Genomic DNA, 72,089 nt, shown 5'->3' on the forward strand with positions numbered 1-72,089 from the left:
GTATCTGCTGCCACCATTAGACTCCACCTCAATGGGACCACAAACATCAGAGTGAACAAGCTCAAGCTTCGCTTGCCTCCTAGTAGACTTCCTTGAAAAAGAAGCTCTATGTTGATTGCCTGCCAAACAATGATCACAAGGGTCAAGTGCAATTGTAGTATCAACACGAATGAGAGTTTTACTGCTAGACACTTTAAACCCCTGTCACTCATGTGTCCCAATCTGCGATGCCACAAGTTAGGAGAATTCTTCTCTTCTACTGCATTGAGCTCACCAGAACATACACTCAAATATGTTTTGTACAAAGAGCAACACAACTCGCCTCGTGCAACTGTCATAGAACCCTTGGACAATTTCCATTTGCCATTACCAAAAGTGTGTCTGAATCCTTCTTGATCAAGAAAATTAGCAGACAACAAGTTAAGGCGTAGATCAGGAATATGGCGCACATTCTTCAATGTAAGCATGCACCCAACACTAGTCTTCACACGAATATCACCTAGCCCAACAATGCTAGCCGAGCTCTTGTTCCCCATCTTCACACTACCAAAATCACCAGATTGATAGTTTGTGAAATACTCCCTTTTGGAACACAATGGTATGAAGCACCTGAATCTACAAGCCACTCCGTATCTAAACTTTCTACATGATGACACTCACTACATGCACAAATCAAAGTGACCTCATCATCACTCTTAGAAGCGGTTGCTGCAATATTTCTATCATCTCCCTCCTTTTGTGAATCATGCTTCTTCCTTTGTTCTCTTTTCAAGCGGAAACAATATTTCTTGATATGTCCGGGCTTCTTGCAGTAATGACATGTAGCCACATTTCTGCCATCACTGGATTTGGACCTACTCCTTGAGTTACCACGACCTTTGGGACCCTGACTCTTGCTTCTTCCTCTGTTCTCCATAACAAGAGCATGTGAATTGTCAACTCTCATCTCCTTCTTCTGATCTCTTCATTAAACATGCTTTCTTTAATCACATCCAAAGATAAAACACCATCAGGAGCAGATTTACTAATAGTCACAACCAAGGTCTCCCAACTATCTGACAAAGAACTCAACAAGAACAAAGCCTGCAACTCATCATCAAGAACAATCTTCATAGTAGTCAGCTTGTTAATAATATCCTGGAAGTCACTAAGATGCTCGGAAAACAGACTTTCCACCTTTCAGTTTTAAATTAACAAGTCTTTTAATCAATGAAGCTTTGTTATGAGCAGTTTTCCTTTCATAAAGACCTTCCAACTTCTTCCACAAATCATAGGGGTTGGACTCTTGTGACACATGGTTGAATATGCTAATGTCAACCCATTGCCTAATAGTCCCCAAAGTCTTTCTTTTCAACTTTACCTAATCTTTTTCTTTCATTTTATCTGCTTTAGATGGTTTAGATACACTACCCTCAGAGTTTGTGACAGTTTCAATTGGGTCATTCAAGTCCTTGCAATATAACAAGTCCTCCATCATAGGTCTCCAGATGGAATAATTGGTTGAGGTCATTTTAACCATTGAATTACCTCCACTACCACTAGTAGACTCCATAACAATGGTCAAATTTAATATCCAGCTCTGATGCCAAGTTGTAGGTGTAACACCCCAAAACTTTGGTTCTAAAACTTATGAAACATTCACTTTTCATTAAGATATCTGACCAAACCTTTAGGGTGTTACCGCCGCATCTATTGTTAAAAATAAATGCAAGGCTAATTATTAAGAATAAGAAAATCTAACTCACAAACCAAAGTATCAAAATAACCAAACTAAGTTGTCTAATTTATACCAAATCGAAATTAAACAATCTCAAATGACAGTACTGTAGTGTTTATTAAACTAGGTGAACTTAAAAACTATAAATTCACTCATTCCTGCAACGTAGTCCCTTTCACCAACCTGCACAATATAAATAGGAAAAGAGCAAAGAAACACAAAAATACAAAAATTAGCGAAAGCTAAGTAATTACAACTCCATCCCGTAAAATAATAATAATAGTTATATTTTAAAAATAATGTTTTATAGCATACATACAAATATAATAAAATGTAGACAAGTATCACATAAAACAGACATGTATAACGTAATACAAACAAGTATATAACACACTTAATCAATTTAAATACTCCAAGTTTATATGATTCACACCATATCAAATTTAATTATTAGAGGGAATCGAACGTCAGTAGGCCGGACAATCCCAGTAACCACCTACATCAACATGGGTCGTCACCCAGATAATTAAGAGTAATGGCCAATATCGTTTTGCAGAACGTCCCTAGTGTGCACACCCCTCACTAATCTAATGGGTATTCGCAATGCGCACCAATAGTATTAGGAGGAAGACAATAAAGAGTTGTAACAAAATAAAAATCGAGTACTGTTCATCACCTATGGAGGATCCAAGTCCACAAGATTATTCCGTCAATAATATTTTCACTTTATGTGATTAATCAATTTTAAAAGTTATGACACATCACGCATCACGTTAACATTAACAGGAACATCTTCAGTTCAATAAATAATTTTCACAACTTGACCACTTCATAGAATAATAATAATCAACGTCCATAATTTATAGTAACCAATACGTCCATTATCAAAACCTCATAAAGTCACCATACCAACTTATAGAATCGTTCGAAACTCAATAACTCACTAGTTGTACCCATTAAGTTACATTACCAATGTTAATATAATTTCCTTGAATATGGTGATTGCATATGTACATTATATTCCAAAAGTAATAACAAAATACTTGTAGATACATATGTATTATACGTAGGAATAATAGATACTATAAATATAATAATAATAATTTTAGTCATAATAGATACTAATACTATTTATGCCACATATATATATATATCTAATATAAACATAGAATCACATAATCACATGTATTACACATAGCACATACAATTCCTAACGGAATTCTAGTTGTTGATGGACATTGTGAATTACCTCAAACGCGTCCCAAATATAGCAATATCAACTAAAAGTCACCTTCTACGAAGTTTCCGTCTACAACAAATAATATCACCTCAAGTTAGTCACTTAATATAATATCCCGAAAATAATTAACCAAAGTTTTACAAGATTAATAATAGCCAAAATCCGAAAACCAAAGAAAGAAGAAAATTTTTAAAAAGAATTTACTTGAAAAAAAAAGTGACCCTTGCTTTGGAAGGAAACCAAAAATTGTACAACTTTTTATAATGAGTGACAGCAAAGTCACACCCACGTGACTTGCTGCACCATTATAGCTTTTCCCCCCGTTTTTGTTTCTTTTCAAAAGCTGAACATTTTTTTTTTGGTGTTCGGGCACGCAAGAACCAAAAGAAAGAGGAAGGAAGAAAGAGAAGAAGAAGAAGAAAGAAGAAAAGAGAAGAAGAAGACAGGTGCCGTACTCCGGTCAAGTCGCCGGAGTTACGTCGGGTTTTAAATTTTTATATTATTTTTCTGTTTAAAACCTTCAAAAATAACAATGGTGGGTTTTAAATCTGAAATCTGGAACTTACCAAAGATATGAAGAAAGTGAATAACGTGAGAATCTTTGGGTGTTGGGGCATATATATATGTATGTAAATCTAGGGTTTTCATTAAAAAATAACTATGTAGAAAATATCTAATCCTTTCCCAAAACTAAGTCAAATTATAATTTCAGAATATTCTTTCCTCTCTATCTTTCTTTTGAATGAAAAAAATCTGATTTAAAAAAAAAATATTCTGATTTCAAAATTTTTTTTTTTTTAAAAGATAAAAATTTGATTTAATAAATAAAAAAACAGTTTCAAAAAAATCTGATTTATTATGATTTTTCTTTATTTTTCAGAATTTTATATTATATAAAATCTTATTATAACAAAATAAATTTTATAAAATAGTTACAAAAATTTGGGATATTACATCTACTCTCCCTTAAAAGAAAGTTCGTCCTCGAACTTTAACGCTATCGCTCGCTACTAATATGCAAACAAAAAGTTAGTATCACATTCTACTCCCCTTAAATAGTTTCGTCCCCGAAACTCAAGCGTACCTGCTGAAAAAGTTCGGGATATTGGTTTTTCATATCATCTTTGGCTTCCCAAGTAGCCTCTTCAGAAGTTTGACTTGACCATAACACCTTGACTATTTTACGCCTTGTTCCGGGTACTTCTCGTTTTGGTATCAAGGATCCTAACTGGGCGTTGCTCAAAGGATAAGGTCTCATCTAGTTCAATGGTTTCAGGTTGGATGATATGGGTAGGATCATGGACATATTTTCGATGTTGAGACATATGAAAGACGTTATGGACATTGGCTAACTCCATTGGTAAGGCTAATCTATAGGCTACTTCCCCAATTCGCTCCAAGATCTCATATGGTCCAATGTAACGTGGACTCAACTTTCCTTTCCTACCAAATCTCATGACCCCCTTTGTGGTGACACTTTTAGCAAAGCCTTTCCCCAACCTCAAATTCCATCTCCCTTCTATTCTGATCTGCTAAGCCTTTTGTCGATCTTGAGCTCCTCATGTGCTCCTGAATAAGCCTAACTTGTTTCGTTGTTTCTTCAATCATCTCAGGCCCTAAAGTCATCGTCTCACTTATGTCACTCCAACACAAAGGACTCCTACATTTTCGCCCATATAATGCTTCACACGGTGCCATCTTTATGCTTGAGTGATAACTGTTGTTATACGAAAACTCTATAGTTGGCAAATAATCATCCCAAGATCCTCCAAAGTCTATCACACATGCTCTCAACATATCCTCCAATGTTTGAATTGTTCTCTCTGTCTGTCCATCTGTTGCAGGGTGGAAAGCTGTACTAAATTTGACCATGTCCCAAAGGCTTGTTGTAACCTTCCCAAAACTTGGACAAAAATCTTAGTCTAACATATCCTTTGGTACTCCATGCATCTAACAACCTCTCGCACATATGCACTAGCCAATTGTTGCATACTCCAGTATCCTTCATTGCTATAAATCTGGCCGACTTTGTCAAACGATCCTACTATAACCCATATGGCATTCTTAGCTGACTTAGTAGTGGTAATCCCATCACAAAATCCATTGAAATAGACTCCCATTTCCAACTCGGCACTTCTAAAGGTTGCATCATTCCACCAGGTCTCATATGCTGAATCTTCACTTTCTGACACGTCAAACACTTTGCAACAAACTCTGCCACTTCACGTTTCATGTTTTTCCACCAAAAATGCTGCTTCAAATCCTTAAAAGTTATCTCCTCCAGGATGCACATATATGGCGTATTATGAGTTCTTCCAAAATCTTTCTTTTTAACTCCTCATCCTTAGGCACACACCATCTTCCCTTGTACTTCACAACACCATTTTCATCAATGTCAAACTCGATGACAACTCCATCTTCTTTCATTTTCTTTATCTTCACCATCCACTCACTACTTTGCTTCACTCGAATCTCATCGAATAAGGTGGGTTGCACGCATAGTGCATTCAATTGAGCTTCCACTTGCCCTTGCTCCATGATTCTAAACTCATTCTCCTGAAATCTTCACACAATCTCTCAGATAACACCATCATGTTCATCGAATGACTAGTCTTCCTACTCAATGCATCAGCAACTTTATTCGCTTTACCCTCATGATACAAAATCTAAATCATAATCCTTAATAGTTCAAGCCATCTCCTCTGTCTCATGTTCAACTCCTTCTGAGTAAATATATATTTCAGACTTTTATGATCAGTGAAAATCTTACATGACACACCATACAAATAATCCTCCAAATCTTCAATGCGAATACTACAGCAGCTAACTCTAAATCATGAGTAGGGTAATTCTGTTCATAAGGCTTAAGTTGTCTCGAAGCATATGCTACCACCTTACCATGTTGCATCAATACACATCCTAACCCATTCTTAGAAGCGTCACTATACACCTCAAAACCTTCTAATCCAGATGGTAACGTCAAAACTGGTGCTGAAGTAATCTTTGCTTCAATTCCTGAAAAGCTTTCTCACACTTCTCATCCCACTGAAATCGAGTGTTTTCTTCATCAAATTTGTCAAAGGTTGAGCTACTTTTGAGAAATCTCTTACAAACCTCCTATAGTAGCCAGCAAGTCCTAAGAAACTTCTAATCTCAGTCACATTACTAGGTCTCACCCATTCTGTTACTGCTTGTATCTTTGATGGATCTACAGCAACACCTTCCTTCGAAATCACATGACCTAAAAATGCAACTTTCTCAAGCCAAAACTCACATTTTGATAACTTAGCATACAACCTTTTCTCTCGAAGTATCTCCAAAACTTTCCTTAAATGACCTTCATGCTCTTCTTTGTCCTTCGAATACACCAATATATCATCTATGAACACCACCACAAATCTATCTAAATACGGCTAAAGTCCTATTCATAAGATCCATAATGTGCAGGTGCATTAGTAAGTCCAAATGGCATCACTGTGAACTCATAATGCCCATATCTGTACGAAACGCTTCTTTGGTATATCTTCCTCCGAAATTCTCAATTGGTGATACCAGACCTCAAATCAATCTTAGAGAAAATTCCAGCACCCTTAAGTTGATCAAATAAATCCTCAATCCTAGGCAATGGGTACTTATTCTTTATTGTGACATTATTCAACTCTCTGTAATCAATACACAACCTCAAGGTTCCATCCTTCTTTCGAACAAATAACACTGGTGCTCCCCAAGGTAAACACTTGGCCTAATGTACCCTTTCTCCAATAATTCCTCCAATTGCACTTTCAACTCTTGCATCTCGCAGGTGCCATCCTATATGGTGCCTTAGAAATAGCTCCAGTTCCAGGCACTAGGTCAATCTTAAAATCCATTTCTCTCACTGGCGGCATCCCTGGAATTTCTTCTGGAAAAACATCTTGGAACTCACTCACACAGGTATTTGAGATATCTCTCCATCCTCCACACTCACATCTTCACATGGCACAATATATGGGTAACCCTTCCTAATATAGGTTTTGAATGACATGGCTGACACAATACTAACTCCAAGTTTAAAAACAATTCCTTGATAGGATATTCTATTTCCCTTTGGCCCCCTGAGAGACACCTTTTGAGTATGACACTCTATCCTAGCTCTATACTTAGCAAGCCAATCCATTCCCAATATTACATCAAAGTCGGGTAAGTGAATGATAAGATCGCAGGCAAATCAGATCCTAATATGGTAATGGGTATGTCTTGGTATAAGGAACTACTTCTCCTGAAGGTATTGTAATGAAAGTTTGACACAAGATTGAGGGTTTTAGACCTAACTTTTCAACAAATGAACTAGCTATGAAAGAATGAGACGCCCCAGAATCAAAAAGCAAGTAAGCAGGGTTAGAGTTTACGAGGAAAGTACCCGTCACAACATTGGCGTTGGTGTCTGCTTCATTTCTGGTTCATAACATAGATTCTTCCATTTTGCCTCGAGCCATTTCCATTGCCGTGATTGTTTTTCCTCCATTTGCTCGATTGTTATTCTGACCATTATGCTGAGTATTGTTCCCCCCTTGAGCATTCGAAGTCTGACCCTGGGATTGTTGTTGTTTGTAGGGAGTTATTGTTTCTGGTTCTGATTAGGCCCATGACCATTCCTATTACCCCCATTTTTCCATTTTGTCCATTATTCTGACGCTTGGACACTGATTAGCCTTATGTCCTTTCTCTCCACAAGATAACAAGTTATTGGGTCTCCTTGACAGGTAAATCCTGGGTGGCTTTTGTTACACTTTCTACAAGTAGGGTTCTGGGTAATCGCCTTGCTGGTTTGATCTCCCTGACCTTGGTATTGCTACGATTCCCTTGATAATTACCACCACCATATTAGTGTGATTATTGCCCCCATTATTATTGTTACCCCATATCGAGGTTTCTTGCCATTTCCATGGTCATTTTGGTTGCTAGGTGGGTCTTTTCTCTTATTCCTCCCCATAACTTCCTCTTCACGCCTCAAAATCCTCTCAATATTAGAAGCCTTAGCATAAGCCTCCTGAAAAGTTGCAGAAGTTGCTCCCCCAAGTCTGGTCTGAATTCTAAATGCTAACCATCCTCAAACTTTTGAGCCTTGCTCTCTCATCTGGACAACATTAGGCAAAATCTGCTAACTCATTGAACTTTTGGGCATACTCTTGCACAGACATAGTACCTCCCTGGTTAAATCTAACTCATTGTATTTCTGCCTCCTAATATGTTCAGGGAAAAAACTATCCTTAATAGCAACCTTAAAAGCATTCCAATTAAAGTTTTCCTAAGCTCTAACAATAGGTCCTTGACTCCCCACCAAGTGTCTGCATCCTCCCTCAAATAAAAGGTAGCTTGGTCTACTTTTTAAGCTTCAGGTGTCCCAGTAGCAGTATTTTAGCTACTTCTCTAAGAGTAAGGGATCTTCCTTTCCTACAAAGATTGGAGGTTTAAGGGTTGCTAACTTCTTTGCCATAGCAGCTTGTGGGTCCTCTCCACCATTATTCCCTAATTGGTTTTGTAACACTAAACCCATACGTTGAGAAAGTTGTTCAAGAGATCTCAATTCCTCAAGCAGTTTCTTCAGGGGTTTCAGCCATTTGTTCAAAAGTCCTCCTACAAGATCTAGTGTATACTTGATAGGTTTGCATACAATTCCTGCACATTAGTATTGGTATTACTACATCTATTCACCCATACTGGTCTTGCACATCGTTTTATTTACTCAATACAAACTTTCATCATAAAAAATTACATGCCTCAACCAAATATATTTCATCATAACATTTCAAGACAACTTTGCATGCTTCCATCAATTTTGACAAGTAAACAACAATTATAACAAGAACTTAAACTCTATTCAACTCAAATAGTCAAGTAATAAGATTCCTAATAAAACACATATATAGGAACTTAGAGAATTCTCAATACTACTAAAGAACTTAGTATACAGACCTTATTATAAATATAAATTTCTAAATCCTATGGTTAAACGGACAACATTTTCTTGTAGTTACAACATCTAAACATACAAGAACGAAAAGAAACAATTAATAAGCACCTGAAATAAGTGCTTTCACATTAAGGCACATAAACCCATTTCGACCCCACTCTCACAATTTATTTTAACGTTTATTATTTAATTTATTAATACTTATATTATTTAACCTTAGCTCTAATTATTTACACATTTTATTACTCCTAATTTATATTAATTTATTATAACCTAACTCTGATACCAATTTGTAACACCCAAAACTTTGGTTCTAAAACTTTATAAAAATTCACTTTTCATTAAAATATCTGACCAAACCTTTAGGGTGTTACCGCCGCATCTATTGTTAAAATAAATGCAAGGCTAATTATTAAAATAAAAAATTTAACTCACAAACCAAAGTATCAAATAACCAAACTAAGTTGTCTAATTTATACCAAACAAAACTAAACAATCTCAAATGACAGTACTGTAGTGTTTATTAAACTAGGTGAACTTAAAAACTATAAATTCACTCATTCCTGCAACGTAGTCCCTTTCACCAACCTGCACAATATAAATAGGAAAAGAGCAAAGAAAACAAAAAACAAAAATTACTAGCGAAAGCTAAGTAATTACAACTCCATCCCGTAAAATAATAATAATAATATATATATTTTAAAAATAATTTTTATAGCATACATACAAATATAATAAAATGTGACAAGTATAACATAAAACAGACATGTATAACGTAATACAAACAAGTAATAACACACTAATCAATTTAATACTCCAAGTTTATATGATTCACACCACATCAAATTTAATTATTAGAGAGGAATCGAACGTCAGTAGGCCGGGACTAATCCCAGTAACCACCTACTTCAACATGGGTCGTCACCCAGATAATTAAGAGTAATGCCAATATCGTTTTGCAGAACGTCCCTAGTGTGCACACCTCTCACTAATCTAATGGGTATTCGCAAGCGCACCAATAGTATTAGGAGGAAGACAATAAAGAATTGTAACAAAATAAAAATCAAGTACTGTTCATCACCTATGGAGGATCCAAGTCCACAGGATGATTCCGTCAATAATATTTCCACTTTACGTGATTAATCAATTTTAAAAGTTATGACACATCAAGCATCACGTTAACATTAACAGGAATATCTTCAGTTCAATAAATAATTTTCACAACTTGACCACTTCATAAAATAATAATAATCAACGTCCATAATTTATAGTAACCAATACGTCCATTATCAAAACCTCATAAAGTCACCATACCAACTTATAGAATCGTTCGAAACATCAATAACTCACTAGTTGTACCCATTAAGTTACATTACCAACGTTAATATAATTTCCTTGAATATGGTGATTGCATATGTACATTATATTCTAAAAGTAATAACAAAATACTTGTAGATACATATGTATTATACGTAGGAATAATAGATACTATAAATATAATAATAATAATTTTAGTCATAATAGATACTAATACTATTTATGCCACATATATACATCTAATATAAACATAGAATCACATAATCACATGTATTACACACTAGTACAGAATAGACGATTTGCGTCCCCTGATTTGCGTCGCACAGACACGGAAACGACGCACAACTGGGATTTGCGTCGCATGTAGTAGGAGTGCGACGCACAACATGGCCCATTTGCGTCGCACCTGCTTTATATGCGTTGCAAAAGCCAAATGTGCGTCGTTTCCGTGTTTGTGCGACGCAAATCAGGTACCTAATTTGCATCGCACCTATTGAGTGTGCGACGCACATAGGCCATGAGGCCAGGCCCACTACCTACCCTTCTTATTTGATAAACCCTAACGCGCGCGGTACAACACACACTCTCTCTCAATTATTCTCAGCACCTCTCTCTCTCTCTCTCTCTCCTCAACGCTTCTCTCAAAACTCTCATAATTCTCAAACTCTCTCTACCCTTTTTCAGATCTGAAATTCTCAAATTCACATTCCTTCTCAAAAGGACGACTTCTATTTCCGGCGAACTAAAAAGGACGACTTCTATTTTCTATTTTCTATTTTCCGGCAAACGGTTTCAAGCGAACTAAACGGACGACTTCTATTTTCTATTTTCCGGCGACCTTCTATGCGAATCACACTAAACGACGATCTGATTTTCTAGTTTCCGGCGAATCACACTAAGTCTCTCGCTTTGACAGGTTCGAAGTTGTTTCAATGTTTAAATCTGATATGTTTTTTCATTTTTAGATCTGATTTTCTTTGTAGTTTTCAAATCTGAAAATTTGATTTCTACTCAGATCTGAAAAACTAAAAATTTAGTTCATGCAAATGAAAATTAAAAACTCGAATCCTTTCGTTTTTATTTTTATTTTTTATATTTTTTTTTTTGTTTACTTTTTGGCATTTTTAGGGTTTATTTTCTGATTTAGAATTTACTCTATAATTTTCAGATCTGGAATTGGTTCTTCTCGAAGTCGTCTCCCTGGAATACATCGACCGTTGCAATGTTTTTTTTATAATGTAATTTGTTTTGTATATATTGTAGATTTAGTTTTTTAATTTCGTATTTTGTTGTATATTAGATCTGTTTTATTAATTTTTGATATTGTTTATTTTTTCGTTTAGATTTTGTTGTATAATTTTCGTTTAGTTTTTGATTTTTTACAATGCAATGTTCACTTGTTTAATTATCATCGTTTGTTGTTTGTTAGATCTGGTTTTTTTTATATGAGATTTGTCAGGTTTAATTATCATCATTTTGTTGTATGTTAGATCTGGTTTTTTGATGAGATTTGGCTCGTTTCTTTTTCCTCCTACGCAGTACTAAAGCATTTCATGTTTTAGTACTGTTTTTTTATTGTTCACATAATGTCATTTGCGTCGCACGTATATACGGTGCGACGCAAATAGCTAATATATCTGCGTCGTATACTATACGACGCAGATCATGTGTGGGCTATTTGCGTCGAGGCCTTTGGCGTCGGACCCATGTCCGACGCAAATAGGCGCCTCACATCCGACGCAAATCGCCTTTTTTGTACTAGTGACACATAGCACATACAATTCCTAACGGAATTCTAGTTGTTGATGAACATTGTGAATTACCTCAAATGCGTCCCAAATATAGCAATATCAACTAAAAGTCACCTTCTACGAAGTTTCCGTCTACAACAAATAATATCACCTCAAGTTAGTCACATAATGTAATATCCCGAAAATAATTAACCAAAGTTTTACAAGATTAATAATAGCCAAAATCCGAAAACCAAAGAAAGAAGAAAATTTTTAAAAAGAATTTACTTGAAAAAAAACGTGACCCTTGCTTTGGAAGGAAACCAAAAATTGTACAACTTTTTATAATGAGTGGCAGCAAAGTCACACCCACATGACTTGCTGCACCATTATAGCTTTTCCCCCCGTTTTTGTTTCTTTTTAAAACCAAAAGCTGAACATTTTTTTTTTTTTGGTGTTTGGGCACGCAAGAACCAAAAGAAAGAGGAAGGAAGAAAGAGAAGAAGAAGACAGGTGCCGTACTCCGGTCAAGTCGCCGGAGTTACGTCGGGTTTTAAATTTTTATATTATTTTCTGTTTAAAATCTTCGGAAATAACAATGGTGGTTTTAAATCTGAAATTTGGAACTTACCAAAGAGATGAAGAAAGTGAATTACGTGAGAATCTTTGGGTTTGGGGCATATATATATGTATGTAAATCTAGGGTTTTCATCAAAAGATAAGTATGTAGAAAATATCTAATCCTTTCCCAAAACCAACTCAAATTATAATTTCAGAATATTCTTTTGTCTCTATCTTTCTTTTGAACGAAAAAATCTATTTAGAAAAAAACATTCTGATTTCGAATTTTTTTTTTTTTAAAAGATAAAAATTTGATTTAATAAATAAAAAAACAGTTTCATAAAAATCTGATTTATTATGATTTTTCTTTATTTTTCAGAATTTTATATTTGTAAAATCTTATTATAACAAAATAAATTTTATAAAATAGTTACAAAAATTTGGGATATTACAGTAGGGATTGGAAGGGGGGTCACAACGACACCCACAATGTTACACAGAAGACTAGGGGTGAAAGTTCGGTGTGCGGTTTGGATTAGAGCCTAATCAATCCGCATCCAAACCAATTACAGTTTGAATCCGATCCAATCCAATCCGAAATTTCATACTCTAAATTGGATCCGATCCGAAAATCCGATTTTTTTAAAATTCTAGTTTTTCGATAAAATAAATTAAGCACAACAGAAGCCTAGTAGATCTAGGAAATGAGGAATTAAGTGCCGTATGTGTTTTAGGGGAAGGATTGAAGTGCTATGTGTATTGGGTTATGAAGTAGTTTTTTTTTATAATAAAAAATCAGTTAAACACTTAAGCCAATCCAGATACATAATACAAGACATGTTACTATTTGGTTATATTGGATTTTTGGATCCAATTACCCTCAATCCAATCCGATCCGAAAATCCAAATTTTCAAAAAATCTCAATCCGAATCCAATCCGAACACAATTCGAATCCGATCCGAATTACTAATTCGGATTGGATTGGATTGGATTTTGGATTTTATCCGAATAACTTTCACCCCTACAGAAGACAATCAACCCAAAATTTGTTACGCAACCAACTCACCAAGATAACCAACAATATTGCAATATATAATCAGCAATAAAACACTAACGAAATGCAACGATAAAAGGAAGAAATAATAACAAACAACGCACACGAATTATACGTGAAAAACCCTTCGATGTGAAGGATAAAAACCACGGGACCATTTAAGGAGTCCACCCTATACTTCTCTTATTGATAAATTGAGGGAAAAAGAACCCAAATCAGTCTACAAAGGTTCATAGACCCACCAACAATCACCAAGAACAATAAGAGATCAAAGTATAACAATAAAGTGAAAGAATATCACCAAAACAGTAGTTTTGTCCAGAGGCAATTTCCGATGACCCGGAGCTTGAATTGACTATCCGAACGGTCAGAATGTAGCCCCGTGTGTTCCCAACAAGCTGACAAAATTTTAGCAAAATCCAACAGTGGGATCTCCACCGGCGACCAAAACACTGGGAGTGTGCTGAAGAAAAACGAGCAGAACAGCACCCTAGGAACTCTCTTTTGTGTGTGTCTGTAATCTGAAAAATTGCTACCCTCTTTTTACCCACTAAGTGTTTTCACCAAAAGCCTCTACAAGCTTCTCTTAGAAGCCACAAAAAAAAAACGTGTCAAAATGGATCCAAAAAATAAGACATAATATGTCCATCATAAAAGCCCATAATACATGTGACCAAAAAAGCAATAAAGATATTGCAAGATGGGCTGGACCGATAACAGAAAAGGGATATTGTTCTTACACTTACGGTTCGTTTGGTAGTCGTTAATAAATTGCGGTAATGGGAATGAATTTTAAGTGTAAATTTATTAGGGAAGCACCGTTAAAATCTCCATAGGGAGGCATTTTTTCTCCATGGACAAGCAATCTCACCCCTAAACTTGTGTTTTGTCTCCAAGGGAAAGCAATTTTCATTACCACTCATTACACCCTACAAGGTGGTATTGGATGGGAATGAAAATTCAAGAAGGAAAGTGGACACTTTAGGATGAATTAGCATTACCATGGTAATGGACAATGATATTTTTCACAAATTTACACACAAATTCATTCCCATTACCACCATTTATGACCAACTACCAAACGGGCCGTTAGTGTTTCAGTAAGCCACTCTCAACTTGATGTGTTGTCTTAACTCCTTCCTTGTTGGCTTGTATCCTAAGTTAAATAGACTACCCACCCATGAACACCCCTAACAAGTAGGATATGAGTCTACATCTAAAAATTATGGTATAGGTAAAGATTTAGCCTTACTCTATCCATTGTCATCCCTAATTTTCACATCCATAATAATCTTCGTATCTTACATCCAAAAGTTACACATCCATTATATTGTTGTTATACATCAAAAAGCATATGTTTGTATATCAAAGATGCCAAATAAATAATATTTTCTTTGCTGACTGGCGAATGTTCGCCATTAAGTTTTTCAGATCACCGACTTTGTAAATTTTAGTCATTACATGCTTTGAGGACATGAGGAGCGACCAATACCTCGTTCCATGGGATTTTCCTATGGCATATGTTTTTTATGAAGCTGGTGTACAAAAGTTATCGCGTATGTTCTTACCGGTCGCTTGTGCTGACACATAATTTCGGGGAGACCTGGGTTGCATAATTCCAGGGATAAAATCCTGTCCTACTCCCATGCAGTGTAAATTTAGGCATAATTGTTCTTTTACAACTCCAGATATGAGCATTTTGCCTTTTTTTTCTGCAGAAGGGATTTTGGATGTATAGGTTTAGGTCCTTGTTGGCAAACATCGGCTGAATCGCTTTCATGGATCATTTCTCCAACAGATATTCATATGTAACAGAAAGCTTTACACTTTCTTGACTTTTAGATCAAGGATTACATGCACACTGAGTTATGACTTGATAGTAGGAAAGAATATTACATACGATGTTAGATAAATTGGAGAATGATAACATCTACAAATGGTAGAAACAAAAAGAAGGTTTCCTAACAATCACATCTTCATATGAACACAATAAACAATGAGCTAGACTTTTAAAGCTCTGAGAGAATAGCAGGAATATAGTGAGATAACTCTGCTGTAAGTGATTGAAACCCATTTACAAGCTGTGTGTGAAACTCCTGATCTTCTTCTCCAATCAGCCTAAAATGTACTCTAATTGCCCTCTTACATACAGCCATGAATTCAAGGAGTGCGGCAATGAGTTGCTGTAGTTCCTGTGAACGAAGCCTAGTTGCAGGCTCACCTGAGAGAAATGCAGTACACACGCTCAACACTCCACTATTCACCTGCAAGGATATGATTTCCAAGGATCCATCAGAGTTCCACCAGTTGGTGAAAAATGCAATTAGGTTTCTGCATTCTTCCCATTTCCTTTTTGCTCTTCTTTATTTTTTTCTTCGGGGAGGGGGTGAGGAGAAGGGTGGGAGAGAATTTGCACTGACTATCAGCTGAAGTCACCAAGAATTGGTTTGATGAATTTTGTACAAGTAAGGTTTACATTACATGCCAGAAGCCCAGAACCCTAGCCTTCGCATACTTTCATTGAGGGGTGTCTACATTATATGATATTTCATTTGTTCAAGGCATTAAATCAATTATTAAACAAAATTCCAAGATCAGTGAACAACTGGAGTCATATTTATCGCATAGAAACAGAAGTTATCATATAAATGTCAGAAAATGGTGAAGAGTTCATGATACTTACTTGAACTGCAACACTGCCTTGCAGTATTCTCTGCAGGCTCTGTAGGCGTGGCAACTGGTCCCCTTCAGAGCTTCGAGGTTCTTCAAGCTCATTTCGAAGTGCAGCTGTCCGAGTTTCAATCATTCCAATCGCATTTTCCACAGGTGAGAACTCCATAGATTCAGATTTTATCACCAAAAGCCTGTTAACAAGAGCAGGAAATGAGCCTTCTGTTTGAAGAACTGTTCGTCGTTTCCACTGGTCCTCTAGTCCACCTTGAGTCTTCCCATTTTTAGTAAAGGGGGTATCAAACAGAAATCGGTCGAAAACACGAGCACGGACACTTCCAGTGGAAAGGGAAAAGATCCTCTCCCTCCTACTTCCCAGGTCTTCATCTTCCATCACCGGATCAACAGCAGTAATCTGTAAGTAACACACGCCGGGCTGCAACTCATCAGCCTTTACTTGTCTAGAATCTTGTATAATATGAAGCCTGTGATTACCATCCATCCTGGATTCATATATATGACTAAGCTTTTCCATGATATCACCAAGCCGTACATCACGAGGCTCTCTGTAAACATATTCTTTTTTATCCAGCTTTCCGAATTTCTCACCATAAAAGCCTACCCTGTAATATGTAGCATCAGCAAAAGGAATTGGGCTTGCTTCTTGTTCAAGGATTGATTCATATATACTAGTCAGCATTGTGTGGCATTTGGCTAGCTGTCCATATGCCCTTCTGCTTTTGTACACAGGAATCACCAATTCTAGAATACTAGCACAGAAGTGATAGAGCTCAGCTTGAGAAAAAAGCTTGTTGGCAAGCTGAAGGTATTTCACAGCAGAATCAACAGTTAGCTTCGAAGCACCATATCCCTCCACCTCAGCAGCAGAGGCCTCAGAATTGATCTCACTGTTGACCATAGGACATATTTTGCGCAGAGCAGCAACATGTTCTTTGCTCCATACACCATCATTTCTACTAACCAGAGCCTGCGAAAGAACCGACATTAACACTAATAAATAACAATTAGGATGATCATCAGTAAGTGTATATTACTATTTTCATAAAACATTATAATAGTCCACCAAATTGTTCTGCCATCACAAAGGCCACAAACTTGATTAATCTATGACCTTTACATTTGGCAAAAAGTGCACATGTACCATGTGCCTGTGTCCAGTGAGGACCATAATAAGAAATGCTTAATTGGATCATCAATGACTTGGTACGCAAAGAGTACAAATGTAATGCTATTGTACATTATCATCATACATTGCATATACAAGATATTAAAATACACATACCTTCATCTAGAAGTAGAAATAGAAAGAATATGCATACAACAATTCTGAAAATGCCAGATTACTAATAGAAAGAACTGGAAGCCCCCGAGACTTGGGTCTTTCTATTGGTTAGGTCGGGTTTAGGTTGGATTACTTTGGGTCAAGAGTTATCTTGGGAGCATTCATATATTTTTTTTTTCTTTGCTTTAAATTGTAAAAGATTGAAGTTATCGAGTTATTTTTTCGTTCTCTCTTTCAAGTTTTAATGATAAAAAGCTACCAATATTTATTCGATCATTAAAAGTGATGACACAAAGTAATTGCACACCATATGGGTAAAAAAGCAATTGGGCTGCTAGGCCCATGCAAATAAGAACTTGCATTAGGACAACTATAGTTAATCTCAAGCTTAGTAAATCAAACAAAAAAGGTTTGAAAACACGTAGTTGTCCAAGGCCACATCAACAAGGTTGCACCACGTTTCCGACCGAAAACAGACTTCCCAAACTTGCCAGAAACTGGATCGGGTTGGAGCATACTTGATTGATTTTACAAGTCAATAAAAACAACGGTTAACTGAAAACGAAGGCGAAGATGTGTAGAAATTTACTTGATTGAGGTATATGAAGTTATGAACAAGAGCGCTGACAAAAAGTTATAATTTGCAATACGATTACATGAAGATAAGAGTTATTTACTAATTATAATCACTTCCCATTTAAGCTAACTTGTTTCACAACATATATATAAATATTGTTTGCCTTTGAAGTGAAGAGTCGACCCTTACCCAACCCATTTTGACCCACTGTTTTACGGGTTATTTGGCTTCAAGATTTCAGGTTCAATTAGGTTTTGGGTTGTAAATATTGTTCAAAACACATAAAACCTGCTAGGGTTGGGGTTGGGTTTGGGGTTGGTTCATAGTTTGACAGGTCTAGTCATAGTGAATCGTAGCATCCAAGCTAATTTACATGAGACTTCTAATTTAAAGACAGAATACCTGCATAACAACACCAGCAACAGCGACTGCGCATTGTGCTGCTTCAGCCCAGGATTGCATTTCCTGATGCGCATCACAGAGATGTAGTAACCACATTATATGAAGATCTGGAACGGGAGCGAATGCTACTGCAAGTTTGTAAAAGCTTTCTGCTGCCGCATACCTATCAATGTTCATCACAGGACCCTGCCAAGAAGAAAGACGGTACAGCAATCCAAAGTGTCAAATTGTTTGCCTCAGTATAGGAAGCTCTAAACAGAGTAATATCTTACCAAAAGAGCGTGTTCCAGGCTTGCATCGAGAGCCAGAATAAGATTGTCAGAGAGATATCTAACTTCTGACCAAGACCACCTATTCTCAGAGGACTTTTCTGGAATAGCTACTAGTGCACTCTCAGGGAGACCACATTCCCTCAGCAAACTAGCGCTTTTTGCTTCATCTGCCATTTCTTCCAATGACTTACGAAGTCTCTGCTCTTCACCACTCTCTTCAAGACTTCCATCAGGCTTCATTAGCGTAGCTTGTACATCTGACATCAACTCTGACAATGTAATGGTTAGCATGACTCTAAGCCTTGTTGTCTGCATGAAGTGACAGAAAGAACTCTGCGAAAAGGATAATACTACTTGTTATTACAGGGTAATAACCTTAGAACTGAGGTAACAGAGAGAGAAGCAGCACTCAAAACTGTGCAATGGTAAACGGGATCATACCCGTACGAGAATCTGAAGCCCAACTACAGCCATTCTACGGATGTTTTCGTTTCTATAGACAGCAAGGCGAAGAAGATGGAAAGCAATTTGCTTAAGAAAGCGATCATTTTCACGTGACATTAGTGTTGATCCATGAGAGCTCAACATACTGTTAAACACCAGCAGAAGAGCTCTCCAGAACGTAAGTGGCTGGTTCCTTGAGAAGAAGCTTGTAAATATGGAAGTAATGCAATCAAGTTTCCCATAATCTGTTGCGATTCCATGTGCTGCAGCAGTTGTCGAAAATTTCTCAATAATTTCTAGAACTTGAAGACTGACAGAGGCACACAAATTCTCCTCCCAAAGTTCCTGAGAGAAACAATGATATTACCCTAACAATACCAATTGCGGCACGAAAGAACAAATTGCAGGCCAGATCTCCATGTAAAGATTTAAGTTCGACATATGATATGCTCTTATCAAATGAAACATTTTTTCATGCATAAGTTTTACCATTGTAGAGCACTCACCAGCTTCTGTCTCAGGATTGGATGCAATGATTCCCTTAGTGCTTGCGCAGAAGTTCCTATCCTGGAGGACTGTGCTTGAGCTAATGCTTCTCTCAACGAATAGGGTTGGCTTGGAGAGCTTAACTGAGAGTTCACTCTTTGCCATAAATAATTCTCTGGTGTTCTATGAGGCTGCAATGTTTTTGACAGCACCCAAAAGAAATGAAAAAGAAACAGAGATCGTAAACTTGTTCAAGAAAACTAAGACAAACAAGAAACATTAGAATATTTTACAAAGTCTATGCTGGATCCAACTTCATAAGAGCTGGACAATGATAACAAGAGGAAAGCGTTCTACAAATTTACAATATTCATGTTTCTTACCTCTTGTCGAGATGCCTCAGAGAGATAATTGTTGATGGCTGGAGAGAGCCTGTCTGAGTATTTTGGAGATGCAGTTCCCTCCCCCACAATACTACGAGAACTATTTCCAATAAGCATACCATCTGATGGTTTTTTATGCTGCAAAAATATCAATTGACCTCGTGATTTGGAGGATAAAGAGCAACGCAATTGGATAAAACTAATTTTGATATCATAAAGATCCCACGCATTTGACCTCGCGATTTGAAGGATAATATATCACAAGGGATTTATGCCAACCATATATAACTTTATACTTGAGGTTTATTGATCTAATATCTTAATGCAGTGAAAATTCCCTTATTGATTATCCCTGCAGGATTTACTGCATCCTTTTCCAGGAAACAAACTCAACATTGTCAACACTGAAGCATAAAGTACAAATTTATCTCCAGCCATACATGTAAAGCAACAAACACTGAAAGTATTTTGTAAAGTATTCTAAACTTCTAATAGTTTCACTATATTGAATTCAAATCTGAGTTCATCTGTTAGGGGCTTTAAGGAAGAACAACTTAATTTTACCTATTCTTCTAATGGCATCTCTCTCTTCATCAGATGGTCCCTCTTTTCATTTCGCATTATCTCTCTCCTATTTACACCTCAGACATTGTGCCTTTGCCTCATGTTGCAATTATTTTGGAAGAAAGGAAGTATAAATCATGTGATCCAATACTACTTTTATCCAATCAATCCAACCTCGAGGATGTTATGTCCTTACCAGTGCACAGGTGCATTGAACATCTACGATAGGAAAATCAATGAAATCAGAATAATTGATGCGAGCAACAAAACCTCTCATACGATCTATTGATTAGGGAAGCCCTTCCTCTCATTGCAAACCTAACCATGTCAAAACCATCCTCTATGACCACTTTAGGAACACCACTAATCACATAAATCCCCAATCTCAATAGGAATGTGGATGGGGACATTAAACAGATCAACCCACCAACCATTGTTCCCCCTCTATCCTTTTTCCTTATAATAAAAGAAGCTTTAACTGTAGATACCGCTTTGATCTCCCACATAAATTATGAACTATAACCCCTTTATGCTAGATAAGAAAGTAGCAAAGCTAATTTTTCAACTCAAATACAAGGACCTAGCATCAAAAGCTTTACCCTATTTCTTCTCTTGTAGTAAGAGGTAGGCATATGTGTCCCCATGGGAGAAAGGCATATGCTACTTCTAAGAATTACTGTTGGTCACCAACTAAAAATGCCAATTAACTAGTAAATCTAGAGTAATTAGGGGTGCGAATAATTGTATTCAATAAGACCAATTTGAAATCAGCCAAAAAGAACCTAGCTCCATTCGAAGAGGTGAGACTTCTCCCACAAGGAATCTCTCTAAATACTTTTCTCAATGAGTACAAAAGATACTCCTCCTTTCTATTTGTATTACACTCACATGCTGCTGTAACTAAGTTTCTCCAAAAAGTTCTCTCCTTTGCATATTCTGCTGTAACTCACTACAAGTCATTATTACATAGCATCTTTTTTGTTCCTTTTCCTGGTGTATATGTGACTGTGTGTAATATGGGAGGTCTGAGATGATTCTCTGCAGCCACATAATTTCGACATCAATCAATTACATATACATCGTGACATTGTTTGAGCACAAGTATTCCCCATCATATTGACAAATATAGGAGTTAGATTAAATCATAATATCAGGAGTTTTGAGTTATAAGTATTAAATAAAAGCAAACAACGTTCTCATCCATAATCAAGCTATATTACCACTTCTTTCCCCAAAACTTATCCAACAAAGACACTTATCTTTTATCTTAGATTACAGAAATTTACTTCAACAAAAACAAAAAAAAAAATTCATTGACAAAAGCAAAGATGGGGAAAGGACATGCTGAAAACATCTTGAAGCCTTAAATAGCAAACATCCAAATTAGCACCAAACCACTAATGAGATTATTTCTAACAAAGAAGCTGACAAATTCGCTCAAAGGAGGCACTGAAGAAAAACTGTCCTCGGACGAGGGGAAGCCAGGTTAGTTAGAAATTACGAAGTAATTGGAACAGACATCAGCAGCTAAGGCCTCAGAAAGGGAATTTGACAATTTGCTACACAACACAATTGAAGTAACAATGTATACCATAGAGAAGTTGAAACAGACCTCAAAAAGGATTAAGCATTCCTCTAGTACTTTGAAAAACAATCTGGTTCTTGCAATGCTTTGCTGCCAGGCTTTGATAAGCGATGCATCATCCAGATTGCGTACAATTTGCAACACAACAATCAAGATTTCACGCTTTTCAGCAGCACCGAGGTTGTAAAATACAGGCATTTCGTCAAGTATCTGCATAAATCATGGATTTGATATTTAGTTTTGCAGAATACCCCATAAGAAAAAGAGTATATTTTGAACCTTGTTGGTAGATTCCATTAAAATAACAAATGAACTTAGAAGGTTCCATCTTCCATGTATACCACGTTTTATAGTAAACAATAATTAATAGAACCAAGACCATTCAGCAATTCGACACGAGTTCACCTGCTCAATGGAAGCCGCAAAGCCCCCACACAAAGCCAAAAGACTGATGTATCTCGTTCAAATTTTCAATACCAACAAAAGATAATATTCACCGTCTGCTTTGAGGCTTATACCTTTATAAGACATCCAACACAACAGTGACATATCTTTGTCGACTAAGAATAAAGAAAATAAAGACAGTTCATATACTGTCAGAAAAGAAATTACCAAAGGAAACAAAAATTTCGCCCTATAATTCCATATTTGGCAATTGTGACTGCATTTGGGGGCTGATCTAAGAGAACTAAAACTGCTTACCTGGCTAATCAGTGGAAAATATAGCTGTGCGATATATAGTTTATCTTCAGGCTTTTGGTAACGAGAATCAAATTCATGTTTGCACATGAGAACCACCAAGATTCTAGCCCCCTACAGATATACGATTCTTTAGATCCCCAGAGAAAGTTATTGTAATAATTGTTAAAAAGAAGATATGTCAACATAAGTCTATGAGTGAACCCACCTTAGTCTTCAGTGATAGATCGTCGTGATCTAATGTGAGGAAAAGCTCCTGTATCAGCATTGATGCAAGATAATTCCTGCAAATAGATCAAGTTAGCAATTGCAGATATAGTTAGCACCAAAACTTTTACTGAACATACAAGTTCAAAGACGCAATTAAGACAAAAAAAAAAATCAAACAGGCACCATTGAACCAATAGTAGTTCAGACACAATACACAAAACCATAAGCTGAGGCAGTTTGACACCTAGACCTTCTAATGCTATCTTTTCTTAAAAGTTTTCTTAAAGTTGTAACTATGGATATGAAAGCGAAACGTTGAAGCAATCAAACCGAAAGAAAAACAATTTTTCAATAATGAATTTCTTTCTACAGAAACATGCTAGGGAATCCCTTAAAGAGAACCTTTGTCTATGATATTTATGTAGTTTAACTACTAATGGAATAGAACTTTCAATTACTGCTATCAACTGTAAGTCCGTAACAGATAGTTACTATTAGAAAATAGACTCAAAATTCAAAAAGAAATGAAGTGGATCTAGAGTGAAAATCTAATTATTCAAATAGCATTTAGCTTCTTCACAAAACATGCTAGGGGGATCACCTAAAGAGAACCTTTCTCTTTTATTTGGCCAAGATTAGACGTAATGAAAAAAGACCGTTTTAATGCAGCAAGTCACTGTTACAAACAAAACCCAGTGGCAAGAAGGATGTTATTTCTATAGCGGCGTTATGTAACGACATCTCTAGGATTTCAAGATCCATTTCATAACATCAGTTACATAACTGAACGGACGAGTTTTGATTCCTTGACCCACACATAAACACGTATACAAAGATTAGATTCGTTATTCCTAGATTTTATAATCTTTTCAAAATTATCATATGTTCCAAGTGGAGGACAAAAAAATCCTCTCTTTTGACTAATTGGTCAATCAACTTCATCCCCCTGCAGTAACTTTTTTCTTTTTCGTCTTATAATTTCCATTCTTCTCATCACACTCTTTCCTTCCGTCTTTACCTTAATCTATCTCTCATGCTCTCGACACAACACTTACAACTTAAGTACCATTGTTGGTCTCCCCTTTCTACAGGTACCAGAAAGTCATGAAGCTTTATAGTGACTATAAACCCATGTGGAACTTGTTTCTGCAATCAAAAAACTATCCTATTTCTTTAGAGTATATTCCATCAAAATCATAAAGAAAATACTTATTGCTTTAAAAAAATTACGATATCTGCACATACCATCAACATTAGATTGTATGCACAACAATTATAAAAAAATGACTTCGGGACTGAAGTAATAGTATGTATAACAAGAAAGCTAAGTTGAGCATGGAGATGATAATTATTACCTATCAGAAGGATCTCGTCCTGGCATTTCCACAAAAAGATCATGATCACATATAATCTGTAAATAGGTAAGCTTACAGTCATGAAGAACAGATTGGCATAAACCAGAAAACTTATCCAGATACAAGGACGCCTGCAATAGGAGAAAATTTTGAGTCAGATAAGTTGCAGCAACAGTCCACTTCTCCACTATGGCCATAAACAGTGTTACCTAATTCGCTATCTAATTCGCCTTTTGAATTCGCCAATTCGCCCAAAATGAGCCAAAAATGGACCAAAACGGACCATAATTCGCTTTTTTCAATTCGCGATTCGCGTGAGAATTAGGGAATTAGGTAACACTCATAATTAAAACATATTCAAATTTGAGCATATACTTCTGAGCCTATTTTGGAATAAGAAATTGAAAACATACGATGAAATGACCGTGACAAATTCACCAGAACTTCACAAAAATAAAAAGTTATAATATATTATAAAGGATCAAATGAGAAGGCGCTCAAGAAAAGTGCGAAGATTTCATGTGCATCATTATTGAAATTGTGCGACTTTATTGAACTAAAGAGTATGCACACCTTTTAGGACAACCCGGGTTGCTTAAATAATAAGTTATACTTCAAAAGGTTTCTGGTATCTGGAGGATCTACAAGTACAAGTGCTAATTCTATTGTCATCTTTCTCTGCTTTAGTTATTGGTCACCTTTGAGTACTTCAAGGCCTAAGGTGATCCTTTGTCTCTAACTCTAATCAAACACATAAATGATTATCTTGAACCACGTGATTTGAATTTTCAATAAGAGGACTATGGTTGTCTTTGGGGTTGTCTGGCAGGTGACGAGGTGGTTATCTTGTCTTCTATCCACAATTTGCATATCCATCATAACAATTAGTGCACTGAACTGGAACTACTCTTAACCATTCATCTTGGTCATATCACCTCATCAGGACGGCAGAGTGAAGGTTCTTAAGCTTACCACAACTGTGATATTAAGCCACAACAACCATGAATCATCCACATAGCAGTCCAAAGTGATTCTCAACCCATTATCATGATTGCAACCACATTCAAGATCTATAACCCTGTTCTTGACATATTCTCCTCCTAACTCCTGAGCCACTTTAGGATTCAAACCTCTTCTTACTTATCCAAAGAATCCTCCAAGTGATGATCCTATGCATGTTTTGGCATGGAACAAGTGAGACAAGCTTCTAAAGTCTAGCTGGGAGGAAAGCTCATTTGTCATGAATGGACACTTATGTTGGCAAAATTAAGATACATGCTGATAGAAGAGAGGATCATTAACGAATATCTAAAGTTTGAAGCAGAGAATAAATAGAGGTTTAGATCATTGTATTGGTATCTGTAAGCACCTCAGAAGGAGATATGATCTTAAATTTCCCTATAGGCCCTACTTTTCATCACATGACATATAGGATAGTATGGACTTAACCAATTGAAACCTTACACTTATTCCTGCCTTGACTAGATACCTAAAATCAAAGTTTTCAAATTAGGTCAAGGATTCTTGTTGGAGGGAGCCATGTGTCATCAATTTGGGACCAAGTGAGAGGGAGGGAGCATGAATTTGTCCAGCTTAAATATTGGTGCATGTGAAGGTTTTCATTGTTAATCTACTCCCTCGTTTTTTTTTTTTTTTAATTGCTACATTGTGTTATGAACAAGAGTTTATGTCACTTTGAATCTTTTTAGATGGTACTTTTTGAATCATTCAATGTAAAATAATGGGGAAAAGTGAAAAAGTAGTACTTTTTGGTGGAAAAAAGAGAGATTCAAATGGTCCTTCTCTATGTTTTGCTCTTTTCTCGGGGCAGGTCTTCCCTTTGGATACACCATATTTCACACACCAAGCATCATTAGGGCTACCTCAAGAGCAAATAAGTCTATTAAAGCTTGTCAGGCTATTGAGTACAGAAACACACTACAGCATGCATATTTTTGCAAGATCACTCAAGATCTACAATATTTTCTAGGAAAATCGCAGATTACACATGCTCGAGCAAACTTTGCAAAAATGGGCGGACTTACTTTTTTTGTTAGTATCCTACTCTTCCATGTTTAGCATATGTTGTCATTGGTACATACTACCTCCTTTTTTTAGTTGAACCGAAAGGGTTTGGCATGTTTGCCAACACACAACTTTATACATTAATAACTTTAGTTATAGGTAAGTAAAACTTCTAGAAAGTCGATACTCGATATTATAAATCTATATAAGGAGAGGAATCTAAAAGATCCCATATGACTATGATTTTTGTTATTCATAAATATTAGAAGGTCAAAGTCGGAAAACAAACAGTGTCAAAGTCAATTTAGCAAAACAAAGAAAATAGGGAGGAAGTACAGTTTTTTCGGAATAAATTACATTTCTAGCTAGAGAAACAAAAACATTTACCTTGGATTTTACTGAAGTTGAATGTTTGATGATCTCATCTCAGAGTCGACTAATCTAATCCATGTAAAATGAATTGAGCTCTTCGCACAGTTATTTCGTTAAACTTTTTTTAGTGCTTTAATTGTTTATGCATTAATTATACTTTCTCTACTAAATTTTAGCTTATTATCTCTAGATCACAGATTTTATGATTATATCGGTAGTAGATTATCTTATACTGTTAGTATACATAGCTACGGACTACGGTAGTTTGACGCTAGGTTTGGACCGAAACCCACGTTGAAATTATAGGTTTGTAAATCAAATTGCAGTTCTGGGTGATTAATATTTAGATCTGTGATGGTTCTTAATGCTTCAATTGTGATGGACCCACTATTGTTGGAATGCCTAATGTTAGACTAACTGTTCTAGCAATGACAATGTGGTCAATTTATTAGTGAGTTAGTTCTATTAGATTATCACAAATTTTATAATTATATTTTGATGATCGATTATAAGAGAGTAGTAAATCAACCTAATTAGTAGGCACACCCTTCTATGTTTAAAATTGAACTTCGGGTTAAAATCTCCCTCATTTAATCCACTTCATTTAATATCTCGCCTAAAATTTATCTTATTTGGTTTGACAAATACCCATTACACGTGTTATGGTGAAAACGCATACTCTCATTTCTCCTTGTTGGTAAATTGTTTGGTTGTTGTTTTGTTGTTTAATTTAATTGAATTAGTTGCCAATTGCTCAATCTCGCTCCTAGAGGCTTAGATACCTATAGCTTAAGGTTGCTGGTGCTTGACTCTAGTCCTTGTGGGATTTATTTGTTCTTGCCAAAAGTATTTCTATAGCCATGCACATAACTGATGATTAAAATCCTCGGCCTCCCTTAATTATATGCCTCTAGGACTTTAGCTGAGAATTTTTTAATAGAATATTCAGCAGGATCTTCACTTATACAGAAATTACCACTCTTTCTCAATGTAATGTTTTATTTCCCTCTATTGACGACTTCGCTTCTTTTTTACTTGTATACTAAAATAAATAAACAAAATACACACACGTGCACATTGTACTCTAAGAGCATAGAACAAGGCTCAAGTAAAATTCAGAGAAAGAAGCATACCAACTCAAAAACTTGACGAGGCTCAATAATAGACAATAGGTCATAGCAGAAGAAAGCCAAGCTACTATTTAAACGTTTGGCTAAGCTCAACCCTTTTTTGCAGCGCTCGTGTACTTCAGTGATAAGGCAATCATACAGCTGCGTAACGCACCTGAAAACACCTTCTTTCAATTGCATTGGTGGAACATCCTCACCTGTACAATCAAATAAGAAACCCATCTAACTTTATCAGCGCCACCTCATGGATCCAATCTAGGAAAAAAACGCGGCCGCGGTCGCATTGTCGCGGAAACGACTTGTAACAGGGAAATAGAACGTTTGGCAGCTGACGCGGCGTGAATTTTTTAAAAAATTCACATTAAAATGTTTTAACCTTATTTTCAATTTTAGTTTATGATGCATTACTACAACATAATATAATCAAATCTATTAGAATATCATGTTTCACCTAACTATATAATTAAATCATATAAACAACTTGGCCAATGTTTGAAAAGAACGAATGTAACGGGGATAAAAGCGTTCTGACGCGACGATTTCGCGTTACGAAACAGACAAAGTGGCGAGAAGGATTGTGAATTTTATTATGGTAATGGGATTTCGCGGAACGGCAAATCCGAAATTCGTTACAAAACGACGGTTTTTTAACGGAACGGGAGAGTTTTAATTCCGTGGATCCGATGCATAAATGTACACAACAAAAAGTAATATTCGACAAGGATACATCCAAGACAGTTATGAAAATTCCTCATTTTAACAAAATGTCTGATACACATGATAATTAAAGGTCATAGATTAGATGAACGGTAATGAGTTTGTAATAGTATGGCATAGGGTAAAGTCCATGATACTTCACTCAAGTACTCCTCAGCAAGATGTTGCAATATCTATTAATTTATTGTCACTGATTCCATATAAATTGTTTGTCAATACACAGTTGGACTCCTAGAATGCTAGCTCTTACATGTCATTAAAGTGAAACTTGGCATGAGTTTTCGGCGCTTTAAAATTCTTTTTCTCAAACAAATTCAATCTCTTACTCCTTTTGTGGGATGTTGTGATAGGTGGAAAGAGAGTGAGTGGAGGAAATTTAGGAGAAAACTTTATGAAAGCGCCAATAAGATCGTGCCAACCGCCAAGTGGCACTTAAACCAGCTTAGCATGTCAATTTTGTCAATCTAGGTTGAGGGACCATTTTAAGAAGATGCCCCTTAAAGTTGGGACCATTTGAAGTTAATAGATAATTGGACCTTCTGACGTGGACCAACCATAGTTAGGAGTTTAGGACCAGTGATGACAATCTTCCCTAATTTTTACTAATTAATAATTAAAAATATTAATGGCCAAATTTGTGAGTTGGCAAGTGCAAAAGTCAAAGTGTTTCAATTTTTTATATACATCCTCCAAAATTTATGAAGTTGCAAAACTTTCCTATTTTGGATATTTTATTAGTTGCAACTTGAAACCAGTGTTACCTAATTCGCTATCTAATTCGCCTTTTGAATTCGCCAATTTGCCCAAAATGAACCAAAAATGGACCATAATTCGCTTTTCTCAAGTCGCGATTCGCGGGGAAATTAGGGAATTAGGTAACACTGCTTGAAACATACCATTTTTAGCTTGTGGTTATATTATACCTCGCCGCATCACATGGGCCTTCTAACACCACCCCCCCCCCCTTCTCTTCCCCTTAATTGGCAAAGCCGAGTACCTTTTTCAAACAAGAGTAACTGACCAAATTCATAAAACTGTTTTCAAAATGAACCAGTCAAGACTCAAGACAAAATGAATAAGATTAACATGGATAGCTAGTGATAACTACCTGTGGGAAGGCTATGATAGAATAGCCTTATTTGTTCCAAAGCCATCGACTTCACAATAAGCTCAAGGAAAAACCAAGACATTGCCAAGACATCATCATATACTGGTCCCACGCGATAACCTTTTGCCTAGAGACATTAAAATGAATCTTTATGGAACATATGAGTAAACATCCTACGGAGTAATAAATTGAAAGAAATTATTGTCAAAAATGCTTTGGTAACAATGTTTTTCGACAAGATGGTGTCTTTAAGGAATACCATCCAAAAGATGAATTATGCATCCCCCCCCCCCACACACACACACACACTCTAACCCACAAATGAAATTAAAAAAAAAAAAAAAAAAAAAAAGATCCCTCTTTTCAAAACACATGGCCAGAAAAAACACATGCTTTAGCATCTTCATCTAACATTTAATTATAATCTATGGAATCATTAATTATTCGTATCACTATCAGTTTCTATTTGTTCGTTTCAGAGATTGAATTAAATGATATAGCCTAAAGGTTGTACAATAAATTGAAAGATTAGCCAAACTTATACTAATCATGTTTATTTTTTAACACTCAAGAAAATGAGAAATTACTGTTTACAAATTCCATAATTCTGTTTTAAATTTGCAAAAACCTGAAAATCGAAAAGGAAAATGGGAACAATGAGGCCCTAGGAAACCATACTTTAATCAAAGCAACATCATCAACACACATTCTGGAGAAAGAGAGACAGGGGTGGGGACACAAAAAGAGGCAACAGAGAATAAACAAACAGCACATATTTTTTCATTTATGGTAGATTTCCTCGGGTATGATTTTAAGAGCAAGGTGTAGGTGAGATTGGGAATGTAGCCAACGCTTTGAGCTCATCAGCCATCAGAAACTCTTCATCATCTGATTTTATAAGATTGATAAGAAGACCTTGACCATGGTGTCATATGGTAGGCAGATATAAGCTCATAATTACACAGAAAAAAATGAAACAAGATATTAGTACCTTACTACGAGCTAAGCTTCCCCACACAGTAGAAAGACCTGAATAGACTGGTAATTGACGGCCACCAAAGTCATCAAAAGCATAATCAACATAGCTTATAAGAAACCGATTTCTTTCTGCGTCATCTACTGATTCTTGCTGTACCCTGTGAGTAATTGAATTATCTCTCTACTCAAACTAGAACGGTGAGGACTCCAATACATATCCAACAAAATCAAGCTCAACAAAACAAATTATATGAAACTTAAAGTTAGATGATCCTCAAATAAATAAACAAACAAGAAAAGTAAATAAGTGGATGCCTAGATGCAAATTGAATTTATCTCCTAATTGTTCAGCATCAGAGCATATACTTCACCCTTTGCATTTGCATTTGCATTGAGGAAATATTGGGAAACGCAGAAAGTGGAGGGAAACAGGATATTATAAACATACAAACCGGGAGACAACAAAAAATATCTTTTAGAAAGAAAACGTATTTGCCACTGCAAAGCAGGAATTCCAAAATACAGTGCGTGCAGCTGGTAAGAAAGAATGTCAATCAAACTGCAAAACACTTTTATGTAACTCCTTAGAAAACATCACAAGTCCAAGGAGCTGAAAAGACGACCCACGATCAATCACAATGACAAAATAATTCATTCATCACAACAAAAATTATGTCTGCTACTAAGTTTCAACCTAAAGTTAACTATGCATAAATGATCTCTTATCTCCATCTAGTGCCCATGTCAACTTGATAACACTATATATCCCTCCCTCCACTCCCCCCTTTCAAATAGCATGCATAACTCTGTATATCGTACTTCCATAAGGGTAACAGCAACAATTAATTGATTTCCGCATTCTTTGTATGTGATGATCCATCAGAAACCTCTAATATCGTGAATGTTAATCTACATTTATCTTTATGTTGGTCTCTCTCTAGTATATGTTCCTTCTAGTACTGTTTAATTCAAATCGAAAACTGTCATGTACCCATGGTATCATAGACGAGGTCCATCTATCATTAACTCACTACCTCACTAGCAAATGTTTGATGAATCTGCTAGCAACAGAGAACAATCAAATCATGCATCATACTTCCACCAATCACGAATGAGAGAAGCATACCGAGTCAAGATATTAACCATAGCTCTAAAGGCAGCAACCTGCATAAAACAGTAAAACAAAACAACAATGACAAATGCAGGAAAGTATCTGATATTAAAGAAATTCTAAACAGTTTCTTGATTAAAACAAAGGACGACCGGCTTCTTCTAAAGCCATAACTCAGCATCTCTGTTTTCAACCCTTCAGAAGGCTCCTCTACTTTTAGAACTTCTCGTTCAGGAACATAACAGGTAGAATATCAATGACACCGAATGCTTCAAATATATTTTTCACATTCAAGATATCTTCTACACACCAGATAAGAGATCTAGTTTTTGAAGCCTCACAACATAAGTAACATCATTTATAATCCCTTTTGCTTTCATATTGTATCTGGCCACAACTCACCTTTGCCTCTTCGCAAATTTATTCGAAAGGAAGACCATATAGAAGATCAAAAAAATTCATGGTCGACTATTTCTAATGAAATCTATGTAGGTGCTGCTATTATTCCTCAAAATAATACACAATCCAAAATGAAATTAAACCCCTTTCGCAATCTAGCTTCTACATGCAAGACGCGATTCTTTTTTCTGCATTCCTTTTTCGAATAAGACGGCAATTTTGAGCCCCTGCCACCCAAAGAAAGAGTGAATGGAGAAATTCCAAGGGAGGAAAACAAGAAGTCCATCAAAGTAAGCAAACAGAAATAAAGATTCTGATCACGTTTTACAAGGTATCTCATACATAGATTTTTCTATAGCTGACAACATGGAAAGTGCTAATGAACCCTCCCACAAATTCTTAATCACCACTACTATGATCTATAAAACCAACAAAACGATAGAAAATTTTCTCAGAGTTGGATCCCTAAGAGAGAAAAGGAGCATGTAGAAGAAGTGGAAGGTTAAGAACATAGCACTGAATAGTGATTAACACATGAGAAGGAGCAAGGAACTGCCTCTAAAATAATTTTTTTAGACTTTACAAAAGAAGCGATACCGCATGGTTGATGGTCCCACAAGTAATCTCACCCAAAGGTTGCATTGCAAAACATTAAATCATTTCTTTCCAGTTACAAATAACCCCAACGTGTTTTCCTCCCTAATCCCAAAACATCAAGCATGCCAACTTAAACAAAAAAACTAATAAAGTAGAAACCATATGCCCATCTCACATAGCACGAGGAGCTTGTGGGCAAATTTCTATATTCAAGGTGGGAAACTCAGAGGTCATGAAATCTAAAAGAAGGCAAATGTGCAATGCAGATTCATGAAGCGTTAGGATTCCAATTTCATTGTCAAACACCTATGCAGCACTTGGACGATAAGAGGTGGTAAGGAAGTAATTTTCTGAGAGACACAAGAAGAATATAGGCAAGGAAAATGCAAAACTATGACATCTGTGTTTCTTAAGTACCCCCTCTGTCCCATATTCACCGCAGCACACCCTTGTGCACAAAGTGTTAGGAAATTGATAGATATAAATCAATAAAATAAGATAGCAGAAGAAGAGAGAATTTGGAGGAGCACCTGAAGGGTTTCACCACCATTCCCAATAAGATGGAGAAGCATATTTAATATTGGGTGAAGAAACTGAAGCAGAACAGTGGAATCAACATTCTTCAAACTGTTAATGGCCTGCACAGTAAACGTTTGCTAAGTTCAGTAACAATATTTTTGCAATAACCCGCTTATGCACAGACTTGAATGATTTCAAACTTTAAACTGCTTGAAATATATTGTTAATTGATTTGTTTTTTCTATGATACAAGAAATAAAGTGATATGCTGAATAAGTGAATAGTGAACAATTGGAGTGAACGATGAAGAAACACAAGGAGAAACAGATTGTAAAACACGGACAAAAAGTTTTTTTACACTCAAACCCTTGATATGCAAAATTCATTAATTTCTGGTACCTTTTGTGGTCATTGATGAGAAAGCTCAGAAAAAAGGTGAGTGGTAGACATCTAGGACACTCGAGACCATAAAACAAGCCACATCTATATTCTTCTACCAGAGTCCAACTCTTATTCGGTGTCTCTCACGGAATTAAAAATCTCCCGTTCCGTTACAGAACGGCCGTTCTGTAACGGATTTTGGATTTGCCGTTCCGCGAAATCCCGTTACAGAACGCCATAATAAAATTCACATACTTCTCGCCGCATTGTCCGTTCCGTAACGCAAACTCGCCGCGTTAGAACGCTTTTATCCCCGTTACATCCGTTTTTTTCAAACATTGGCCAAATTCTTTCTATGATTTAATTATATAGTTGATGAAACATGATATTCTATTAGATTTGATTATATTATGTTGTAATAATGCTTCATAAACTAAAAAATGCAAATAAAGTTGAAACATATTTATGTGAATTTTTTAAAAAAATTCACGCCACGTCGGCCGCGAAACGTTCTATTTGCACGTTACAAGCCGTTCCCGCGAAAACGTGACCGTTCCCGCGAACGCGACCGCGACCGCGTTTTTTTTCCCTGGACTGTCTTCTTCAGGTCATATCACCAAGTTTACAGCAGTGGTGATTGCAGATCCAAAGATCAGTCCAGGACTCTGGAAGGTCAGACAAAGTTTGCTCTCATGCTGAACATGAAACAATTGGCTGGAATAAGCATGCTTCTGTGACGTCCTCATATTATGCTTTAGCAGTTGTAAGAAATATGAAAACTTCTATTTTCACTTCCCCTTATCCCTCTTTTCCTGCATATCGCGGTTCTTGCTTCTTGAGTGGAATTTGTGTATGCCTAACAGGTGGACAGTTTTGTAAGGCACTATTTCTCCCTTGGTTCGAAAAGCATCAGGCAATCTTTGCATTAGATTTTTGGAGAAGTGTTAAAGAGAATTTTTTGAAGCCTGTCTGCTGTTAAAGTGTTTGTTTAGATTCTCTTAGATGTCCCATTATTAGTAGTCAAGGATACAACTAGGTCTTACATTTTCTCAATCTTCACTTCCCAGTGTAGTTCAATTACCAAATTCACTATTGCAATTCCTCTAAATTTACAGGGTGAAATATATTGGAAAGACAGCGATAAAATAATAAGCATTGAAGTACTTGTTGATGAATAAGGCTATCAACCAAAAACAAACCGTGCTTAGATGCTTTTTCAATTAATCTTAAGCACACATCTCGCATGAGACAAAAACCAAGCAATAAATGTATTAAAAAATTGCACATAATTCAGTAAAGACTTTGAGTATGGATAATAATTAGCAATTAGCATCACACCACAATATAAGTCGAAAGAATTAGATCTACTAACCTCAAGAAGCTCAGATCCCCAAGGAGGACTAGTTCGTAGAATGTGCCTATCATACTCAAGAAAGAAATCCCTAATGCGTTCATTAGTAGGATACAAGGAAGAACATAATCTCAGCCGCAATCTAAAGACATTCTTTCCATCCTCAAGATAGTCAAGCCTCTCCTACAAGCCAACATAAATACATATAGATACATGAGATGGTAGTAGAGACTACATCAATAATGATCAAAAGTAATGCAACAAAAAAATCAAGATTCCCAATAACAATTATCCAGATAGATAAACTACTCAGGCAAAGACTACAAAGTTTAATATCAATGATATAGTGATCCATAGACAGTCAACTCGACCATTACAAAAGATCAAAGACGGAAACAGTGAAAATTACATGAACTAAGTTGGTGAAACTGGACTTTCTGAACCCGTGTCAAGGAGAAGTTTCTATAACATAGTAATAGCACACCTTTACGTTTCATCATCAAAGATTCTTTCTTTTATCGTACGCTTATCATTGGGACATGGATACAAGAGTCACAGTAGCAAAAACACACAATTCTTGTTGTAATTATGGTATGATGATCAATGAGGTTTCATCAACAAAACAAAAAAAAAAACCACTTTAAGTTGATATACATCAAGAGAGATTGCATCCCCAAACCACCAAGTAATTAGGACAAGTTTGACAGGTGTTTGGTAGGAGAAAAAAGAATTTTGGAGATTGAATTGTGAAAAGACTTCAAAAATTTGTAGTCAAGCCCCTGTTTGGTCTTGTGATGGGATTAGATTGGGAATGAATTGTTCTTAAAAACAACTACAACACTCTTAGCAAAACTCTTCCCCTTTCTTTTGATTTATGGAAAGCTAGTCTTTTTGATGTAGAATGTATTTACATCCCAAATACATTCTCTCCCCCTAAATTTGCGGAATAGAACTCGTATATCCCCAAATTTGAGCCGCTTTCTTAATCCTCTTCCCATAAAACTGGTATGGAATTCTAAACAAACAGCCCATAAGAAGCTTGTTTGGGGGGCATACACGTTGTCATTGACAATGACTTTACACTTATCTAAATTAAGGGCATGTCCACCGTTATCTCTCAAGAGTCAACTTACGCTAATGTCAGGAGCCTCGCTATAAATTCTGTGATATGAAAGCCAAAAAATGCAACACAATGGCTAGGGTGAAGGAAGATGAATATGACAGGCATCTCTAACAAATTTCACCAAAATTCTTCCTTGCACGACTTATTTATCACTGGCAATAAGGTTAAAGCGTTTCTCGTACTGATCCATCTGAGGTAGAATACATCACTTAGCAAAGGATAAGTCAGAATAAATTAGGAAAACACAAATAAACGAAAGAAAATCAGCAAGACAATGATCTCAATCATGTCTTAACTCTCATATTGAATAACCTTATAGATGCCACATGAAACAACCTGTCACATAAGCAAGTAAAAATCTCAGCTCTTTCGATCGAGCTAGAAGTTTACAATAACAGAAGCGCACAAAGTTCTTCTTTGAAAAAAAATCAGATAAATCTTAATACGATGCTGCCAGCTTCAGAATTCATAAGGCCAGGTTAATCACAATATAAGTTAGAAAACTGTACAAGGCCTGTATGCAATTAATTTTCAAATTTGAACAAAGGTTTACTTGTAGTATATGTAACACTAGAAAAATTAAACATAACTTACATCATCAGCTTTTAGAACTCATGAAGCCTCTAAGAAAAAAGAAAACAACAAAGTAACACGATCAACAATGAACACATACCTTCCCAGCATCTTGAAGATAATGTGGAACAAGATCTCTCATGATGGGCAGTGAAATTTCAGATCTAGACCTGAGTAAACAAGCAAAACGATTTTAGAAATTCTGTAATAGTGTGCTATAGGGCTTGTAGCGATAGAGAATGCTAAATCATACTCTTTCGTCGCATAAAATCAGTGAATCTCTCTCTTCTTAGGCATCCCAGATAATTATTAAAATTTCTTGGGGACCATGCATAAATTATATGTATATGAGGATTGAGGAGTTAATATGGCATAATTGATATATGTCCATGTTTCCACAGATTTTGTGCTTCCAAAGAAATTTTATCAGACAAGCGAAAAGTCATGGCCTGGTTTTAAAAATTGGGACACAGCATGTAAAGCCCAAAGTAAAATCATCAGCAAAAGGTTTATAAGTTAATAAATATAAGAAAATAATAAAAATTTAAGAAGGGCTAGTGAACAATACACGCCTCATTTGCAGGCTGCTTTTTCTTAAACTCAAATGTCATCATCTTTTTTTTATATTGAATTGGCAGAGGAGTGTTTCAAGGCAATTTGGCTAATGAGCATTGTTTCACCTTTAGTATGTGGTTGAAATAGATTAAATAAGGCAGCAATGCTTTCTGCATCTCCCTCTCTCCTGACTGACAAAAACCATTAATGATGTGGGCAGTGATGGAACCATGGCCAGGGTCGCCTCTCATGTATGTAATGGATTTGATGTTCCAGCATATTTTCACTTGAATTGATGCTCAGATTTTCAGAACTAATCTAACCCTAAATCTGCCATCTGGACAAATTTAATGGATTTTTCTTGCCTATGTGAAGACTAGGGTATCCAAATTGTCTAAAGAGAGACTAAGAGGTAACTTTTTGATGATGTAAAGGCTTAATTTGTTTCCATGTGAGAACAGCCGCATCCTTATTTTCCTTCCTGAGTCTAACACATATTACAAGTCAGCACCTCCAGTGACATGTCAACACGGTATGGAAGGACTAGGCGATAAATCCAAGCATCACAGGGGGAAAAGAACGACAGAAAGCAGATACAAATTTATTTGCTATATGAAGTAATAAAGATCAATTTAGAAAGTAGATATCAAAGCTTCCATGAAGTAAGGAGCATGATACAGAATAAGATATGCAAAAGGAATGATGAGCCAAAAAACAAATTACAGAATAGGATATGGAGTAAGGAGAATGATGAGCAAAAGGAACGATCAGTGCAAGTAGTGGGAAAAAAAATGAGAAAGCAGGCAAAAAGCATGATGAGGATGAGCCTGATGGAAGAAGCACATCACATGGGCCATCGGCAATATATATATAGAGAGAGAGAGAGAGATATGATCAGTTCGTATATCATAATTGTGGTACAAAGCAATCAGGTCAATTGGAGACAGAGAAACATAGTTACAAGTTTGCATACTAACATGTAAAACATAGTTTATGTAAGTGAAACGCTTATCCAAATATTAACATAGGCCAAAAGAAAATATACTCCTGCTTCTTAATTTCTTCACACTTTTACCCATTCTGTTTTCCCTTCTTTTTGACTTCTATTTTGAGTCAAAGACTGCAATTCTAATGTTATTTCGTATTCTCAATTTCTCGCTCCATTATATCAATCAATTTCCACTCTTTAATGCAACTCTTACTTAATTATCTCTATATCCAAGTCAATGTTTTTATTTTACTTATATTACTACTCGACTGTAATAATCTCCAAGACGAACCTATGTGTGAAATAACTTTCGAAGAAAATACAGTAGTTTACTCGTCACCAAGCCAAAATTGCTTGTAAGTAGGCTACAAAGGCTCCATCCATTTCTACTAAATTTGAATTACACCCCATCCCAATTGAGTTATATGTCTATTACAGCCTATCCACAAAGATTCATAGATTAGATGATTCATATTTATGATCAATTTTCGTCTGCAAAGATGACGTGTGCATCGCACTGATCACCCCAACTAGTTAAAGGCAGCAAAAGAGAATATGTACAAAGCAAAGCAGCATACAGATAAGAAAATCAATTATCTTACAAGAGTTATTTGTGTCAACAAGTTCTTTACATTTGACATGTACTACATAGTTACATTTAACAGATACTTGCAATGAGCAAGAAAACAAACACCAGAGAAAGGTTGAGATCAGGTTTTCTTCAACTCGAAAGAAATTATATTCATTAAAAATATTTTTTAGTCAGTAAAAGTCATTGTAACCAATAAAGATCAGTACTAACCAGTAAAAATCAGTTATAAATAAGTTATATCAGTAAAGATCAGCTTTATTGAAAATCAGTTTTATTGAGTAAAAATCAATTATAATCAGTGAACTCGGTAACTTCATATTGACACATGAGTCAGTAAAATCAGTTCTACCCAGTTCAAAAAGTATTTATCACTTACCAGTTTCAATCAGCAACACCAGTTTCAATCAACAAATATAATATCAGTTCAGTAAAATCAGGTGAAGAGAGCAAGGTCTTAGTAGTTATTCCAAAGATTTGATAGAGAATGACATCACTCAACTAGAAACTCATACAGCCACGCAGATGCTCAATTCACCTACAAATATAGTAAGAATCATAAGTTATGTTCTATGGTTGTCTAATTTCTGGCAGGCTGCTGCTCTAAACTCTTTGTGGTTTCTTATCCACTCAGCGACCAAAAGTTGCCTACAAACTAATCACAAATACTTCCACGTAAATTGGTTTATGACAGCATTAGCATGTTTCTTTTCAATGATGAAACTAGTTGCTCTCACTCAACTGAGGGATAATAGAAGACTATGAAGACAAGCAGCATAAAGAGCTCTAAGACACTTCAAAGCTGCAAATGTCGATGAACAAGGATCAAATCATGAAAGAGAACATATACATACTGAGCATATGTAGACAATGGAAGTGCAGCATAGCCAATCACCACCTACAGCAGAATATTCAACATTTTTCCAGTTTAGGCAACCAAAAAAAAACATGAAACATGAAAAATTCAGGAAGATATTTGGAAAATGAAGCGTACGCAGTACAATGAAAATTACCGGTTTTGGAGCTTCCAATTTAGTTTGAAGGTCAACATGGAAGAAGGTAAATAGAAGATGATGCAATGGAGTCCACATAGGTGGCAAAGAGACTTTAATTTCGTCATGATAACAACCCACCCTTGCGCCAACAGCAACTTGTGTATGAGCCCACTTTTCTAGCGATGCACCGGGCTCCCTAGGGTAAGTTGCCTAGAAACCAATGACAATCAAGATTTTGGTGACAAGAGATACCAGGCGACTATCAGCATTGGACCATATTTATAGTTACTTACCTCGAGAGGCTGTCTCCGGATATCTGCATCATCCTTCCGAAGTTCTATTCGTATGAACAGGTTCCTTTTTCGACTCAAAGTAACAGTCAATGGATACACATAAAGAAAGTGGAAAAGCTGCAAGAAAGGCTCATTCCTCGTAGTTGCACGAAAGTCAAAGGCATGGAACTGCAAGAGGCATGTCAGATGCATTAAATGAAGTAATTAAGGTTTAGATTTACACTCCCCCATCTAGCTAAGATATCAGCAATATAACTTTATTTTAACAATTTATATAATAAAATGAAAAGTAAGAGCAAAACGAGGCATTAGCAAAGACAATATTACGCCAATATAGTACCCATTCCCCTACAAAAAGTTAGTTTGTCAAACTTTGATTATCTATTATTATTGATAAGTTAGTCATCAAATAAGACTTCAAGAACAAATTAATTGCTACTTAATAAATATTGTTCTTATTTGGTTGAGCCATGGGTACAATACCAAGTTTTTGTTCAAATAGTTTTATCCATTTCACATTTCTGTCCTCGCAGTGCCAGGTCTTCAGCCTTTATCAGCATGTGTTTAACTGCTTGATATCTTTTTGGTAGATTAGGACCATAGTATTCAGATTGAAATGAGTAGAACGTGAGGCTGTTAATTCTAAAAGCAGCAAGGCGCACCGAGGCACAAAGGATCCAGAGAGCCTAGGCGCATGGCAAAACCAGTGAAGTTATTAAAATCGCGATTCAAAATATGGTAGACGATTCGATTCACGATTCTGGACGATTATATACATTTCTTTTGACTAGCGAAAACCTCGCAAATTTAAATCATGATAACAAAGCAAATAATAGATATATATTGTTAGTTATTGCCAATATAGTGGGTAAACAACTATTTTTTCCAATTTTCAGGTTTTTTTACTTATAATTTTAGCAGACTCAATGAAGATTGAGTGCAATATCTAGATTATAGGTGTTTGTAGAATCTTACATTTCCACGCTTCGATTTTACGATTCGATTCTAAAGGTCGTTTTGATTCAAACTAGAATCTCGACTTTAATAACCACATCAACAGGTGAGCTAATATCATCATTTCTTTTGTTATATTTATTTGTTTGCTTTTTGGTATTTAATGATCTAGTAAGTGAGCCCAAATATATCTTATGATGGAACTACTTAAAAGCTAAGGGTATGAATATTGGGAGTCTGAAGGAGAGTCTTGAGCAAAGACTATGCAATAATGTTGAAAGAGAAAGTTGAGTGTCTTTGAGTCGGTTTGATAATTCAAGACATCATGTAAGTATATGACATGCAAGAGGTTAAATTTCTAGGCCACTTATAACTTGACATTTGTCTTTTCTTTTCTTTTTTCCTTTTTTCGTAAAATTCATTTAAAAATAGTCTGTAGAGTGTCTGAGAGATAAAATATAAAATAAGAATGAGTCTAAAATGAATCTGTAAAATTAATAAGTAGTGGAAAGCTGATGTGAACAGTCTGGAGTTTGGAATTGAATCTAAGTACAAACTCACCCTAAAGGAAAAGTTGAGAAGAGAAGTCTCAACTACGACCATCTTAATTAAAAAGCCTCATCTATTGATTAACCGAATGAAGTCCCAACTCTGAGGTTCTCTTCCCTTAATGGTCTTTAATTCAAAACTAACCTACTAAAGAGGTTAAGATGCCACGTGCATGCTTTCATTGGTGCATCAAAACTTTCAGATTTTTTTCTTGTCATCTTCTTGTTTGGAAAAAAATTTACCTTCCTCTCTGACTTCCCTCTCCTGCTACCAGTACTACCACTCTCCTTCCTCTTCCCTTCCACTGAGTCCCCAACTCGCCACAGACCATTCTATGTCTCTCATCCCTTTTCCCCTCCCTCAACCCAATTAATGTCAACATCCCCAACCTAACGCACTCGGGCACGAAAAACAACATCCCTATCCAAAGTGACCTGTTCTTCAATTAGGAGCGCTTATTCAACATCTCTGCCATTAGTTGGAAACAACTAGTGGAGAAGGTCACAAGTTGTACACATCACATCAGGTGGAGACCAGAGAGCATGTAGCAACAGGCACTTGACTACAAGAGAAATGTGACTGCTTCAAAAATAGCTAATTGACACATCATCATCATGCGTGTTTTTCGCACGACATCACATTAGTTTGATTGCCAGGTGACTTCTGTAAATGTAATGACCATTCATCACAGTAACCTCATTCCCCTTTTGGTTCTCATTGCCAGGTAAGCCAACTTCTTTAGTAAGGGTAAGCACTCAGAACAGTTAGAAATCCACGATCCAATTGAATTCGAGGGACTTGGATATTTTTAAAAGAAAAAACTTTCTCAGTATATAAGTTAGTTTCTTAGTCTTTAATCACTGAAATCAAATTGCAGGTCCACATCACACTAAAGCCTATCTAGGTCCTCTATGAAATAAGAAAAATGACAAGTTTGAACCCCCCCCCCCCCGGGTGTCAAGCTATAGTCAATATTCCTTTATCACTTGTCAACAAAATGTCAGAAGTGGCATCAGCAGAGGAATTGAATCAGCCTGACACTAGGTTAATAATATTGGCATACTTACTTCATCTGTCTGGGAATCCTGGATCTCGTGGCCCTTTAACCCATTTCGAGCAGGGTCTTTTGCATCAACAAAGCATTGTTTTGATTTGGTGCCCTGAGACCTGTTCAAATCATTACTTGGAACCTGTGATGCATCAACAATACCTTCCCCCATATCAAAAGAATCATTTGTCATACTGCCACTTTCTGAAATATTTTCGAAATCAAGATGCCCAGCGTGGAGCTTCTCAATCTCCAATTTCAGCATACCTCTAACAGGCTTATGGACCTTTCTTTTAGGGTCCTAGAAAAAGAGAAACAAAATTCAAATAAACACACAAGTTCAGGAAAACAACATCCAGACAATAGACAGCTTCTGGAGGAACAACAACAACAGCAATAGACACTATGTGAGTGAAAAAGCACATCAAAGTTTCTGTCCTTTTCCAAGAAAGATTATGCATAAAAACATCATCTTTTAGAATTAGATATTTCACGAAATCAATTTGTTTGAAAAGGCAACAGGAAACTAATGAGGCATATCAAATGATCAAAGGAAAGATGAATAAACCCAACTACCCCAACAGACCTGCAGAGAATCCTCTGTATAGCTCTCCTTGACTTTATTCAAATTTGATATTTCAACAACAATTGAGCTCCCACTCAAATAACCCAGCTTTCCGTCTAAGGTGATCTTCGTAGTAGACTCTGATACACCCTCATGAAAACTAGAACTAGAGACACTTGGTGCCAGAGGGCTGCTCGGAGAAGCAGTTCCACCAGAGGTTCCAGCAATGCTGTTGTCAAATAATGGTACCATAGCCCAAGCAAATGCCTCCCGGTAAGGCATAATTCGAGACCAAACTTGCAACTTTTGCCTCTCTCTCTCACTCAGCTGATTCTGCAAAGTTCAAATTGTGTTTTAAGTATTAGAAAACCTTACTCAGAAAAAAGTAAAAGATTAAAAGAACATCTGAGACATCTTGATAGTAAGAAAATCAAAAAAACAAAGCTTAAGAATCAAGTTGGAGAGGTGATGTAAAAATCTGACCTCAAAACTGTAATTCATAACCAACACACAACCAATAAACTAAGGAGTGCCAAGAGGCATGACAAATAGCAATACAAATCAAGGCTTTTCAAACTTCGAACAGAGATGTTGACAGAAATATCCTGGTCATCACATTAAGTAAACTAAATTCCTCTTTTTCTTATCGTATCTTCCTTTCCCCTCCTCCCACTATGTAGGACAATAATTATACGGTTTTATCACCCCACAAATCAGATATATACTGCTATCAGGCCCAAGTGAAATTTAAAATGCAAAGCATAAAGGGATACATACTGGTTCTTTCCGAGAATAGACAGATGAAGTGATCCCTCCTTCTTCAGTAGCAGGCTTCTCCAACTGGATCAGCAAGCAAACTGATGCTGAGGGAGCATCTAAGTAGAATATAGCTCGCGATTCATTTGAAGTCCCAGTCTACAAGGAGGAAAGAAGAAAAGAAGGTATCAGTAGACAGAGTCTTCAATAAAATCTCAGTTGACACAGGCATGGACTTCTAGAGTAAAATTCCCTTATCTTTCCACCTTGGAAGTCGAAAGGACAATTGACTAGGGGAACTGAACGTGGCTTGAAATCGGTAAGACAAGAGTACTTTTCCACATCTTACCTTTTCCAAATCTGTAGGAAGCACCCGAAAAATGAAGTCCTCCGACAACTTGTCTCTTTTCTCTTTGTTATATAAGCATATAGTACCATAAAATGGTTCTGCAAAGGGAAAAATTCCATGCAAGTACAGGAGCCACATAAGTTAGAAACATAAGGAAAACATATGCAGAACAAATGCACAATGAGGCTAGATATAACAAAGTATAACTGGTTCCATCAAACTTGCATCTTTTTTTTTCATCTACTTCGACTTCCTTCATTGCATTAAATTTCATATATTTTTCTTGGATTGTCCAATTGCAACTTGTAAATTTTTTCTTGAGAAAATATTCTTTGAAGTTATAAGAAATTTCACCGAAAAGGAAAAAAAGACGCAACCAGTTATTCTAAGGTTGGGCTTTGGCGGGACGGGAATCAGTATTGGCTATGCGTTAAGAAATAAAGATTATTGGGCAGGTTACAGAGTAGCATTGATGAAGTTGACAGCAAGGCTACAATTTACAGCTGAGGACCACAAACAGTGGAAAATCACTTTTACCACTGCCGCAGCTAGAGAACTAAATCAACTAGCATCAGAAGGTTTACCCTACCACAGTACCGCCTACCCTTTGACTTTCTGTATAAGGAAGTTTTCAGGATAACAATTACAGAAAAGTTTGAGTTGGGGAAATCTATAGGCAAGAGTAATGATGATATGAAATGGAACAACGAAAGTTGTTCTTCTACCCAAATAATATTGATGCAAATGACTTATTTGATAAGCGTGTGATGATAGGATTGAGGCTTTCGCAAGGATAGCAAATTTCACCCAGAGATCAAAGATAGATCTTTCTAGATACTTGTCGAGATGTTGCGTAGTAAAACAAATCACAAAAATCAAAATAAAAAAGCATTTATTTTTGTTTAGTAAAGTAAAATTCCACCTAAACAGTTACTAATCTCCATCAATTTGTATAAAGAGTTGACACTCACCAACTACTCCAACTTGAAACAAAAGGGACTGGACTTTAACAGAGATCTTCAATCCACTGGGGAACACACCATAAACAGAACAACCAACATAGGATTAAGAAAGATAATGCTGATACAGAAAATATTATAAAAAGAAAAATAGAAAATTGTCGAACCTTCCATATTGTACTTGAGTTTCTGGAAGTCTTTGACCAAATACCATAGACCTCTCACTCTCCCAGTCAAATGCAGGTTCATAAGCAGGCAAGGGAGACAAACCAAGATGCTAGACAATACCATAGGGAAAGACATGTCAGCACAAATTTCTAACCCATGCACATTGATAAATAACAAAGCATTAAAAAAATTAATCAGTATAAGCCATCTACAAGCAAATTTAACCAGTAGAAGCCTAGAAAATTTAGAACATTGAGTCAAAAGGAGGAGACCTCTCCAAACGGTCTCCCAGATGTGCTTGGTAATTCTTCATCAACAGCATCTTCATTTTCAATTTGTCGGGCCTCAGCAAGATGCATTTCTGAACACATACCAAATGGCAAAAGATCAGATAAAATGATACATGTTGCTGACTGATGTAGCAACACTTTTTACTAATTACAAACCCATAACCACCTTACGGTAAAGTGGAATTATTCCATATTCCTACCAGAATACCTTACAGCCACAGAAAAATGGGGGCATTTGATCTGAGGGTTTCAAGAAAGGGAAAGGAAAAGAACACACCGTCCTGTTTCCAGATTCCCACCTCCCCCTCCCCCCGGCATTGGGACTTGTATCACTTATTCTTCATTTCTCCAATAACCGCAGCCCACATCATCAGAACTCACAAGTCACAAGTCTTCAACTTCAGTCACCGACTCCAGCCACGACCTCCTGTCCTCTCCTTCAGAACTTCAGTGGTTTCATATCTGGCAGATTATCCGGCTGTAAGTAATCTCATCATTCAGTCCCTTCCTCCATCCCCATCACCACCCTCTCCCTCCATCTGCCACCACCACCGGCATCTCACTAGTCAATAAATTGTAACTTCCACCACCTGCATCTTGCACAAACAATCAACACAACCACCATGCCATAGATTCCCTCCCCGCACCACCTTCTCCTCATCTTCAACACATTACGTCATTCACTATCAAATGAAAACATCACTTCACTCATCCACCAGCCAAGACCGTCAAACAAAGAACGCTACTTCTATAGTCCAACCCTATTATGGTCGACCTTGGCCATAAAATTCTTGGATCGAAATTGTGGCCATACTAAACCACAATAGTCGAACTTCAAGGTGGAGGCGTTGACGCGAGACAGCAGCGACTGCGCTGATGAGATTGCAATGATTGTCAATGGAGATAGTGATGGTTATGTGATTTTCAACGAGACCGTTGTTTGGGGAAAGTGGTGTTGGGAAACGGAAGATGTGGTAGTGGGTGATTTGCAAGTGAAAGTGGTGAGAAAAAATTGCTGTTCTTTTATGGGGAAGTCCACAAGGTTCTTCTGATAGTTTTATTAGGTAGACCAATTCATTTCGAGTATGATACATCAATTTTACCCCCTGAACTTCTAAATAATATACACCATGATCTTCTCACCTAAAATACTATGATAGATACCCCTTTCCACCGTAGAAAGCACCTCTTCCCCTTTCGTCCTTGTATATAGCCAAGTTGGGGGTTTCTTTGATTAATTTAAATGGTTAGGGCATTAGTGTTGGGGTGAGATAGGTCATTATCATAGGGTTTAGAATGAGGTGAAGGATAGTTGGAGAATGGGGATGAGTTCCATCATAGGTTAGGTGGAAACTGAAAACTGCAAAGTGATAGAGGGAAGGGCAATGAAAAATTTATTGGAAATCCACAATGTAAAAGTTGTCCAAAGCAAAAGGGTAAGGCACGTAACATGTATAAAAAAAGGGTCTACCAAATAGAAGTGGCAATGGTCAAAGGACACCTACCATACAGCATTTCTCTTCTTTTATTTTCAAAACCAAACATATAATAAGGATCACTACTTTAATTCCTTACTTGAACCAAATGAAAAACAGGTACACCATTTCTAGTTTGCTATCCCCTTATTTCTATTTCTTGATTCCTTTCTCCTAACTTCCCTTTCTTGATTCCTTTCCCTTTCCATAGAGTGAATTAAACAGCCACCAACTAGAAAATCAATTGGTCAATGACAAAAAAAAACTACAAGTATGACCCCTGTTAATTACTGAGATCTTATCATTGCACATAAGCAAATTGTTCAGAAAAGCTTCTGCTCGAACCAATTCACCTGTTTCAATGTCAGTGTCAGGCCCTTCATATGTCTGATTTTGAAATGTAGTTGGACCAATGCTCTCATAATGCCCATACTTATTATCATCTTTCACCCAATCCGCTCTGTAGCATTGGACAAGTTCATGCAGATGAGGCCACTGTTCCACATCCTCGTCAAGCTGAAAAAGAATAAAGATGAAATCAGACAAGTTCATAACTGGAAGAACCCTGGCTGCAGTCATAATATGCAAAATTCATCCAAAAGTTAAGGGAAAATTTAGTCGAAAATATCATGAACAAGAAGCAATAGACCAGATGAGCAGAGAGAAGATAATCAGATCCAGAGAACAAATGAAAGAGTTTAAACTTTAGGGGTCCCGTAACAAGTATCATGGAGATGAAAACATCAACAAACTCGTACTTTATTCAGCATGAAGAATTCCACTTCAGTCAGTATTATAGATAAAACAACCAAATGCGGGACCATGGATATGTTAGTGAAGATGTAGGCATTAATAGATATGACAGTTATTCAGCTTGAATCTCCAATCCAGCGCCCATACAAGACAAAACAACACAAAGGTCTTAGAAATTCTGCAAAGGAAAATCAGGCAGGCTTTAAACCAACGCAGTGGAAATTTGGAAGATAGATCCACTACCCTTCAACTCCAGACCAGAGGCAAACCCTGTTCTGTGTTGTACAATTGCTTGATCTCTTTGCTATTCTTTCCATTTATGTTTTAATAGCGGAGAGCAGCGACCTCATCGGAAGTTAGTACAAAGTGGCCAAGAATCTTATACAAAGCACTAATTTGACAGAAGACAATATCAATTACCTTGGCAGATAAAGAAAGCGAACAGTCAGCACAAATTTGACTTGTAATGGAAACCAGAATGCTGCCAAAACTATAGATGATTTGAGGACATAGAAGGAAGCTTATCATATGTATAATCAAGTGCATCCAGCTTGCTATGCACAATAATGAGTCCAAGTGTAGTGGAGTATGGAGAAATGTCAAAAAGAGGCCTGATGGAGGCGAGGAAAAGTTTGTGACACCAGTTTCCTACAACAATTATTCTGTCCTAAAATGTCGTCATAAATTCGTATTAGACTTAGAAGCTGGTTTACTTCACTGAGTGATGCAGAGGAGGGTGAAAACAGGAAGTTCTGAAAGGATAAACAGACAGCTCTTTTGACGCTTTCTACCCACGATCGATTTCTAGAATGTGAGAGAGCGTAACGAGAGGCCCAAACAGAAGGAGGTGCAAGATTACATTCTTCAAAATCAAGTGAAATAGCCTCTGTGGACAACATCTTTAGCACCCAAAACTCCAAAACGCAGAGAATAAAAAAGAATCAGCAAGAATTCAGAACAAATTAGTTTACTATTGGAGCTTCATTCAAAATTGTAGTGAAGCTTGCACAGGAAGATTATGAAATTTATGGGACCAAGGGAATTCGAAATCTAAGTAATTATAGTTACTGATCAACACAGCAATCGCCAAGTACCATTAGGCCCAAAGCTTTCAGCATTTTATGGTTCACATTGTGAAGCAAGCCAATCGAGATGCCAGAACGCTCTTATTAATCTCAGTGGAACACCAGAGTAAGAGCTGGTGAGAGGAGAGTTTCTTGATACCGTAGAAAGGGAGATGCTACATCATGCAAAGCTCAGTAGATGATCACTCATCTCGATAGGACTCTTGGAGTGATAAATAAGATGGCACCAAGAGAGTGCATGGAAAAACAATTGCACTGTTATTAAATTTTATGTCACCTGGGATAGTTCTTTCAATCACCTTTCAAATACTTAACCATCATGAGAAAAAGCCTTCTAAGAGTTGTTGTATTTAACCTAAGGAAAAAAATTATATCAAAAAAGAGAAAGAAAAGGAAAACGATGCCAAACCAAATGTTACCTAATTCGTGAAACCCCCTCGAAAATTCCACGGAGAAGCAAAATTATAAATGCAAATTGTATATTTTTGATCCAATTTAACAACAATTGGTAGTGAATCGCGTTCTTGAGATAATACTGGGCAAAACCCTTACATTACCAATCTGGCTTGGTTAATAAGTGAAAGGAAAGTCATCCTTTTGCTGGTGACACGTCAATGTAGATAAAGAAGCCCCCCAATGCTTCATTGTCAGACTTCCTTAATCCCTAACGCCAAAGCTCCTCCTACTCTCACCCTATGCCTTTATCCCCTTGAATTTGATGGCTCCAGGATCAGTAGTCCACTACCGTATCTCTTTCTGTCCAATCAAGTTAAATGATCATCACTCCCCACCCCATCACCTACCAAACTCACAGCTAACCAACAAATACCTCTGTTTAATTAATCTTCTCCAACTTCATTTTCATAAATGGTTCTCTTTTCCCATTTTGTGCCCACCTATGGACGAATTATGTCAGAGAGCAACTAAGTTCTAGTAGATGTCAAGCAAGTTGCTTTCTCTCAATATGTTGTAGTGGTGAAGATGGCAACCTATTGATGAGGAAGGGTGGCACTCTTTTTGCCCTTGGATTGAAGCTCGATGTTATTAGAAATTAGTGATTGCCGTGTTGGTGAAGTGATAAAGTCATCACTGTTTATAGAAATTGTGTTACGATTAGGTTATGTCTCTAGAGAAAGGACTTTGTGATATTGGAAGGCCCTTGAAAGCCATTGATTTTCATTGACTATTGATAGCTTTGATGCTCTTATAATGTTCAGATTTATTGATCAAATTTACCTCATAACCAAGGCTAAGTGATGACGACTAAGAGCATGGGAGATGGGACACTTGATTAGTTAGCTAAAGTTCAAAATACAAAAAAGCATTGCAGTAACTAGTACATAATAGTACATCCTTGTAGTTTCATTTCCAGTTAATTGCAAGCATTGCATATCATAATCATTGTCAAGTGTGGCAGTAAAATATCGGGTTTAGTTTATTTTGTTGTTGTTTGGAAACAACTTCTAAAACATAATTTCCCAAAATTTACATATTTCAAAAATCAAAGGAGATACTACCAATAATTTTGTGCAAACTTCCATATACTCCCTCGTAACGAATTACTAACAACATTGAATATTTTACATCTCACAAATAATACCAAATGTTGCTAGTAATTCGTTATGGAGGGAGTAATATTTTTCTTTGCCTTCTATCGGACTATTACACTAGTGTTTTTTTTATCCATATGAGCCACTAAGGCAGTATAAAGTACAAAGAAGGGGAAAGGGGATTCGAACCTGTGACCTATCGTTCACATTACCTCAATCTTAACCACTAGGCAAAGACATCCTTGGTCTATTACACTAGTGTAGTGGTGTTATATTAAGGAGGTGATTGTATCGGCAGCGTTATTGTTCCATATGGGTAGAGGTAGTGATAACAAATGTTGCATTAGAATAGCGAAGGTGGTAACTCGGTGGTGGAATTGGAATTAAATTTCAAGGTTTGGGTATGGCTAAGTAGAAAGAGATAGGAATCACAAAAGACCATTAATGGGTGAAACATAGCAAAAGTGGTGAAAAGGATTATAGCAAAACTCAGACTAACAATAGGAAATGAAGACGGCGAATTGCTTTTTCCTTTCTTCATTTCTTGACAATCCCAAACCAAACTACTTCTAAAGTTTTTCACTCACTAGCTTGATCACAAAAAAAAAAATCCAAAGATATAGTTACAACTACTCAGGGCTAATGAACAATGTTCTTCTTCGTTCTAAGTGGTCAAGACACTCAAGCATGCAAAGCATGGTTTAAATAGTGTTGCCAAATAGGCTAAAAAATGAAATGAAGATAGCTCAAGCTTGATCTCTCCACCAAATGTTGAATATCTCCTATAAAGATAGCTTTAACCGTAAGCTAACCTCCTAGCTACTGAAGAAAGGATTGCAAGAAAAAAGAGAAGTGCTTAGTCGATTACAGGAGTGCCACTACAAAGTCTTTCCATGCTTATGTTGACGCCAAGAGAGCTTCTCTCATGATAAAATTTGTTCCTAAACCTCAAGGGGCTAGAATTGGATACTAGAATAAGATACTAGATTACAAGCATACAAAAAGATATAAGCAGATAATTCTAAAGCATTATGAGAAGTCCTATACTTGCTCACAGGTCCAGATCCTTCTATTCTGTAGGAAGGGGAACTGTGTTTTCCCATAAGCAGAAGAAGCTCGACAAAAATCTGTCTCGGTTGGAAGTTAGAAGTACCATCCGGAGAACAGCGACAATATTTTAGTATTAATGGTTTTAAAAATCCAGAACTTTTAAAGCTTCTTTGGATAGTGTCAAAGAAGAGACGCTTACAGCTTTTAATCACTTTCCCTTTCGTGGCTGAATGCTGAAGCCTGGAGGACATCAACATAAATTTCTGAAGTTGATTCCAGGTTGAGCACCCCAAACCATAACCTGCTGTACAGCTTGTACCATTGTAGAAGTTTATAGCCAACGTCTAAGAAAAAAATTCTAAGGATATACTTGACAATATCATAGTCTAGCTCAAGCTATTTTAGCAAAAAGGAACTTACAGGAGACAATAATCTTCCAAGTCCATGACTTGGAAAAAGCATACCAAAGGAACAGTGTCCCTCTAGTCCACAATAAGGATAAAACTAGAGGTTGGGAAAGCTTATGATTCAATTGATTGGGCATTCCTATGGCAAGCTCTTGCTCCAGCCTTTCCTTCGAAAATCATGGGATGGATGGTTGAATGCATTTTGCACTACTCTTCTACCTCTCATTTTTCAAAATGGAACTTTTAGAAATCTTGTCTAGGATCATACATATTCCAAATTCTAAATTTCACCAGATGCAATGAATATTCAATCCAACTCATATTAAATCTAATAACCTGGATCGGTCTATATTCCTCTATTCGTGAAGTGTCACAGGTCTAAAGTGCTTAATGATGGAGTCTATATGTATCTACTTCTGAGGTGTTTAAGCCAAATAAGAATGATATAGCTTCTTTTCGCCAGCATGCAACCCTATGTTCTACCCTAGTTAAGTACCACAAGTAAGGTATCACTTCCTGCTACAACCACAATGTGCCTGCCTAAACACCTAAAAAACATAATTCCTGTGCAAAGACTGATAATTAAATTGCCAAGGTGTGTGCGTCTTCCTATGTAAGAAGAATCTAGTCCATAGTAGCATTACCATTTGGCCTGCAAGGACCATCTGGTTCATGCAAGAGAAAGGAAACGCAATCCAGAAAGGGAAACAAGTATAAAGGAATCAAAGGGAGTTCAAGAATTTAGTTTGCTCTGGATAGAAGACAAAAAAAACGGGGAAGCACTCCCCCCGTTCTTTCTTCCTTCCCAGTTTCCACACCAACACCCTTCCCCGTTCACCCAATACATCCTTTCTCCCTCTACTAACTTCCGCCCCTTCTAATGAGGTAACGTACAGATGCATAATAAACGTACCCATCCAAGGAGTAGAGCATTAAAGATGCCTATAGAGCTCTCTACAACTGGCCACTCAAACCCAACTATATAGCATTAGCGTTTTCAGTCTCCAGTAACAACTGCGAGACAGAACTTAAATCCAGGGTGAGCTACACTGCTACACAACAAAGACTCGTAACCACCGACATATTGTCAAGCTTAGTAAGGATGTCGGTAATAAGTGTTACTTGGACAAAAATTGATTTTACTAATTGGGTCTTAATATTTCCAGAAGCAGCGCACTGGTTGAGCTGTGTCAGGCACAGAGAAATGTATATGCGAGTATCAGATAGAGCATTAGAAAGTTGAGCTTAAACCTTATACGAATACTAGACGTATTGGCTAAGTGAACACGGAGTTTCTACCTTATGACTTGACTGAAAACTGAGGTTACAATACGAAACTCAATAATCAAACACTTATTCTATTCATTTTCATCACCCAGCATTCGAAACTCGCCACAGAGTAAGTTTTCACTCTCTTTAAGTATACTTCTCATTGTCATTCTAATGCAACCCACTTGAGGTAACTATTATCACATACTGATTCAATAAGAACAGCTTATACCCACAATAACATTCCATAGGTTTCAGATATAATAGACAGGAAAAGTATATCAAAGTAACAAAAATTTTAAACTAAACAACCAGGAAAATAACAGAATATAACAGTGTGCATTAAAGCTGAATGTCTTAATGAACTTACAAGTGGGTCTACTTTGGTATTAGCAGCCCATACATGTCGTGGTATTCTACGAAATCGATGCCCATATGCTGATGAATTCTCCATATCCCAACTGTGACTACAAAAATGAATGAACAACAGATCAAAACTATAAAAATCTCAAAACAAAAAAAACTCATAAAACGAAAATATGAAAAAAGGGGGGGAAATTACTGGAAACACAGCTGGGTAAAGAAAATGTTGGGACGGAGAAGCTCAGATCTGGCCGGGGAGGAGAGAGAAAATGGGGGAAATGTAGTGAGTGAAGTCCCGAGTGTGGTAGTGGAGTCAGTGAGAAAGGGGCACGATAGCAATTTAGAAAGTGAAGTTGGCTGAAGGAGGAGTCTCAACTTTCAAGACAAAGAAACCATCATTATAGCTCCTAGGATTTATTATTTAAAAAACGAATTTTCCACCAAAAAAGAGTCGAGTTTTTATAAAATTCACCATCATTATACACTTTTTAATTTTGAAAATTCTCTACATACCCCCACTTTTATATAAATACACAACATCTCGTTAATGACTATTAATCATAAATTTTGTTAGTCATTAGCTTTTTATTAGGCAGTAAAATCTAATTAAGTTTATCTTTTCTCCCTAATTAACTTTAATTATTTCTTATTCATAAAATCATAACCCTCTTTCTTCTTCTTTCTCTCCACCAGTCCACCCAACCCCCTCCCTTTCCCTAACACTAGCCACCACCCGAAATACAAACCCACCCACCACCACCACGAAGCCAAACCTCACCTGTCAAAAACACCACCACAAATCCTAACTCCTCGCCCTCTTCGTTGTTGACTAGAAACGGTTCAAATCAAATCTGAGACTGCTATGACGTTGATTCTTTTTCGAGTGTCACATGTTATTACATTGATTTATACAAGTATCAATCGTTCACTAATAGTGACAAAACAAGGTCATTTATTAGTGCATGCAAAGAGACCAACAAAATAGAGCCTCTAATTTTAGAGGGTCCTAAGTTTTGTAATTTATTGTTTACTTTAGTCACCTGATCCTAATCATATACATATTTTTATTGCATGCGCGGTGTGAGCAGGAAATTGACTAACTCATTGTAAGGGTTTTAGTTTTGAAATTCGTTTTAGAAAAGAAGTCGTCCAGCAAATCTTTAAAAAGAACGTATTGTGTCGGACTCGTCCGACCATAATCTTGGTCGGACGACTTTCAGGTGGTTCCAAATTTTTTTCAGGTAGTCTTCATTTTTTTTCAGGTGGTTCCAATTTTTTTCAGGTAGTCTTCATTTTGTTTTCAGTTAGTCTTCTTTGTTTTTTCAGTGGGTTTTTGTGCTTCAGTTAGACTTACTTGGGTTTCAGTTGGTCTTTATTCTTTTTCAGGTAGTCTACATCTTTCTTCAGGTAGTCTTCATTTTGTTTCAGTTAGTCCATTATTTCTTTCAGTTGGCCCCATTATTTCTTTCAGTTGGTCCAACTGAAAGAAAAGAAAGTCTAACTGAAAGAAAAGAAAGTCTAACTGAAAGAAAAGAAAGTCCAACTGAAAGAAACAAAGTCTAACTGAAAGAAAAGAAAGTCTAACTGAAAGAAAAGAAAGTCCAACTGAAAGAAAACAAAGTCCAACTGAAAAGAAAACAAAACACTAACCTCTACTTTCTCTCACTTTCTCCTTCTTCTTCATTCCTCTTCTGCCACAAAGTCCTTGATTATTGTATCTGCGTTATACCTTGGACGCACCTGGGAGTTCTTTTGTGTATTTGGTGCATGTATTATAGTTATCTTTGCATTGCCATCTTCATATGGCTAATCAGAAGACTTTGTTTTCATATTTTCATATTGGAGAAAAGTAGGTAGCAAATGTCTTTAGATGATTCTTTCGCAACACCTTCGTATAATATCTGGGAGTATCCACGTCATCAGAACTTCTGATATATATGTAAACATGTGATGTCAAGGGAACGAAGAATGAGAGCCACTCGTCGGGGTAATCTCGCAGATTCCGCAATGTGAGGCATCAACATAATACCCAGCAATAATGTCGTCCACAATATAATCAACAAAGAAATTCTCCAACACTTGTACAGATCTTTCATTTTGTGTTGCAGGAGAAGCAAAATGTTTAGCTAAGAAGTACAAGTAACCCACTGTATACTAGAAAATGTGCGAACGAGAGAGAGAAAGTTGTGAGATAGAGAATCTACCATAGTTTTGTGGAGGGAAGTCGAAACTAAAATTGTATAGTACTGGGCTCAGCCCGTCTGACGAGAATATTGGGTTAGACGGTCTGACCCAATACTTTCACATCTTTAAAAGAATATTCGTAAATCTAATTGGAGATTTGGGAAACAATAGGGACATCTTAGGGACTTATTCAATGTAGATTTCCACGTCATGACTTTCTAATTGGTCAATTGACAAAAGAGAGTTGAGGGTGAAGCTACAAATATGATCACACATCAAATTCGCTTATTGTTGGTCTCTACTTGAAAAATTCATGTTCTAGTTTTATGCAATCAAATTACCAAACAATATTTTCAAGCATCCTAAAAAATAATCTATGTTGGTTTATCATGCACACAAACACTAATTCTTAGATCAATTATCCAAATCATTTGCCTTTTATATCACAATAATTATTTAGGTCTTCAATTAGCAAAAATAAACATATGAGGTGATGAAAGTAGTATAAACATATGAGGCATGAATACATGTACAACGATAATAAGAAAAGATTAGAGGTTTAGAATATACAAATGATAATGAATTGTACATGTTAGATATACACCATGAAAAAATTATTAGTAACTTCATAGCAATTAAAATGAAATTGAAATATTAAGGACCCTCAAGAATATACTGGTGTTGTCTGGGTCTTGAATATTGATCTTTGGGAGGAGCAATCTTGGAGTTATTAATGGAGATTGAATTGTATGTAGTATTTGAAGTGTCTAGCAAGAGTGTATTTGTAGCATGGTAGAGGAATTCTCTTGAGAATCCGTGTGAAAATTTGTGTGAAAGTGTGTCCTAAAACCGGATGGAACGAGGTTTATTTATAGGAAAATTTAACAAGATAAGGTCCGAAAGTTGCGCGTTGCGCAAGCCTGATGCTTTGCACACATCACCAATGCGTTGCATACAGGATTTTGATGACTATCTCAATGTAGCACGTGCGCACTGGTGTACAAGACACAACAGGTTGTGCATCTTGCAACTGCATTATATGGTTGGGTTTCATTTATTATCCAAAATTGAAAGATTCTTGTTACAGTTTATTATATATTATCATTTAGATTTGTAAATAGCTTATCTAGAAGATAAAATCTTATTTGCATAATATCTTTTAATTTACCAAATATTTATTAAAGTATAATTAATTATCAAGAATAATCAATTAGGCTTTTAGAAAATAGGCTTAAAATACAATTAGTTATCATGAATAATTAATTGAGCTCTTAAAACTGGACTTTGACCCTTTTAAAACAAATAGACTTTGCGCTTTTAAAACAATTTTAAACCTTCGGATTGCTCTGCTTCAAGTTGGACCAATCAGGACGATGATATACAATATGTTGATTTATTCGACACTTAGACTCGACACTTCCTAACAGTTTCGAGCAATTGTTTCAATTTGGTGGGAATTGTAAAGCCCAAACAATTAGAATCGCGCCCACTTGGCTGGCAATTAATAAGATTTATTATTCTTTTCAAAAAATTGCCAACACCTAAAAACTTGCACCACCTCCACGCACCACCATCTCTTAGTAAAACTTCTCTTTTTCATCACAGTTCTATGCTCGGTTCTCTTCTATTTCCTGAAAATTTAATATTTTCAACATTCAAGTTCCTTCAAACACTCTATTCAGTCTCACATTAGATTGTTTATAGCAAGAAATCTATACAATTATGCAAATCAATCTCTAAATTGGGGGTTTATATAATCTGAAAATTCGAATTTGATTGTAGACTCCTTATATTTGCAATTTATCTGCGTATATTTTCTTTAGGTAAACATTTTCACTCGTTTTGTTGAATTACTATTTCAATTTATTAATGATGTTGGTAACTGTATATGAATTACTTTATAAATTATCATATGTAATGAAAAATTGTTTTCAATTTAAAGTTTTTATTTAATTTTAAGGTTACATTTTCTCTTACTTGCTTATTGGACTACAAGGGGTGAATGCATAAATCAATTATGCTATGTGGATTGTTCTTTTTGTTGCAATTATGCAAATTCTAACCTAGATTAGTTACATTCTTAAATTGTCAAAGTTTGTTAATTAATTAGTAAAATCTATATAAAAAAAAAGCTTCTAAAATGTGATTGAGTTTTGCAATGCTATACTTTATGCTGCTTGCTTCTGGAGGTGCTATCGTTTATTAGCTTTGATGATGGAGGGGGTATGATAGGCTTTTTTATCTTGTTTAGTGACAGGAAGAACTTAGACAAAGTCAATAAGGATAACCTTGCACTATGTTCTCCACATATGGTACTTGTGCTCATAGGATTTATACTTCCATTTCCATGCTGACTAAATTTTTCTTCATCTTCTCCATATGTTCCACTAGAACAATGTTCATGTCTTTTTAATATTCAAAGGCAAAAATACACAGATAAATTCACTATAAAAAGGCTATGTTTACTTCACCTTACTTTTACTAATATGATCTGATCTTATTTTTTCTGACAAGATCTTATATGAACTTATTTTTCTAATCTGATTTGATCTGGACTTATTTTTTCTGATTAGATCTGATTCGAATGGATCTATACTTATCTTTCATAAACATATTATTATTAATATCATTATTAATTACTTTGTATATCATTACTAGTATTACAGTTATTATCATTTTATTACTATCACAACTTTAATAATAATAATAATAATAATAATAACATAGTTAGTTTTTTAAAGAGCACATATAGTGTATGAACATACAATTATAAATTAAAAAAAAACACATATTTTAGGTAAAAATAACATATTGTTCATAACTTAAGGTCCGTTTATAATAAGAATTTAAGTAGTAATGAAAAGAATATATAATGATAATTAAAAAAACATATATTGATAGATTATTCAAACTCTATTAAGGGAATGCTTATTCACATTCGTCAATGTTGAATTTAAAGGAAGTGCTCATGATATCACAGTATGGAGTCCTTGCTTAAGTGAATAAAAATTTGAATTCCCGCAGGCCTGTTGATATGAATCAGTAAAAAGTTAGTTATACTGCAACTATAATATAAGAACAAATATTTACATTCTCATTTTTTTTACTGAAAAATATTATTTGGCAGATGTTGGATATCCAAATAATGTTGGATACTTAGATCCACTTAAAGACAAAAATATAAGATGTATTAAAAGATGTTTTCGAACAGTTAAAAGAAATTGAAAATATTATCAAGCATGCCGAACATGGACGTTCTATATCAATTGACTATTATGGTTTCTAGATTCACACTTCAAAATTTCATTCAATTGTATGAGCTGGATATACCGATTTCACATATCGTAAATATTACACCAAGTAAACTAAATTATGATATGTTCAAAGACTTGCGCAAGAAGGAAATGAAAGGTACAACTTAAAATAGCTTACGCAATTTAGAATTTAGTAGGAAGAAGTATACCAATCTAAATTAAATATGAAAAAATGACTTGTATCTCTCATTTATCTTATTTTTAATTGTAATCTGAACATAGTGGTTTCGTTGCTATGGCTATGAGCTATCATGTTTTTATATACTTCTTATTTTTGACCCAATCTTATGTTCTTAACACATGACTTTTAAATTTCTATATTGTCTTAACAACAAAACCGCTTGAAATAGTGAAAACAATGACATTTATAATAATAACAACAACATTTATAATAATTATCGATATTAATAATTAATAAGTATAACAATAGAAATAATAATCCTTTTGAACATATGTAGTAAAAAGTAATAGTAATAGTTATAACAATCAAATAATAATGATAATAATAATAATAATAATAATAAATAAATAAATAATAGATAATAATAATAAAAAAAACAAGAGTATTTATAATAATAAATAATAATAACAAAAACCAATTATCTCTATCATTATGATAATAGTAGTAGTATTTGTTACGCAGTCCTTAAACTAGTAAATATACTGCTATTCCACAATAGGTTCTTCAATGGAGACTTGTGCAACGATATCCTGGTCAAAAGATCTCGAACTTGAGTTCCGTTCCCGAACCTGCAAAAAGGGACCCACCCTGGAGGTCTGGGTGGTGGCTCCCAATCTGAAACTTAACTCAGGTATGAAGAGTAATAAGGAAAGGTATGAAGAGTAATAAAGAAAGTTTAGAGAGAGAAAGAGAGAGAGAATTGTGACAGAGTAATACTACAACTGCTCTTAAAAACGTACCTTTCTTCTGATTTTAAGGACTATTTATAGTGTTTGGAGTGATTATTGTACCTTGAGGTCACCCTAATTTAAGGGAACTTGATTGGCTAAGCAATGAGAGTATGACATGTGGCAAACAATGATTGGGAAGCACACATCATCCAATCATATGCCAATGTTTTTTGAGGTTCTGGGCATGAGTGTGTGCCAAGCAAAGAAGATGGGCTGATACTTCCCCTGAATAGGGATTTGTACTTCACATACTCTCCTTTTTGCCTTGTGCTCTTTATTTATAGGAAAGAGACACGTGGGCGCTACAGATGAGTCATGTGTTTGGTGAAGAGCTGTTGATTTTCATGTTACAACAATATTAATCATAATAGTAACATTAACAATAATTATAACAATTATAATAACATTAGAGGTACTAATAGACAAATGAAAAAGTAAAATCGGGATTTATCATAGAGGAATTCGTGCTACAACCGAGCATGTATCTGTATTTGCCGGATGGAGGGGTGAAGGTGAGTAAAAATCTTAATGAATTTTCTTATTATTTATGTCTAACGTTTTACTACTGAATAATTTTTATATCTGTATCATGTTTTAGAAAAATCAATGGACTCTTTCAAATTGACAAAGAGATGAGGTAATTTGAGGTTATATAGAAGTTATGTAAAAGCCAAAAAAAATTATTCAGGCGGTCCAGACCGAAAATCAAAACTTTGAATAAATTGGACGAAACAACTGTCTATACTTTTTCAGTGTGGACCAAAAAAATTGAACATTTGAAAAACTTGGACTAATTAGGAGATTTAGGACCCTAATATGTAGTTTCAGCCTTATGCCTCTGAAATCTCATAAACACGATGTGCATGTTCATGATTAGCTAGTAGCCTATTAATGAAATAAAAAAGGTTTTATTTTTTTACTTCTTTTGTTATTTGAGTTAGAGTTTTGAATTCATTTTGTTGTCACAAATAGGGGTGCTTATCGAGCGAGCCGAGCCCGAATAGCACTAGGCTCGGCTCGAGCTCGTTTAAAATTTCCCAGGCTCGAATGGGCTCGTGAGCTCGCCGAGCATGGGAGAGTCGAGCTTGAGCTCGGCTCGTGATGGAAATTTAGGGCTCAAGCTTGGCTTGCGAGCTCGTTTAGGCTCGGCTCGTGAGCTCGAGTCCAAAACTTACAGCTCGACTCGAGCTCGTTAGGCTCAAAAAGCTCAAAGTTCAACTAAAGTTAATACAATAAGGTCAGATTTCATAAGGCCCAAACATTTAGTTGTTTGAAGGCCCTATATCCAAACCCTTGTTAATTGCATAGCCCAAAGAATTAATAGGCAAGCTGTGAAGAATTTCTAACTCAAAGCTTTAATTTATAGAGCATTTCACACACATCTTTGCTAAACCCACCGATGTGGGATAGCTGAAATAGTGAAATTTGAGCCATATTATGCGAGAACGAGATAACCATTCAACAAGAAAAGCCAAAACAAAGACAAATATTAGAGAGAGTATGTATATAGATATGTGGGTCCCAGGCCATCCATTGAAGAGAACTAATGCATCTTTACGGTTTACAATCACATGATTAAGAAATATCATGTTCAAGTATCAATCACATGATTAAGAAGTATGCAATTTAAGTATATGGCTGCATCATTTTTTTTTAAATATTGTCTTTGTTTTTCTTTTTTTTTTTTTTTGAACGGTTTGTTTTACTTTTTTTTCAAGTGTTCCTCTAATTTTTTTTTTGATTCGGTAGTGTTCCTCTAATTTATCAAACATATAAACTTTGGCTTTAGAGTTTAGAGCTTAAGACTACTATTTTTTTTTCCATAGTTATTAATTATTTTATCCTATATTTAACATTAATGAAAAGATTTTAGTAATTTAAATAATATCGAGCCTATTTGCTAGCTTTCGAGCCGAAGTTAAGGTAGCTCAGGCTCGGCTCATTAGGGTCTCGAGCCGATCTCGAACTCGAATCGAGCCCTCTTGAGCCGAGCTCGAATGTTTTCGCGAGCCACCCTGGCTCATTAACGCCCCCTAATTATATACCTTAGTTAATATCTTAAAAGAAATACTTAATATAATTTTTAATATAAATAAATAATTTTTTAATATATAAATAATTTTTTAATATAAAATAATAATCGAGCTATTCACGAGTTTTACGAGCCGAGCTTTGCCTAGCTCGGCTCGGCTCGTTTAAGTCTCGAGCCGAGCTTCAACGAGCCGAGCTTTGACCGAGCCGAGCCCGAGCTGCTCGCGAGCTTGTCAGGCTCATTATCACCCCTAGTCACAAATTTGAAGTTAAATAGTAGTTTTTGGTGGTTAATTTAAACTGTAAAAGGATGCTAAATGTGTTACCAAATTTGCAACTAAATTTTATTAAGGCAACAATCTACTAAAATTGAAGTTAAATAGTCTTTTTTGGTGGTTAATGTAAACTGTAAAGGGACGATGGTAAAGGTCATACCAAATTTTTAACTAACTTTTATTCCATAATTCATTTTCGACGTATTTTTTCTGTGAAAATAAAGTCCTACACATATATTAAGTATGAGACCTTCAAGTAGCAAATTCTTCTCCAATAAACCCTTTTCTTTCAGCTTCTCCTCTCCAACTTCAAAAAGAATTATGTAAGTTTTATTTCCAACCTTCTAAAAAGTTACGTTATTTTATATTAGTTAGATGTAATATTTATAAGTTATATCCTATGTTGAGTCTACATATTCTAATAATATTTTTATTGCAATATATACTTGAATATTAATAGGTAATTTGAAAGTCATTTCATAAGAATCTACAAGTTGATGGAACGAATCACGAAGAATAGAAGTCTGCCATTTTAAATGACAATAGATCAACTAAAACATGGTTGGTTGAGGTGAAATTTGACTAGGTTGAACTTTAAAGATCGGTGGGGAAATATTTTACATAGATCATAACCTGCAAATAGGTGATATTTTGGTGTTTAAACACCAAGGAAAGTCGGTTTTCGTCGTTTTGATCCATGATCCTGCCGGTTGTGAAAGTTCAACATAGCTTTACGTACCTTGATCTCACCGAGTAGGGAATCTAACCAAATGAAACATTGACATGACTCAAAAGACAACGCTTGAGGATGTTATAATAAAATTTTTAGAAACCAATGACTAGAGATGCAGGTACATTAAACGTACGAATCGTATGTATGGTTATGGATGTTCCTTTTAGATTATTTGATCCGGTCCGAAACTCATTTCAGATATCTATTTTTTGGATTAAAAAACTGAATCGCAGATTAAATCTGTCGTATTGGATCAGTATGAACAACCATAGGTATGTGGTTTACAATTTGTATGAAGCTACCAAACAAATGAAATAGTCAAAATCGATATTTATTATAGAGAAATTTCGGTATGTATCCGGATTTATTGGATGGAGGGCTGAAGGTGAGTAAAAACCTTAATGAATTTTCTTGTTATTTATGTCTGAAGTTTAACTTATGAACAATTTTTATATATTTTTTGTGTTGTTTTTCATAATAGTCAATGGACTCTTTTCAAATTAAACAAAAAAAGAGGTAATGTGAGGTTATATAGAAGCTAGGTTATGTAAAAACCGAAAAACAAAAATATTGTTAAGGCGGTCCAGACCGATAATTAGAACTTTGAAAAACTTGGAGCAAACAACTGTCTAATTTTTCGATGTAGACCAAAAAATCGAACATTCAAAAACTTGGACTAATTAGGATCTTAATATGTAGGTTCTTAGGCCTTTAAAATTTCATAAATATGTTTGTTGTATACCATGTTTTGATGATGCCAAATACTTATGTAATCCCCCGTAAATTTTTGGATTTTATAAATATATCTTAGTGTGTGTGTGTGTGTGTATATATATATATATATATAATATTTAAATATAATTTAGTTTAAAATAATTTATTTCTTTAAAGGATTAACTATTTGAAAGTCAAATAAATTATTTTAAGGATGTAAGGAAGTTAAAATATTTTGTTAAGACATGCTTTGAAAATTAAAATACTATTTGGATTTGAAAAATGAGTTTAAATGGGCTTGAGATATCCAAATACTAATTGGACTAGGAAAAGGACTTCTAGTGATATTAGGAGTTTTAAATCATCAATCCTATTCATCATTAAACTCTATTTAAAACCCAATTGTCTTTTTCTAAGCCAAAAGGAAAACATGTCTATAAATACATTAGATCCAAATTTTACCCAAACACAAAATTTCTCTATCCTGCCTCTCACAAAGAAATCGACGGTCCTTTGTTTCTTATCTCTTTCACGATTTTTCTTCTCTTCCAAGAAATAATTTCTTCCACGATAAGAAATCTCCATTTCACACCCTCACCACTGCCGACCACCTTGTTGTTGCCGCTGCTGTTGTCACTCCAGCTAACGCCCTTTCTTGTTCTTTTTCTTCTTTGTGTTGGTTTGATTTCTTTTCTTTGTCCTTAAGTTTTATTTAAAGATTATGTTTTTATGATTTGTTTTAGTATTAATTATGTTTAGAAGCTTTAATTTACTGTTTTGATGATGAAACTATGGTTATATAATTTATGTATTGAAGAAATAAAAATTCCGATTTAATTATTATGTTTAAATTGGATTTTAATCATCAAAGCATGGATTTTTAGGGTGTTAAAGATTGAAAAATCATAGTAGTATGTTATAAACCATGAAATTGATTATACTTATAAGTCTAAGCATGTTCAAGTATGTTTGAAGAGAGTTTTGAATTATATGTTGCTGGAAGCTGAAAAAGGGTGTTATTAATGGAGCTTTATGGATTTTAATGACTAGTATAGTAGTACTATGCTAGGAGATATTAGTGATTGAAGTTTTAATGATGAAAACAACTTTTAAATATTTTAAAAGGAGGTTTAAAGTATTTTAAAGTTCATGGAATTTATTTGGAGTATTGATTATAAATTCTATTGGTTGTTTTAGGCGGAGAATTCTCTCTAGGCGACTTCTAAAAGTTGTTAAAGTGACTTATCAATTTGTCTACACATGGTACGTACATACCTATGTGTGGTTTGATGTACTATCATGATTTTAGGAAAGAAAAGTTATGTAGTATCATGTATAGGAACTTTGTGAGTTCATATATGATTGCTATTATGATTGGATTTTACATGTTTTGTGCATGTGTACGAACATGTTAAGTATGAGATTTAATTGTGAAATTTATATCATGTTTGTATGGAAGGTTGATGCAAGCATGTTGGTTGGGAACTTTATTTTGTTAATTCACATGGGGGAATTAATATATTTATTGGCTTGGATCATGATTGAATCATGTGTTCCCTTTTATTATTATTTTCACTACTCTATGAGGACTGTGTGCCTTATTTGGTAAGTTGATATTTTATACCTTTGAAAGGTAAGTTGATCGTTGGCTAGGTTCAACAAACAAGAAAGATTGGATTAAAGAAGGGATTAATCTTGGGTTGTAAGCTGTATGATCACTTATTTAATCCTAAGATAAAAATAAAATTGTGAATGTTTGATTGTAACACCCCCAAAATCCATACGCGTCTACCACTGCTACGCCGCATCGACTTCGGGAGCGTTACCTGATGATTTTAAAAAGTAATACTGCAAGTGCACGTTGTCTGTTGTTAGCAGATACTTAGCAAATACGGGTCGATCCCACAGGGAGAGGATTTCTATCGATTTTCGCTTAATTATTAATAAACTATCTCAGAAAAACGAATGTTTGATTTGAATAATAACTAAACTAGGAGCAAGTAATATCAAAATGCTGATTTAATCAATGAATTAAAAGTCTAGGGCATACGTTCGGTCCACCATGCTCATACCATTCAAAGAATACAAATCGATTCAATAATAAATAAACTAGGGGGTGAGTAACTAAGTAAACGGTTAATCCTTCGGTCGGGTATTAACACTTTCAATTCAACCTATGCAGTACGATCGCTAACATATTCGGAATTGCCAATTGTAATGAAGCCTCTAAGAATATGATCTTTCAATTCTAATTCCTATTAGCAAATTAATTAACTCTTGATATTGGCCAATTACAAGAATCAAACTATTTAAAACTTATCAATTGAAATTACTCACAACCCTAATCTATAAATCAATCAAATTCAAAGAATAACAATTCATGGTATAAACGTGGCTTCCCTCACTTACCCTAGAAAAAGGACTACTCACTCATAATTGAAATAACTAAAACAAAATCAATAATTAACCTAGAATTTTTTTTTTGCTAAGTAAGAGTAAGTAGTATTAATCACCAGAAACTTTTTACACCAACAGCTAAACCCTAGGGAGCAAACCAACTAGGTTGGACTCCTCCACTAAAGGAAAGCTACAAACTTTCAGCTAAAAGCTATACACTTTACACTTTACTCTTTACATTTTCCCACCATTCTATATCTTTGCTAGAAATCTTCCTAGGCAATACACTGGTAACACGCATAACTATACACTCTCTAATGATTCTATATAACTTCTCTGGTCTCCAGACAATCATGTTCCATTGAACTTCATTTCTTACCCACCAGACATAGTAAACACTAGCTGTGATAACTGCAGCATGTATTTGCTTCACTACTCTGGACTTTCCTCTTCTGCTGTTCATCATCATCATTAGTCTTAGCAACTGATCCTGCCTGCTTTTAAAACCCAGCCATTCAAAAACATACTTCAGGAATCTCTTTACATAGGAGCATTGGAGAAATAGGTGTTGATGACTCTCTGTGTGTTCACAGCAGAGTTTACATTGATCATCAGTTATAACACCCATTTTACATAATCTATCAGCTGTTTTGAGTCTACCTTGAATAGCTAGCCAGCTAATCACTCTGTGTTTAGGCACTGCTAGCCTATTCCAGATCATCATATCCCAGTAAACTCTCTCCCCTTCTCCTGTAATTTTATTATACACCTCCTTTATCTTGAAGTGTATCATGTTCTTCATCTCATCTTCATTGTAGTGAAGCTTCATGGTCTCTTTAACATTGCAAATTTGCTTCCAATACCAAGAGCAGTTCTTTGGTGGGATATAACCTAGAATTAACCTAGAATTCATGATTGAAAAATAATGAAAATAATAATAAAGCAAGAGAAAGACAATAGCAAATATTAATAAAGAAGAAAAACAATGGAAGAATACCTCTAAAACTTGAATTAATGGAAGAGAAGCAAAAACTAGGGTTTCAAGGAAAGAGATGAAGAATAAACGTAATACTAGAGTTTTCTCGGAATAAAAGCATGAGAGGGAAATAAATTAAATCTCCCCCCTTTTATATTTTCCCCTAATCTAATCTTTTTTTGAGTCCAAGAAAAAGAAAATAAGAAAGTAAACTAATAAAAGAAGTTTGATGATTGGGCGATAGTAGCGACGAAAACCACGAGCTTGCGTCCAGCTCTTAGGCGCGTCGAGGCTTGGCCATTGGGCGCTGGCTGGCCAGCGAGCCAGGCAGCAGTGCGGGAAGTCGAGTAGAAACAAACCCGTTGGGCGCTGGTTCGCAGGCAGTTTCGCAAGGTCGACTTTTGAAGGCTGTATCTTGAGTTCTAGGAATCTTCTATAAGCATATGACCTATCGTTGTGAAGATCTTTAAGTCTATTTGCAATGCAACTTGAATCACTTCAATCCGATTTGTAGAATTCGAGTTATGATCAAAAGAGTGAATATGTGTCGGTTTTTATCACTTCGACAATAATGCATTTCTTCGTTTTCAACTCAAATTTACTCTCGAAAGATATGCCGCGATCCTCATGGAAGCTACTTCACATAATATGATTATAAGGAACAAGAGAACAATCCACGAACATAAATTCACCGAACAAAAGCCACCATTCATCAACTCCTTTTACAAGAATTATCCAATTCATCCAAAATCGCTTCGGAAGCGTCTAAATAGCTATGAAACTTTCTGAAACATTAAGAAAACCACAAACGAAGCGTAATAGAGCACATAATAGATAATCCATGCGAATGGCCACTAAAAATGCAGCTATATGAATTAATATGCTTTAAAAATGCAACCTAAATATGCCTAAAAACTCTATATAAAAATGATTTATCATTACCGCCGCGATGGAACGCAAGGCATAATAAGAGTTAATGATAACTTAAAATATTGTCTCGAAAACCAAAATGCAGCGGAATTAAAATATAAATACAACTCGGGAATCATCAATGACCCCTTTCATTCAAACCACAAACCATTTATATAAGTCTTAGAAAAACCAATAATACTTTTCAAAATGCTTTAAATGTAACTACCAAAGCCTAGTGCCCGTATGCTCGATATCATGCAGCAGCACCAGCACACCTAGTCTGCTCCCCATTGTAGCATCAATGGTTCATCGCAGTTCATCAAACACATAATAACACACAATCAGCTATGCTGAGTACGTAATGAACCATTGAATACATATAAGCATAAATGATGCACACATGAACAATCTTAAGCATGATGCTACATTATGTTACATCCTTTAACCTTTAATCTTTAATCTTTATTTGGCATCGAACGGGCACCGTCATCTTACTAGAATCATACGGGCTACTGAATCCTTAATAGACACTAGGTCTATTAGATGAAATGCAAATACGGTTTTGTTCCGTCTCACACCCATCACCTTAGTATGCATACCCCAAGATCGAACGGAACCTTCCGCCTACTTGAGTTATCAAAAATATAAGGACACTACTGTCGTCACAGTAGGCCTGTGTAGGAGCGTAGGACAAGTCCCACACTCCCCCCATTGTTCATCACTTGTAGGGAGTCCAGCTACAAGTTATTGCCATAATTCATTTTAATATTAACCATTCATTTCATAACCACATAGATCATTTACCTGTTCTCTTAGTTACAATGCTCAAATCGTATCTCTTGTAACACTCTTGTTACACTATGGATACATAGAATCATTTACCTGTCCTCTTAGTTACAATGCTCGAATCATATCTCTTGTAACACCTTGTTACACTATGGATAAGATTAAAAATGCTCATGTTTATACTACGATAGAATTACGCATTCCAATGCAACATATCGATTTCAATTACAAATGTCTAACCAGACAATCTCAATCAATCAAACGTTCCCTATCATGCTTCTAGGTTCCAATAACATAGATTGCAACCTAATCATGATACTAATACTTGGGATTAAACTGGTACGCGTACGTACCTTGTAACGGAGAATTTTTGTTGTCTTAATCGAACGCTCCGCTTATGAAATTGGGACCTAAACCGTTAAATAAAAGCTTTAGTGCTACGTCGTTGGTAATTTTAACAACTACTACGTAACTAAGACTATACGGTTTAATAATTCGAAGTAAACGATAACTAAACCCTTGTTTATGAATTTTCGTTACTTTTCTATTACAATGAGTTTAATGTCTTTTAGGAATTAAAGCTAATGAGCATACTAATATTAGTTAGTGTCATTAGTCCACTATCTTTACCAAACCAATTTTAATTATAAGTCCAACCATGTTTTATGTCCAAAATCTTATGTCCAAAAGTCTTAGGTCCGATCTAGTATTATGTCCAAAAGTTATATTCGCAATTATGGTCAGAATAATAAAATGAACTCATTAACTTGAATTATTAATTAACTAATTATAATTTAACATAATTATGAAAACATAAATTATAATTAACTTAATATAATATATTCAATATATAATTGGTTTTATACCGTTAAGCTCGCCGACAATCAATTTCCGGCGACCGATTTCCGGCAACGGCGCAACACCACTCGCGCACTACCGCAGCAGCCGCACGGCTACTCTCGAACCAGCCCTCGACTCGCACAGCAGCAGCCTCGCGCACCCTCGTCGCGCGCTCAGCACTCGGACCACCAATCCTTGCTCGCATGGTCCTCGACATGATTCGCACAGCAGCAGCAACGGGCCTTGCGCAAGCTTTGTCGCTCGCGTCCTGCTCGCTCGTCGCTTAGAACTTGAACCTCGCAGCGTCCCTCGAACACTCGCGGACTCCCTCGCTCGGTCCTCGACACGACTCGCACAGCCCAGCACCTGCTCGTCTCGCACACGAGCCTCGCACCTCCCAACTCTCGCTCGCACACGCTGCAGCGCTACTCGTCGCACAACGCGACGAGGATCCGAGAAGGCACGGCGAGGGAGACGAGGACAGGGAAGGACAGAGAGAGAGGCGAGGATAGCAACCGAGAGAGAAGAGAGAGAAGAAAGGGAGGGAGATGATGGCTGAAGAGGAGAAAGGGAAAATTAGGGTTTCACAAAGTTTCTCCTCTTACTTTCCCTTTTTAAACCCTTCTAAAAGTGGTAACCCTAGATCGGGTGAACTCGGTTTAACCTTTATAAATCCGAAATTAACACAACCGACTCGTATTATTAATATTTTATTCTTATTATTCTGTAAATACTACAAAAATCCTTTTTTATTAACTTCTTTATATTTTCTTAGTTAATACGAATTACTTCCCAAAATACGGAGTATTACAGGCTTTCCCCCTTAAAAAAAGTTTCGTCTCGAAACTTGGAGGTAGCCAGTCTCAACGACGATCTTTTGCACTTCTAAGTCCCAAAATTTCATAAGCGTTTTCTAACGTTCGCACAACAGATAAGCGACAGATAAGCAATAACTACAAATAACTATCATAGTTAACATACTTTAGGGTGAAAGCGCGAAATTCTATCGTATTCTTCCCCCCTTAAAAGAAAAGTTACGTCCCCGTTGTTCCCTTGAGTTTTGAAGATGACCTAACCACAAAAGACATAGTATATTTTATTTATGTTGATTGCAAGGTAATTCATGCTCGAGCTAAGAGAATACTTGATTGAAGATTAAAGCGGAGAATTAATCAAGATGAAGTAAAGATGTTCGAGAAATGAAGAATCAAGCATGAATGAAGATTAGAATACATTAGGGTATTTATTAATCTTCTTGTTAAGGTTGAGTAATAGCTTTATTAAGTTCGTGGTGAATTCTCAAAGGAACTTGGTTCTGTTCCCATGAAAGGAACAAGACCTGGCACTATAGGAACAAGGCTTAGGAACAAGACTTAATAATTAGGGAACAAGACTTAAAACTAATTTAGGAACTTCTAAGTGGCTAATATTGTGCGCCTAAGATAATTGTGTGCCCAATATAGTTGTTAGAGTTTTTAGGGATAATTTGACTAAGATCCATAATTTTAGGAAGTTAGTTTAAGTTTGTTAGGAAAAGTTTAAATAGATTTTCTGATTTTAAAATAACTGATTTTCAAATCTTATCTTTTTAAAATATATATTTTATCTTTTATATTTTATTTAAAAGATTTAGTTTTCGAAAATATATTTTTCCGGTTTTTCAAAATGTTTCGGATTTTTTTGAAATACAAAAACTGTTTCCGGTTTTTATAAAAGATTTTGAAAAAGATATTTTTTCCTAAAAACTAGCTAAAGGATTTTAATTTATTTATTTCCTAAATTTAGCTTACACGCCTAAAGTTTTACTGCTACATGTTTATGGAGTTAGTGGATTTAGTGGCTTAAGTTAATTATCCTCCAAGTATTTAATTAAATTAAATAAGATTAATTTTCTCCAAGTTTGCAAAACCACGTATTTGTTACTGCTTCTATGAATGAAGTAGATGGATTAGTGGATATGTACATGACATGGAATAATTAATTTAATTTAATTAATTAATTAGAAATCATGGAGAACATGTGATAATGGTCTAAGTTAGTGGAAATCATGTCTTGTCTTAATAGTCTATAAATAGGGCCTAATTCATTTGAGAAAATT

The 72,089-nt window shown here is 35.7% G+C and overlaps 2 protein-coding genes across 2 annotated transcripts; both read right to left on the reverse strand.

The window, feature by feature from the left end:
- Positions 1–15,374: 15,374 nt before the first annotated feature.
- Positions 15,375–54,300, reverse strand: LOC104898793 (guanine nucleotide exchange factor SPIKE 1). Its single transcript, XM_010685902.4, has 31 exons — positions 54,117–54,300; positions 53,925–54,021; positions 47,794–47,956; positions 45,948–46,036; positions 45,675–45,784; positions 45,520–45,575; positions 44,549–44,646; positions 44,221–44,358; positions 43,465–43,776; positions 42,898–43,179; positions 40,328–40,495; positions 40,053–40,244; positions 39,894–39,937; positions 37,008–37,077; positions 35,233–35,394; positions 33,491–33,598; positions 31,980–32,017; positions 30,867–31,011; positions 29,876–30,002; positions 28,054–28,247; positions 24,524–24,654; positions 23,167–23,242; positions 22,962–23,072; positions 22,287–22,469; positions 20,111–20,248; positions 19,748–19,918; positions 19,239–19,586; positions 18,798–19,130; positions 18,526–18,711; positions 16,257–17,231; positions 15,375–15,837 (listed from the first exon to the last, which is right to left on the reverse strand). Exons 2-31 carry the CDS (start codon positions 54,006–54,008, stop codon positions 15,583–15,585), a joined length of 5,487 nt encoding a protein of 1,828 aa, XP_010684204.1. The 5' UTR covers positions 54,009–54,021; positions 54,117–54,300; the 3' UTR covers positions 15,375–15,582.
- A 12,397-nt stretch (positions 54,301–66,697) lies between these two features.
- LOC125491841 (uncharacterized) lies at positions 66,698–67,390 on the reverse strand. Its single transcript, XM_048633912.1, has one exon. The coding sequence runs from the start codon at positions 67,388–67,390 to the stop codon at positions 66,698–66,700; it is 693 nt and encodes a 230-aa protein (XP_048489869.1).
- Between the last annotated feature and the right edge of the window lie 4,699 nt (positions 67,391–72,089).

Source organism: Beta vulgaris, chromosome 7 (assembly GCF_026745355.1).
Source record: "Beta vulgaris subsp. vulgaris cultivar EL10 chromosome 7, EL10.2, whole genome shotgun sequence".
Classification (NCBI taxonomy): Eukaryota; Viridiplantae; Streptophyta; class Magnoliopsida; order Caryophyllales; family Amaranthaceae; genus Beta; species Beta vulgaris.

Excerpts from the sequence above, each read along its gene's own strand:
- LOC104898793 (XM_010685902.4), bottom strand. The coding sequence starts at position 54,008 with ATGGAGAATTCATCAGCATATGGGCATCGATTTCGTAGAATACCACGA. Across the intron at positions 30,003-30,866 it reads GAAGCTTAGCTCGTAGTAAG|GCAAAAGGTTATCGCGTGGG; the intron begins GTACTAATATCT and ends TAATGTCTCTAG. Across the intron at positions 19,131-19,238 it reads GGCTTCAGATTCTCGTACGG|AGTTCTTTCTGTCACTTCAT; the intron begins GTATGATCCCGT and ends TCCTTTTCGCAG.
- LOC125491841 (XM_048633912.1), bottom strand. The coding sequence starts at position 67,390 with ATGAATTCTAGGTTAATTCTAGGTTATATCCCACCAAAGAACTGCTCT.